The sequence below is a fragment of the Armigeres subalbatus genome, chromosome 3 (genome assembly GCF_024139115.2).
Source record: "Armigeres subalbatus isolate Guangzhou_Male chromosome 3, GZ_Asu_2, whole genome shotgun sequence".
Taxonomy (NCBI): Eukaryota; Metazoa; Arthropoda; class Insecta; order Diptera; family Culicidae; genus Armigeres; species Armigeres subalbatus.
In genome coordinates, this window is record NC_085141.1 from 46,295,607 (window position 1) to 46,367,695 (window position 72,089).

The 72,089-nt window shown below is 41.4% G+C and overlaps 2 protein-coding genes across 2 annotated transcripts; both read right to left on the reverse strand.

Annotated features, from left to right (window-relative positions):
- Positions 1-20,970: 20,970 nt before the first annotated feature.
- LOC134226975 (uncharacterized) lies at positions 20,971-24,309 on the reverse strand. Its single transcript, XM_062708141.1, has 4 exons — positions 24,152-24,309; positions 23,713-23,915; positions 23,355-23,532; positions 20,971-21,152 (listed from the first exon to the last, which is right to left on the reverse strand). Exons 1-4 carry the CDS (start codon positions 24,264-24,266, stop codon positions 21,106-21,108), a joined length of 543 nt encoding a protein of 180 aa, XP_062564125.1. The 5' UTR covers positions 24,267-24,309; the 3' UTR covers positions 20,971-21,105.
- A 10,360-nt stretch (positions 24,310-34,669) lies between these two features.
- Positions 34,670-47,881, reverse strand: LOC134219211 (protein takeout-like). The gene is made up of 3 exons (XM_062697903.1): positions 47,629-47,881; positions 35,259-35,630; positions 34,670-35,193 (listed from the first exon to the last, which is right to left on the reverse strand). Exons 1-3 carry the CDS (start codon positions 47,699-47,701, stop codon positions 34,895-34,897), a joined length of 744 nt encoding a protein of 247 aa, XP_062553887.1. The 5' UTR covers positions 47,702-47,881; the 3' UTR covers positions 34,670-34,894.
- Positions 47,882-72,089: the final 24,208 nt, after the last annotated feature.

Sequence of the window (72,089 nt, forward strand, 5' to 3'; positions counted from 1 at the left end):
TCCTTCGGAGTTGCAGGAGGTTTTCTCTTGATATTTGAGAGGAATTCTCTTGGTATTTTGTTTGGAATTTCATAGGAATTTTTCATTAAAAATCAGTGGAATTCCCTTGCAGATTCAGAAAAAATATCCAAAATTATCTCAAGTTAATTTTCATGGTAAATTTAGAGAAAATTTTACATGGAATTTTTTTTCGGAAATACAAGGGATCTGGGACCTCAAACTCACAATTCCAGGGATTTAATTTGGATGAATAGTGGATGTTCACTTGAAATTGGATTTACTTGTTGGATAAAGACAAGTAGAACGACGATAATATAATCATTATTGTTTCTTCGAGGTTTTCTCGATCTCTATAAATATTTTTTTTCATTTTCAGCAATCCAGTTTAATCAAGTGGTCCTGATTATGCTTTCTTTTTGCTTTCTCATGCAGTTCTCTGCTACTGAAAACAATACAAATTTGAATAAAATCACTTCATGCTAAAAGTAAACAAATCTTTCCGCAATACCGCTGCCGCATTTTTTGAAAATTTTCAAAAAATATGCGGTTTTAGTACATTCCGCATTTGCCGTTCCGCATCATTGCGTGCCGTTCCATATACTGCCGTGTATTTAAAAGTGACAGCTGCCGCATCCTGCCGTTGCCGTTCCGTTGCCGCACTCCATTGCGTTTCCCCCTTTACACATAATTTTCACACAGATTGCTATTCTCTCGTGTCATCGTCGTCATGTGTGAAAATTATTCATGCGATGTGTAATTTACTTTAAGCGTGTGTTGCTGAACCTCTCTGCTAACGTACATCGAGCAGCCATCGTATCCGTTGTATGCCGGCCGGCCAGGTATTGTTTGTTAACTGCACGACTCTGACACACATCCACACAGTAGGGGACCAGGGGACATTATGAACACCCGGGGCAGATTGGACACCCCCAATATTCTTGTTAATTCAATCATTTTTCTACTTTCAATGCAGCGAACTCTTTAATCCTTTCATAAACAACGTAAATTAGCGTAGAAGCCATTGTTTTTTTTTTCTTAGCGCATAAATTTGACAAAAAAGTTAGAATGTCTTCCAAATGGTTAAAAATTATAAGTTTCACCTCCCATAAAATAAGCTTTACTTTACCACAGAAAATGATTTCTCAATAATTGGTCTTCCCATAGCAACATTCTGTTATTTACAGTGCTCTGGCATGCATTTGTGACAAGTTTCTTTGATTTTTACAAAATTTCTAACAGTTTTTAAACTTGTTCACCTGTTGGGGCAAACTGAACACTCTATATGGGGGTAGAACTGACACCTTAAAAATTAAAAACATAACATAACATAAACTCATCGAACTTGGCTTTCATATCGTGTTATTTTCGTGTTATTATGGTGCGGAATTATAAATCGCTATAAAAGTTCCAGTACATGACATATATACCCTAGAAGAATATATATACCATAAAAGTCGCTGAAAGTGCGACAAAAATGGAAGTGTTTTGTATAGATTTGGCAATCTCGTTGGCAAGTTGATCGGTACAACCCATTGGAAGGATTGGCGATGCCAGAAGAGTGAATAAGAGTATGCATAGATTATGCAATGCTTAGAGTAGAGACGATTGATAAGGGGTCTTGCAATAAGTGTGAGGATCCATATAAAAACAATCATATGCTTCATACAAAAAGTTCGACATACATGTATGAGGCCGGCTGAAAGTGGCATATTTTTGCGTAACGTAATCAATCTTCTTCTATTCGTCATGAAATTAATATAGAAAACGACCATATATGACCTCGCTTAAGAAGAGGGAAATAGATTTTCGGATGTTGATGATTCAAACACAATTTTAGGTGTTTCATACAAAATTTTGACAAGAAGATGAACAATTGGGTAATATGTATGTTGCATGATCCATAAAATAGGTTACAATGGCATATAATCACAAGTAAGATAATTTTCTTCATATTTTATAAGAGTGTCCATACTGCCCCATGGGGGTGTCCAATCTACCCCGCTACCTTCCCGAGAGTAGTGAAAAATTAACTATTACAAAATCGTCCTATTTGATTGAAATTGCCTTATTTTCAATACGATTCAAAACAGAACTGGTAGTTAACGAGTAATAGTATCATGTAATTGCTAGAAATCCGAATTATATTCAATTTAAATCACCTAAAATTGAATAAACCCTTAGGGTGTCCATATTGCCCCTTGTCCCCCTATATAAATTTTAAGTCCCTCACGGCAAATAATTTTGAAAATTCAACGACGAGTGAAATTGCAGCTTATCCCTTCAAACGAATTAACATTCGATAATAAATTAATTTTGATTGAATTTTACAAGCAAGCACCGTTTAAATTTATTTCGATTTAAAAGAATAGTGAGATTAATTGAATGTTACGTTTATTTGCATGCTCCAGATATGTGCATGAAAATACATTTGAAATCACAACATATTTTTATCTGTGCTCCTCACGGAATCCAAGTTTCAAAGTGCTCGCGTGTTCGGGGGCACACCACTCGATACGGAAGCAACGCACAACCGTCATTTTTATGTTTTCACGCATGCTGCGACGCAGCAAAGCTAAAATCAATAAAATTGACAGTTGTGCGCCGCCTCCGTATCGAGTGGTGTGCCCCGAAAAAGCGAGCACTTTGAAACTTGTATTCCGTGAGGAGTGACCTTAAGGTAATAAACCAAAACCTGTTGTACACTAGATTTTATTAATCACTCCCACATATCCGAGGTCTGATTAGTGAAGTAGAGTTATACATCAGCCGATTTAGAGACCAAAGACCGAGCTAGCCCTAAAAAGAGATCTTTAAAGCACCCAGCCTCACACGGCGGGCCGTTTTGTCCTGACAGTCCATGTGCTGTCCATCCTAGCAATTACAAAGTAAATCGTGAAAAATTAAAGAATTAAGATTGGTATGGAAATTTAGCATGAGCAGTCCACTGCACGCATTTTCGCCTACTATGCAAAACGTCTGCTGGGTCAACTAGTTTCTTATAAACTTCCTTCGAAAATGCTTCAACTTCTTGAATTTCACTTCGAATTTCTGAACAATTCCAAAACTATTCTCCAGGGGCTTCTTGGAGAAATGTTTTGAGATAAACGTGGAGGGATTTTCGGAATAATTTCCGGATGAATTTAATTTCCATAAGTAGGGTGAATGTACCAGTTTTGGACACCTTAGTGCCCAATTTTATAAACCCTGAAAAATGCATATTTTTCAAAAAATATCGAACAGTTTTAACAGTGAAGAAGCATGAGGGATATATCTGTTAAGCTAATAAAACATCAGAGAAATTTCAAAATGGGATTTTGGAGGAATTACTACAGGAACTTCCGGTAGTTTTCCTGCAAGAATCTAGGAAGGAATTATCCTGAGGGGCTTCCAGTCGAATTCCCTGAAGAACTTAGGAAAGAATTCCTGTAGAAACTTTCGAGAAAATCCTTGAAGAAGCTTCCTGGGGAAATTTTTATGGTTGCTTTGTAGGAATTCGGAAAAATCCTGGAAGAACTTCTAAACGAAATCCTGGAGAAACTTCCGGACAAAATCCTGGAGGAACTTCCTGGGGAATTCCTAGAAGATCAACCGGATGAAATCCTGGACGAACGTCTGGGCGACATCCTGGAGTAATTTTTGGACGAAACCCTGGAGGAACTTCAGAGAAATTCCTGGAAGAACTTCCGGATGAAATTCTGGACGAACTTCGGGACGAAATCCTGGAGAAACTTCCAGAAGAATTTCTGGAGATACTTGCGAAGAAATATGTGGAGGAAAGTCCAGAAGAATTTCTTGGTGAAATTCCCATCGAACTCGTGGAAAAAAAAACTTCCTAAGGAAATCGCTGAGATACTTCTGAAGAAATTTCGGATAACTTTCGAAGCTTGAAATTAGTCCACGCCGACCCAAGCCGCCGCGCCGCAGCTGGCTGAAATTGATTTATCACGCCGACGCCGGTAAAATTTCAATCGGCGCACAAGTTTAGTCAAAAGGTCAAAAGGTAAAAAGTAGACAGAAAAAAAAAGTCGAATAGACAGAGATTGGAGGTTTCATTATATTAATCATAGACTGTTCGGTTGTAGGACAAAAGGTCGAAGGTCAAAGGTCGAAGGTCAAAAGGTAGAAGGCCAAAAGGTCGAAGGCTAAAAGGTCGAAGGATTAATGGGTCGAAACAAAAAATCTGAGTCAAAAGGTCGAAGGTCAAAAGTGTTTCACCTGATAGTATTTCATTGTTGAATTTTTCCTTGATTTAATCATAAGGCTTTCTATCAAGTTTCACAGATTTATACTTATTAGTATTTTACCTGATAACATTTTATTCTAGAATTTTCATTCTGTTAAAACACATGGAATTCTTCAGAGGTATATTGTCAACTCAATATTCACATCAAAGTGTTGCTACGCCATATTTACTAAAATTGTAATTCAAACTAGTTCTTCAATCCTTTTCATCAAAATGATCATTCAAAATATATCATTTTTGGCTTTAAATAATACCATCTTTCAATGATAGCAATTGTATTTTTATATACTTAAAAGACGATTCATTTTAACGGCATTGCCCAAATTGGCGTTACCTAATTCGTGGAGAGACCCTTATTATTGTTTTATTTAATGAACTCAACTAGTAACCCTCTAAATCCCAAGACCGCCTTTAGACGGGGTACTTTGGATTTTTTTTTTTTCAATTTTATTTGTTCAGATTTCAAAAAGTTTTTGTTGACGATCATATACGCCATGGTGTAAAAAGAATGAGTTATTAATCGAAGTTTCATCTACCTCTGTTTTTTTCGCAAAAAGGTGTACAAGGTCACCAGAAATGAGGTACGGGGTGTTTAAAAATATTTAATCGGCGATTCAAAAGAAAAAAGTGATCTTGAAACGGGTCTAAAATTTAGAAGAATATTGTTTTTCTGTATTTCTTGTGTTTTTTTAACTTTTGCGTTATCAACAATTGTCTATCTCCGGCATCTATACTGTTGTCTGATGAATATTTGCAATAGTGTCTTCTGACATTTATCTGGTGAATATTTGCGATAGTATCCTCTGACATTTGCACTAGATGAACTGCCCACTAAAGTGCGCCGTATTTTATAAGATTCATGATATTTTCTTCTTTGAATATATGATTTTCCTTGTTATCGCACGTCCTTTAGTGATCCCCAACTATGTATTGTACGCAGCACCTTCCGCTCGGAAAATCCTGAAGCTTCCGGCTCTGCCTCTTTACGTTTCATGTCCGTAATAGCCCACCTGCAGCATTAAGGTATTATAAAGAGCGAATTTTGTTTCCGCCTGTATTATACAAGACCTAACTTAGGCTTAATACTGGTTAGGTACGCCGGAGGTAACTTAATTCACAACAGAAATAATGCACAGTAAACTTCATTGTCAGTCTTTACCAACATTTCAAAGGTATTTTAATTCTATACATTCAAACACATCCCCTTCAAGCACTATCTAAGCATAAGCAACACTAAGCTAATTTCTGTCTCTACACGAAACCATGTACCAGATAAAATGGTGGAAACCTGGGAAACCAGGTGGAAACTTTTGTCATACTGAAGATTGAGACGGTAATTTACTCTACAAATACAAAGAACATTGTTATAGATAGAAAAAATAGTAATAGTTGGAAATAGAAATGTTGGTTAGAGATGTTGGGGAATTTTTTTCTTAGAATGCTTGTGGATTGCTGCCCATAAAAGTATGAATGACCCACAGAGAAATGGAATCACTCAAATATGGGACAGTTGTGCTTGTAGCAAGAGCTTAGCTTCGGTAACATGCAGTCGGAAATGAAATACGCTCTGTATAAAGCCTGAGTTTATCATATAGCCTATTTCGGACATGAAGTGTGAAAACTGTGAGAGGCAAGCCAGGAAGCTTTCGAGTTTTCAAGCAAAATATGCTGCGAACAATATTCAGTGAGTTTCTTGTACATGGATTATGCAACAGAAATGATGAGACTCTGTATCTAAAGAAATATATTTTGAATACTAAAAATATGCAGACTAATAAAGGGCTGGCCATCTAGTGCGAATGTCAGAAGAAATACTTGTGAATACAACAAGTTAACAAGGCTGGAAGGGGCTGTCCATATGCAACGTGGACAGTTTAGGAGGAGGGGGTATATGGCAAATGTCCATGGTTCACACAATTTTTTGAAAATTTATATTAGCAGATGTCCTCGCGGGGGAAGCGGGGTATCTTAGACTGACCAAAACCTGTCCACGTGGTACATGGACACGAAATAGATGATACTTGCTGAAAGAAATTCAAAAAAAAAAAGAACTAATAACGAACCATTAGGCAAAGTTGTAGAAAAACCTTCGCACTAGAAGTCCACCATACAACATATTTTTAAATTCAGCTTCTGGAATGTGTTATTGACAAACTACTAAATGATCGAACGCAAATTACTGAATGATCGTTAACATCCTTGGACTCAATACGTTAGCATCTAGTGTGCAACATGCCGAAAGACTTTGCCGAAGAAGGTACATAGCTGGAAGGTCTACAAAAAAAGTTATTACGTTTCGAAAATTGATTGTGTAAACCATATGCAAGAAATCAATGTTTCTGCCAGCACTACCGGACAACCTATGGTTCTCGAAGGGTAAAACCCATCTTCCTTCTCGTCGGATTTTTTTCTTTGTGAAATGATTCCGGATAGCTCCCATTAGCTCTAAAGCCCAATAAGATCAATTATTTTGAAATAACACTCAGTTAAATTATTGGTCTACGTAGTATGGCAGTGCTGGCAGAATAAACGATTATTTGCATATGGTTTGAACAGTCAATGTTCGAAGCGTTATAACTTTTTTCGTGGACGTTCTAGCAACGTGCCTTCTTCAGCAAAGTTTTTCGGCATCCTTTGAGCTATACTTTAACGCAATGTGCCACTTGGTTTACGATGAACTGAAGCCTCTAGTAGTAGAAATGCAAAAATATACGTTCTCCCATACTAATTTCCATACAAACTTCAAACGCGATGCGGAAAGCGAGGAAGCAACCAATCGGTCCCAAATTCTGCACAGTTGGTCAGGACCTAGAATGGCTTCGAAAAACCATTGATTTGAAAAAATGACCATGACGCCCCACTCTAATATACATGTTAGGGTAGAAAACAATAAAAATGACATTTTTCAAAAAATCGCCGGTGAAATATTTTGAAACACTGCATACCCTATTTCTAATGACCTTGCCTAACTTTCTGGGAAAAAAATTAGAGGTACATGAAACTTCAATAATAATCCATTTTTTACACCGTGACGGTTCTACAACCTGGTACCTGTTATAAGAGTGAAATCAGGAGTGATTCAGTTTCCTTCTAAATTTTCGACCACTATTCTAGTTTGAATCTGGAGCAAAATAGAACAAACTCGCTGGTTTCCCCAGCAGTGTTCAATTCATGTTTTTCAAACTTTTAATAAAAAAATTCATTATGTTGCTGCCAAAAAAGGCACCGTAACTGCAAAGTGGATTGATTCGTAGATGAAATGACGCGTTCATACACCAAAACAATTGAAAAATATTTGAATCTCGTGATTCAATCGTGGTTCAAATCTGGAGAAAATAGAACTGAGCGTTTTACCAGTTTTATTTTTTTGACAGTTGACTGGTATAATAAATGAATCTAGAACAGCTGCTGGGAAAATGAATGTTTCAGATTCATATTCAAACTTACAACCCCGAACGATTTGAATCACTGCTGATTTTACTCTAAGAAAGGCAGTTGAAACTATGATCCAAAAAAAAGTTTCTTGCATAGCTATAAAATTTGATACCCATATTCGCACGATTCCGGTCTCTTGGCATTTGATCATTTTCACGGAAATGGTCATATGTCTGAACATTCCTGCAGTCAACGTTGGTCGGAAAATCAGTTTTAGTTTCTGGGAAATGCATACAACAAGATGGAATTTCACGCCTTAACTTAGGACAAGCAAAAATACATTTTAATATACTATTGGAAAACCTGCAACGTCTCCGGTGTCTGTGAACAAATTTAACATTTGGGATAAAGATAGAAAACTAGACGAAATTCTGCGTCCGATGGTTCCGGTTATTCAAAATATGATGATTTCAAGCAACCTTTTTTTTCTAACCCTTATGCCTAAATACACCAAGATGTTTTGCAAAAACGAAAAAAACTATCAACATTTCTTCACAAAGGCTAACTGACATTATTTTGTCTCTTATAGTTAGGGATTTCTTTGACACGAACAAGTTTTTAAAAACTAAACTTTAAAATACTTTATTACCGCGCACTTCACTTATCAACTACTTACTATGAAATCTATACCAAGAAAGAGAGCGAGCCACGCTGCTGGTTCGCTTTTATCAACTAATTATGCATACCTTGCGCTTTTAGCGCGCCCTAACACCTGATTGCAGTGCAGCGTGGCGTGATGTGCCACGTTGCGTGAAACTGCGCCTACTGACTAGCTCTCCTAGCAGGATTTCCTAACGGCACCCCGTCTGCTGGAAAGTCGTCCTCGGCTTTCAAATTACGGTTGTGGAATCAACCTGGGATACCTCGTTGGAGAAACTTCTACGTTGACCTCTGATGTTTTACCCTTTTCTGGCTGCTGTTTGGCCTGTGCCGATTGTGGGAATGCGGAAGCATCAAATCTTTTCCAGGTGATAAACTTCAGAACCCCGACGATGATAACAATGATAATGATGATCGTTAGCGTTGAGAATGTTCCAAAGGACAGCCACCCGAACAAATTTATTTTCCAATGAATGCTTTCGGTTGTCAAATTGAGGTGTGCTATGTTGTCTCGGTGTTCTAAATGCTGCTCCTGTAAAAGCTCCAATGGAAGACGATTTATGAATTTAACTGGAGTTACCTTCAACCCTGTTGTTGGGATAAACGAATGGGGCTGCGCATCGTATTTGTGGTTTGCACATTCCTCATCATCGAGCTTCAATGTACATTGTTGAAATTGTATAAGGAACGATCCTTGTAGTTTACGTTCCTGGGCTGAGCAGTTTGATGACATGAGCAGTTTGATGACATGATCTGCGGCGTTAACCACAATGTTTGCGTCGTCCACTCTTTTGATGAAATTTTTTCCATACGTTCGTTCTACGTTGCAATATGCTGGTTTTCCGGTAGTCAGCTGTTGAATACACTCCGTCATTGGTTCTGTTTGCGTGCTGGAGCATATAAACATATCCTTGGCTTTGGAACATGGAGTTTTAGAAAGATAGGGTGTTGGTCCGTCGCAAACTACTATGCGTGCAGTTAAATTTTGAGATAACGTTTTTAATCCTTGGGATTTTGAGGGTATAGATAATCATGTCCTTGCTGTAGATTACGTACACACTGGCGATGTCCAAAATGCTGTCCATGCTGTGTTGTTCAAGGCCATCGTGGGAAAGAAATTTCTTGGCGGTGATTAGCTCGCTAGAGCTGATGATGCGGCTGCTGGGGATATTTCTCCTGGCTAGGGTGACTGCTTCCTCTATGATTTCTAGCTGATAGATTAGTTCATCTAAGTTGAAAAGGAGGTTTATAGGGTCAAATCCATCTAAAGTCCCTGCAGTAAGGTTTCCCTGATATTTAATCAAAGAATCGAGTTTTTCAGTAATGTTTTTGAGTCTATGTTCGATTGCTATGTTGATTCTAATTTGCCTGTCGTTTTGATCAATCAAGGAATTCGTTGTCACATTTATAATTTTTAAATCTTCCGCGTCAGGACTTCCTGAAATATACTTCCATGCTTTCCCTAGAGCTTCCCAACGTCTATTCCTGTTCATGGGCCTAACCTTTGATATAATAGAGTGCAGTCTATGAAGCTTAATTTTCAGAATATTACTAAGCGGTTTGTCTTTGTTGATAGCATTCTGCGTCACGTCATCGATTTCCGCTATGTAATCTCCTAATTGTCCTAAGTTTATGGGGTGAACTATTCGTAGGTAACTATTGCTTATTCTGGCTTCTCCAAGGGGTATGATGGCGACTGGGTTACGGTTTAGGTCATGTACTCTTATGTCGGTCCAGGTTGTTTGAATCAAGATACATAGTCTGAAATCAGATAGAGGGAGTAAACTCTCGTCACTTCGATGGTTTTTTGATATGTTTTTTATGTATTTTGATATTTGTTGTGTCCGTAATCGCCTTTTTGTGTTGTTCTTGAATGTCTATCGCCCTGTATCTGTCGTGATATGGAGACGGCTTGGCTTTTGTTTTAACTAAGATTTCTTGAGCCCTGATTGCATTGTGTTTCCTAACTTCCTGTGAAATATCATCTCTTTGTTTCGTTAAATTTATGTCGTCAAGATTTAGAGAGGTCGCGTTGCCAAAAATTATCTGTCGGGGAGTGAGCTGTGTAGTGGAGTGTTTACTGTCGTTGTATATAGCTGTGATCAGAGATAATCCCTGATAGAGTGTTAGTTCGTCCACCTTTCTCCTGTTTGCCATATACATTTCCAAAAGCGTGTTGTGGAACCTCTCGATTATGCCATTACTGTTGCTACTACTAGCATAGTGAATGGCAACACCGTGTGTTTCCAGAAAAGCTCTAAAATTTTGACTTCTAAATGAAGTTGCTTGATCACATGTGAATTTTGGTATGCCGAACGTTTTGAAGTATTCCGTGAGGGTTTCAATTAGTTCTTCCGATGTTTCATTGCAAATTTTATAAATCTGGGCGAACTTTGAGAAAGAGTCGACAAGTGTTAGAAACTTTTCACCTTCTTTTACATAAACATCAATGAAGATATTTTCAAGTGGTTTTTCATACATCCGTCTTGTGATCTCGATCTTAAATGGTTTTCGCTCATATTTCGAAAATTTGCAGTCTTTACAGTTTTTTACAAAGTTCTTGATCTTGGGGATCATTCCGGGGAAGAACACCGACTTCTTGACTTCCTCGTATGTAATTTTCCAACATCTATGGTTGAAATTATGGCATTTGTTAATGAAGTCAATTTGTTCTTTCTCGGAGATGATGTCCGGAAGTTTAAGATTCGAGAAATGGATTTTCATGCCGGGGTTAAAATTGTCAGAAATGATACGTTTACAGGATAAGACGATGTCAACAGGAGCGAATATTCCATTGTTGGTGCCTGGGATTAGGCATTCTTTCAGAATCCTGAAAAGGTCCGCCTCGGTGTATTCTTTTTGATGGAATATATGCCGTGTGTATCCTGGAAATATTGAAATGTTGATATGGGGACTTTTCCTACTGTCATCACTGACCCTTAGGATTATCTGTAATTTAAATTGGTTTATTATTTCAGGGTCATAAGCAGGGTGGTTCTCGAAGAATTCATTTTCGAGAACAGTTTGATTATTAAGTTCAATGGGAGGAATTCTAGACAATCCGTCGGCTACTACATTTTGTTTGCCTCGTTTATAGATGAGTTTAAAATCGAATTGTTCTAAGTATAGCCGTTGTCGGGTAACCCGTCCTGTCGCGTCTGTGAGTTTTAATTCTTTAGTGAGGGGCTCATGATCTGTGTATATGGTAAATGTTCTGCCGTATAAATAAGGACGAAATGTTTTGGCAGCAAAGTAGATCGCGAGTAACTCTTTGGCAGTGGCGGAGTATTTCTCTTCCGCCTTTGACAAAGTCTGAGAAAGATATGCGATCGGTTTTTCCCTATTTTCAATGTTTTGTGATAGGACCCCTCCAATGGCAACGTTGGAGGCATCCGTCGTCAAAATAAACGGTTGCTCAAAATCAGGATATGCCAATATAAGATCTGACGTCATGATTTCCTTTAGTTTATCAAATGCTTTTTTGAAAGCGTCGTCGATTTCGATTGACTTACTTTTACCTCTAAGCTTGGAGGTCATTGGTTTTGCAACATGGGCAAAACGCGGAATGAATCGCCTGTAATAGCTTATCGTTCCTAAAAATGATTTCAATTCCTTCGTATTCTTAGGCAAGGGCCAGGTTTTAATGGCCTCGATTTTCTTAGGGTTAGGTTTAACTCCTTCCGTGGTCACCATGTGACCGAGGAATTCAACCTCTTTCCGAAGAAACTCAGATTTATCGCTTTGTACCTTCAGGTTAGATTCTCTTAAAGTTTGCAGGACTTTCCTTATGTCTTGAAGGTGCTCTTCTAACGAGCGCGAGAATATTATAATATCGTCCATGTAGACGAAACATCTAATATTCAAGTGCTTCCGTAGGACGGAGTTCATGAGCCTTTGAAATGTAGCGGGGGCGTTTTTCAGCCCAAAAGGCATTCGAACGAATTCGAATTTACCTCCATCTACATTGAAGGCCGTTTTCGGAACGTCAACAGGACCGATCTCGATTTGGTGGAAACCGCTAGCGAGATCCAACACTGTGAAGTATAGTGCTTGGCCAAGTCGGTCCAGAATTTCACTAATTTCTGGAATCGAATATCTATCAGCAGGAGTTTTTTCGTTCAACTTCCTGTAATCGATGACAATTCTATACTTCTGCTGCCCAGAATTGTCCATTTTCTTGGGCACTACCCAAATGGGTGATGTCCAAGGCGAGCAAGATTCTCTAACTATCCCTGTCTCCAATAGTTTTTGAATCTGTTCTGCTACCACCTTTCGTAGGTGATAGGGATACTTATAAGTCTTCTGATGGATAGGGGTGTCATCTGAAGTTGTGATCTTGTGTTTCACTTGATGGGTAAAACTTAGATGTTTACCCTCTTGAAAAAATACGTCTCTAAAGGGACGTAGAGTCTGAATCAACCGAGTTTTCTCCTCGCCGTTCATATGATCGCTCGGGAAGTTGAGTTTGGGTAATTTCTCGTTCGTTATTGCGAAGCTATCATTACAAAATGGGTCTATCTTTTGTGAAACTAATTTTGACTTATTCGAAAGGTGAACCATGGCTCTGTTACCTTCAGCTGAATACAATCCAGGTTTCAAAGTAACCTGAGGCGATAAATTTATCTCTTCCTCAATCAAAAATGTACCGTTACTTGTAGTACAAATGGGGACTATAGAGTTCTCTTGAATATGGAAGTTTACTGAAGAAGGATAATATTTCGAGAACTCGTACGACTTATTTCCAATTGTCAAATGATGGCGTTTGGTGTCAATTACAGCTTTCATTCTAGATAAATTTTCATATCCAATAAGTCTATCAAAGAACTTATGGAACTTGAAAACGTAATACGGCAGTTTTTCGGGGAAACTATCAGAGAAAAGGTTCGCGTGAACCATTTTGTCAATCAAAAATTTGCCGTTTTTATTAGTAACGATGGATGGATTGTTAACGGTTTTCGCCTGCTTCACGTGCTCGGGATTAATGTAGGATTTATTGGCTCCCGTATCAACTAAGAAATTTAAGATTCCTTTTGTTGTCGGGAAACGTACATACGGAATAAAGTTCATGATTTGTTCTTCGGTCCTCTGGCAGCTTGAAAATTCAGTTCCTCATCAGAGTACTCCAGGTCATCATTTTCTGTAGGAATCTCAATCGGAGGCTCTGGTTCATTTAACTCTTCCACTTCATTATTATGAGCTTCAGCGCGTGGCTTCGGCTGAAAGACTGGCTTCCTGAACGAATATTGTTTATGCGGATTAGGTTGCGAGGCGTTAGGTTGCATTGGCTGCTGACTACTCGAGTTTGTACTTTGTGGTTTAAATGTTTTGTGTTTCCCCGTGTAAGTTTGATTTGAATAATAGGGTTTATTACGCGATTCCCGCCTGGTTTATTATTATTATTTAATCAGACTAAGGCCGAAGTGGCCTGTGCGGTATATAAGAGTCTTCTCCATTCGGCTCGGTCCATGGCTACACGTCGCCAACCACGCAGTCTACGGAGGATCCGCCAGTCATCTTCCACCTGATCGATCCACCTTGCCCGCTGCGCACCTCGCCTTCTTGTGCCCGTCGGATCGTTGTCGAGAACCATTTTCACCGGGTTACTGTCCGACATTCTGGCTACGTGCCCGGCCCATCGCAGTCGTCCGATTTTCGCGGTGTGAACGATGGATGGTTCTCCCAACAGCTGATGCAATTCGTGGTTCATTCGCCTCCTCCACGTACCGTCCGCCATCTGCACCCCACCATAGATGGTACGCAGCACTTTCCTTTCGAAAACTCCAAGTGCGCGTTGGTCCTCCACGAGCATCGTCCAGGTCTCGTGTCCGTAGAGGACTACCGGTCTAATTAGCGTTTTGTAGATTGTCAGTTTGGTACGGCGGCGAACTCTATTCGATCGGAGCGTCTTGCGGAGTCCAAAGTACGTACGATTTCCAGCCACTATGCGTCTCCGAATTTCTCTGCTGGTGTCATTTTCGGCAGTCACCAGTGAGCCCAAGTACACAAATTCTTCTACCACCTCGATTTCGTCACCACCGATGCAAATTCGCGGTGGGTGGCTCACATTGTCTTCTCTTGAACCTCTTCCTATCATGTACTTCGTCTTCGACGTGTTGATGACTAGTCCGATCCGCTTAGCTTCCCTCTTCAGTCTGATGTAGGCTTCCTCCATCTTCTCAAAGTTACGTGCCATAATATCTATGTCGTCGGCGAAACCAAATAGCTGGACGGACTTATTCAAAATTGTACCACTCGTGTTAATCCCTGCTCTTCGTATTACCCCTTCTAAAGCGATGTTGAATAGCAAACACGAAAGACCATCACCTTGCCGTAACCCTCTGCGGGTTTCGAAGGGACTCGAGAATGCCCCTGAAACTCGAACTACGCACATCACCCGATCCATCGTCGCTTTGATCAACCGTGTCAGTTTATCTGGAAAACCGTGTTCGTGCATTAGCTGCCATAGCTGGTCCCGATCGATTGTATCATATGCGGCTTTGAAGTCGATGAATAGATGATGTGTGGGCACGTTGTATTCGCGGCATTTCTGCAGTACTTGGCGAATGGCGAACACCTGGTCCGTGGTGGAGCGTTCGCCCATAAACCCGCCTGGTACTGCCCCACGAACTCCCTTGCAGTTGGTGCTAGTCGACGGCATAAAATTTGGGAGAGTACCTTGTAGGCGGCGTTCAGCAATGTGATTGCGCGGTAGTTGCTACAATCCAGCTTATCGCCCTTTTTGTAGATGGGACACACGACACCTTCCATCCACTCCTGCGGCAAAACTTCCTCCTCCCAAATCTTGGTAATGACCCAGTGCAGCGCTCTAGCCAGTGCCTCACCACCGTGTTTAAATAGCTCTCCTGGTAGTTGGTCAACCCCAGGGGCTTTGTTGTTCTTCAGCCGGCCAATCTCCTCCTGGATTTCCTGGAGATCCGGAGCCGGTAGAATTATGTCCTGCGCGCGTTCTCCCAGGTCCATCACCATACCGCCATCTTCGTCTGCCACATCGCCATTCAGGTGTTCTTCGTAGTGCTGCCGCCACCTTTGGAGCACCTCACGCTCGTTCGTAAGAAGGTTCCCGTTTATGTCCTTACACATATCAGGCTGTGGCACGTGGCCCTTACGTGAACGGTTTAACTTCTCATAGAACTTTCGTGTGTTATTAGCGCGGTACAGTTGCTCCGTTTCTTCACGGTCTCGATCTTCCTGCTGGCGCTTTTTCCTCCGGAAAATCGAGTTTTGTCTGTTCCGCGCCTGTTTATATCGTGCCTCGTTCGCCCTCGTGCGGTGTTGCAACAATCTCGCCCATGCTGCATTCTTCTCTTCCACTAACTGCTCACATTCGCCGTCATACCAGTCGTTTCTCTGATCCGGGGGCACCGTGCCAAGTGCAGCGGTTGCGGTGCTACCAATGGCGGATCGAATATCTCTCCAGCCATCTTCGAGACGCTGCGCCTAGCTGCTCTTCCGTTGGAAGTGCCACTTCCAGCTGCTGCGCGTATTCTTGGGCTAGTCTACCATCTTGTAGCCGCCCAATGTTAAGCCGCGGCGTCCGACTTCGACGCGTGTTGTACACCGTCGAGAGTTTTGAGCGCAGGCATACTGCAACGAGGTAGTGGGTAGTGATTCCCGCCTGGTATGCTTCCTCTAAAATTCTCGGTTTTGAGTTCCGAATAATGGAACTCAGTGGTTCCTGGATGTTATCCAGATATTTTGCCACAGTGATAATTTCAATTACCTCATGAACTGTAAGTGGTTTCGATTGAAGGTTTGCCTTCAACCTGGTATTTGTTTCTTTCATTTCATTATAGAAGCGAACATGTTTTCTAACCCCTTTCCGCATGCGGAATAAGGTGGATAGGTTTGTGGTGAAATCTTGTTCGTATCTTCTAGTATCTATCTGTCTAGTATCTTTTTGATACCGTCTATTGTATTGGGGTTGCCATTAGCACAAAGAAGCGTGCGAGCTTCCCCTTTGATTTTGTTTTTAATAGCCCTTACGTATAGGCTGGAGAGGGAGTACCCCCCATTTTGAGTTTTGACCTTAAAGTCGTTATAGAGGTCATCGACCTCTTCGAGCCATGCTGCGAGCTCCTTCTTGTTGCCCGAAAATTCGGACAAGAATTTAAACGGATCGGGAAGCTTGAACGCATCTCCGACCTGTGTATTTCTGACCGTCATTTGTGTACGTAGCTCGATCAGTTCGGACTGAAGCTCGTTCATTTCAAAGTCGTGGTCGTTTTTGTTATGTGTTGCAAGTTGCAACTTAAGCTCTTCGACCATAGTCTTGAGCTGCTCAATCTCTTCGTTTCTAGTAGTGGGGGCCATCTCGTGAAACTATTAAGGGATGATTCAAATATGACGTCCACTACTTTTTGAGATTTCTAGACCCCTCCTCCCCCCTCTGTCACGCTTTTTTGTATACCTAGTATATGCAGTGTCACCAAATCTTAGACCCCCTCCCCCCCCCTAAAACTTGTGACATCATTGTTGAACGACCCCTAACGCACTCTATCACTTAAATCACTGACTAAAGGGTAGAAGAAGCGGTAAAACTTACGTGAGTTTGAAGAACATCCGTTGGTTGCGATATGGCGGATATCGTTCGTCGTCCGGTTGCCTTTTCAGCTTCTGGGTTCCTTGAGGCGGGAGCTGTTGTCGATATCTCTTTTTTAAACACCACAAACACTCGCGATCCCACTTCTGACACCAGTTAGGGATTTCTTTGACACGAACAAGTTTTTAAAAACTAAACTTTAAAATACTTTATTACCGCGCACTTCACTTATCAACTACTTACTATGAAATCTATACCAAGAAAGAGAGCGAGCCACGCTGCTGGTTCGCTTTTATCAACTAATTATGCATACCTTGCGCTTTTAGCGCGCCCTAACACCTGATTGCAGTGCAGCGTGGCGTGATGTGCCACGTTGCGTGAAACTGCGCCTACTGACTAACTCCCCTAGCAGGATTTCCTAACGTATCATGGATAATTTTGTCATTTAAAATGGGGGGCACAAACATTGATCAAAGGAGCACATTAAATTTTACAAATAAAAATCTAATTACAGTGAAAGTTTAACACATGTTAATAGAATGTATAAAAAGATATTGAGCTTGTTCATAAAAAAAGAAAAAAGATCTGAAAAAACTACATTCACAGAGCTCTGGAAAAAACCATGACCACAAAGCAATTGATTGCGCAGCGGATAGGACCCTAAAAATACGTTGTGTGTTAGTCAGGTAAAATAAAAGACCACCGTTTTTGGACCATCCAGCCATGGTGGAGGAGATATGACTACTATTTATTTATTCCAAAGTATTTTACATTCAATCATCTTTTATCTGTAGTGGTCGTTATAAACCAGGGTGAATACAGCTATTTATGCCCAAACAGCAATAAATATGAAATTTTACATAAATTCTATCATCTGTCTAACAATCTGTTTCAGCAATCTAAATTGTTGAATAAATTAATTGGAACTAGCTCACCAAATTTCCGATTGATATGGGAATCCAGACAAAAGAAGTTCTACCTATGATGCATCTATCATGATGGTTGTACATTCCGTGTTGTCCGTAGCATGTAATGTCTTGTTCCAGGTCGCTCGTGCCGCCAGTCTCCCTGCACGCCGGCACACACACGCATCTTCCTCGATTGCATACAGCCATCGAGCGCGTACTAAGTTTGATCAATATATAAAATGAATGAATTGAATATTATCTCCCCTTGAATACACTTGAATGCGGGTGCACCAAGCAAACACAGAACTATCGAAAGCATTCTCGATTTCTCATGTGAAACTAGGACCTTGCTCTCTGATGTCGATCAACTGCTTCAGAGCTTCATCATCCTCCACTCATCATCATCGTGATTCTCCGGGAGTCCTTCAGAGAAACGCACTTACGCGCATTACCTTCGACGATTGGGTGATGCTTCTCGTACATTTCCTCGTAGAAGAACTCCGATTTCTTCTCCAGCATGTTCTGCTCAAATTTCTTCAGTGCTTCAATCTTGAAATGAATATTAGATAGTATCGCGCAGCTTACTTGTTTTGTCTGATTCGTCGCTCTTATTCATACATTTAAGAGACAGCATTTCAAAACTATGAACAAATTTCCAAAGCACCTTTCACACCCACGCAGGTTGTGGGAGATGATGTTGTATGACGATTTAGTGATTCCAATTCAGAATGACAGGTAGTACATGTTTTTTAGCAGATTATCGTTTTGTCAAGCGGAAGTTTTCCACATCCATTCTTGGGCACGACTTACTGACAATGCCGGACTGAAAACTGCACTAAATATCTATCAGATCATTACAATTTTGCGTTCCGAACAAGCAGCAAATTTATCAAACGCTGCACGTGTCAGTGCGCTTCTTAGAGGTCTCTTTTCAAGGATTGAGTACCCATCTTGCTGTAAGGATTAAATATAGAAAATTTCAAGCTGCCAGCATGAAATCGAATTGATTTATACTGAGAGATTAGTTTTGCATTATAGCATTTCAGATATATCATGAAACTAATCTAATTCACGAAGTTTTCAATACAACACTCTCGGCTGAAAGTTCAGCTATATTACAACTGAAACATGAACTTGACTGTTTTCAGCTCCGTTCAAACAAAAACCAGTCAAATCTGGAACTAAAAAAAAACGAAAAAGCAGTAGTCAATCTATTAAAAATAACATTTGAACAAAAAAGGTAGCCGAATTTTCCACACAGGTTCGAATTGACACGCTAATGTCATTCGTTTTACTTTCATCTCTCTTCTATCGAGCGATTAGTAGTATTTTGTCTCAATTAAGAGTTTTGTTTGAGGGGGCGTTTCATTTTGTCTCAATTAAGAGTTTGGGGGGTTTTTGTCTCGGTAAGAGCAAATTTTGTTTTGTCTCATTTAAGAGCTTTGTTTTGTCCCGTGTACGGAGGAACAGGCCGTTTTACCTAGTATGGAAGCAGACTACCTCGAGTAAGTAAGCATGACTAGACTGTTTATATATGATAAACCTTTTGCTCGAACTCTATCGACATATCAGATGGAGATAAATTCCAATAAGATTATATCTATTCTTAGAAACTCGGCCTGATAAACTCGATTTTACCTGTCTCTCATGCATAAGTTGGTTTCTAATTGGATTTTCATATGAAGAGATTCATGTATGAAAAAGCTGTATACCCCTTGTAGGTAATATTTAACAGCATCATTTTGACGTACATATTTATAAAATCTGGCTTAGTCTACAAAGATTGTAAGAATTAAATTAAATATGCAGAAGCTGATGGGGTTAGCTACTTAGCTAATCACTAGAACTCGAATCAAATCTGACTCATATAAGAGTCGTCATAACAGCAGATGTTGTTCGGGTAGTCTGTAATCACACACGGTCAATTGGTATGACCCTCCAGTTCGGGTTTGAAATACATACCAAGTCCACCTCCAACAACAAGTGGTCCTTGGGTATTCCTGTCAACATTTCCCATTACTGGTACAGCATCGATCAATGCCTTCGCAGTACCAGCAGCCCAGTCCCAACCTCGTTCGGAGTACACGAACCGAGCAGAGGTAGGGTGAGTGAGAAGAATCCCAGCAAAAGGATGCGCAGCAATACTAATCAACGGATCGAGTTGATACTTTCGAAATCGGAACGTAACAAACTCTGGTTTCGGGACGAATACTTGACCGTCAAGAACTTTAACAATCAATCTGATGCTTTGGGGGAAACAAATGGATTTCCCAGGCCGGACAAAAAAGTACCAGTGTGAATAAAATTTCGTCTACCTTTTTGATGATCGACACTATCGGATCTAATTGGAATCTCTTTGTTTTGTTTCTCGCCGTAAGTGAGTAACGTTAGCTCACTAAGTACAAGACGAAGTTGTAAGGTAAAAATATTTGCTCTACTTTATCATTGTTGATAAAAGATGCACGAAAATAAATTATATACTGCAAAAAACGGGTAAAGTGGATATCAAAGGGTTCTTCTATATCCCACAGCAAGTGTCTAATGAAGTTCGTTTTTCAGAATTTCTTTTAGTAGCATTCTATACAAAATGTTACCACAGAGATACAAAAATGTCCCATAAACATTTTTGAAATAATTTAACAACATGTGCTCTACAAAATGTTTCTCAAATTATTTATTAAACCAAAATAAACAATTGAATATACGCCTTTTCAACAAAACCTCCTGTTAATGTTAAAGAGCGTTGGGTAAAACATTGGAACTTTAGTTGTCGGAATGTTCCTAATAAGATTCTTTCCAAATAAAATAAAACATGTTTTATTTACAGTATTTATTTACAATCTTTCGAAATTGCTCTAAAAGAATGTAACTACAAATTGATCTCACGCACATTTGGTTAAAACGTAAATCTCTTGGTGAAGGGTGCACAAAAACCTTACAGCTGTCTTAATACGAGTAGTTCCTACCTACCGAGTTGTAGCGATTGTTGTCCCGCCCACCCCGGTTATTATTGTTGTACCGCCCTCCACGCGGCTGATACGGTCGATCTCGATGATCGCGGTTGCGATTGTGATGGTGGTTGAACCGTCCACCACCGCCGCGGCCACCCCGATCGTTGAATCGGCCCCGTCCGCCTCCGCCGTCTCCATAAAAGTTACGATTCTGCCACGGTTCCAAGACCGGCGGTGCCCTAGCCGGTTGGGCACAGTATGCCACGAAGGCCGAATCGTCCTCCGAAAAGCGATCCTTAAACTCCTCTTCGCACTCGTTCAAGAACAGCTGATCCTCCTCTGAGAGGATGTTGATGTGTCTCTTTGGGTCGACCATTGTTGGCTAGTTTGCGTTTAATCTAGATTGATTTAGTTCTCTCGGAGGATTTTTTCTCGCATAAGCAATGAGTTTACGTCTGAAATAAAACAAAAAAGATTACTTTTTTAATTACGTACACATACTACCGGAATTTTAGGTATCTACAAACAATCCACCTTTGATGTTCAACTCTGTTTAACTAAACGCATAACGAAAAAACAAAACATGTTTAATGTAATTGTTGACTGACATTCGAGTCCATGCATGAAAATGTTCTTGTTATCCAAGCGTTCATCAAAGCCCAGCAAACGAATCCAAGTAAAAATGAGAAAAAGACAACCGACGGTGCTGACTTTGACAGATCTTAAGGCTCAGCATACGAAACTCACTTTAAAATACTTACATATAATGAATTCTAGATGTATGATACGGAAAAAGTTCTGAAGTACATTTTTGTTTGTTTATTACATTTTTTGTATATTTTCCAAAAATGCATTTATTCTCCAGTTTTGAACCTTTTCTGTATCGTACATCAATCAGATTTTAATTAAATTTAGTCTAGAATTTATTATGCGCATTTTAAAATGAACTCTCTATGCTGAACCGTGGGACCTCGCGTGGGACCTGTTAAATGCCTCGTCGGTTGTCTTCTTCTCATTTTTACTTGGATTCGTCTATTGAGTGTTAGCTCTACTGCAGTCCCTGTGACGCGCATCAGTGCCTGCCAGGTCCAACCAGTGTTGAAAAAAACTCAACATCTCAAAAATCATTGACGAACCAAATCAACTGCACGATTGCGTTATTAATCTTTCCCGTAAAAAAAAGGCGCTCAATCGATTCTTTAGCTTATCTCAAATCAACTTTCACAAAACATCCATACTTTTTGACGCCTCTAATTTTTTTTTAAATTCAGTTTGCCTAACATTTATCCGATTATAAATCAAGATCAGGCCGGATCACATATAGTATTCATGAGGCCGAAAAAATAAGTCAAAGAATCACGGGAAAAGTGAACCCTCAAGCCCCAAACGCAATATAACGGAACGGCGACGGAAACGGCAAATTTGACAGAAAATATATGGGCTAACTGTCAAATTTTCCGTTTCCGTCGCCGTTCCGTTGTATTGCGTTTGGGGCTTCAGTGTTTTTACTGAGAGTCGAGTATGTCAAAACAATGATTCGGCATAGCTCATGAACGCAATGACCGATCTAGTCAATTTTTTTCGGCAAAAAGTTTCTCGTTTTTTTATTGCCGAATTCACGAGTTTGAAGAGTTATGTCTAGATTGTGATTTGCCCGCTTCTTTTTCTCACACTCACTCTCATTTCGGGTTGATCGATTTTTGTTACTGAAATTTACCCAATTATAACCCATTACTCGTGAGTCACATGTAAGCGTGTACACTAAATCGATTCCCGCCATGATTTGACGTCTGTTTGTTTTCAGATTGAGCACTCACACACAAATATTATACACGGAAAATCAAACTTTTTTGAGTGTATTGAGTGTGAGAAAAAGATAACTGTGAGAAAAAAAATCTCGCAGAACTCTTATAAAGTGCAAAAAGCGCAATATTTCAGTCAATTCTTTTACTGAGGTCAACTTTCCCGACAGCCTGAAAAATTATCCTGATGTTGGTTCAAAATCGGTCGAATGTTAAGTCAAGCTTGAAAACAGTTAAAATTAATTAAGAATCGATTGAACGGATAATTTTTCTGACGAGAATTGATTGCCTTTTTAAAAAGTAACATTTTTCACTTAGCCTATATTTCTTATACCTTTCACTATTGACATACTATTTACAAAACAAAAATGTTTGACCTACGCTCGGTTTTAGACCAACATCAGGCCAATTCTTTAAGCTGGTTCACATTGAAGCACTTTTTTCTCCGATTTAAAAAAAAGTTAGATGCCTCAAAAACCATAGATGTTTAGGAAAGCTTTCCTTGAATTAGTCAAAGTATTCACCCGTATTCTTGTTTACGTACGAACGCGCTTTCGAACGAAAGTTGAAGCGCATTCTCATTTACGCCAGCAAAATCAAATGGAGAAACGGTTCGAACGAATCGCATTCGTTCGAAAGTATCGTTCGTCCGTAAACAATAATAAGGGTGATTGACTAAGACAATGAAAAGAAGATAAAAATTTGGACGAAAAATTGGAAAAACTTTAGCGAATTCCACATCGAATTCAGTAACACACACTTTTTTGTACACATATGCTCATAAGCACAAATCAATTACTTTTGTTGTAATCCATAAAGCATCCACGTACACTAAGAGAAAAAGCAAAAACTTACATTTTTCCGATATGATGTTGTTGTAAATCAGCGCATAGAATCCCTTCTCGGTTGGGAAATAACGATCGTACGTGGCAGTTTCAATAGGCTCAAACATCCATCCAAGATGCGTTCGACACTTGGGACACACGCAAAGTTTCCACGCGTAACCGGGGAACCACGAATGCAACGATATCCACTATAAATGTAACATGATTGTATGTAATTCTTATTGAGTTATTTTTTTAGTTGTAAAACTTAATAATTGTTTCTTCTTTGAGCCAAAGAAAGTTATAACTATGAGGTTTTCGTTAACATTAATAAACTACATAGTACAACAATACAAATAATTCTGTAATAAAAAGGCGTTCTTACTCACCGATTCGATTTTAGCACAGTACGCTTGTTGAACGATTACTATCTTGAACCGGATTCCCAGCGTATTCTGAACCTCCTGTACGGTAATTTTCTTCCCCGTGGACAACGTCTGATTACTGAAGCCAAGTGCCAGCGGGCTGTGTTTGTTCAGTAAGAAGTTCGACAAACTGACGTCATGTCCACAGGAGCGACAGATAAAGAAATCTAAAAAGATCGCAAAAGGTAAACATAAGCATAAAAAGGTACCCATGCTGGGTAGATGCCGAACAACCTTGCTGACTAATTAGATTATCTACCCAACACGTTAAACTCGAGCGAGGCCAGAAAAGGAAAATATTTACTGTAGCGAAGCACGTCAGCTCTGTCGAATTCAGATTTTTTTTGCGTTTGCCATAATCATAAGAGTTTTATGTTTTGAAGAGCACCTCAATCAAACTTACCTTCCACCACCGTTTCCTCCGGAGAGGACACTAGAATCGACGAGCTGAATAGTTGAAAAACGAGGAAAATCACCAACAAAATATGCATCAAGAGCCGACTTTCATCCCACTTCATAGCTTTCGAACTGTCTGCATCAGGCTCGACTGCTTGCCAAGCAAAATTGGCTGTCAAAAAAATGACCGGGCGACACTGTTACATTCGTTATATTCGCCGCAGTTTGGTGTACATCAGGGCTAACATCAGCCACACACGATTGTGGAGGGCCCTGCACGCGCGAGTTTGCTAACATTTTGAAAAAAAAAAATACATTATAATATATTATATTTGTCTGGTTTGGAAAAAGATATTTTAGTTACTAGATAAAGATTGTCGCTACTGTTCCCTTTGTTCTGCTGTCCGAAACATGTGTGGTACATACCTGTCAAATCGTATGGATTTTCCTTCTTTGACATTTAGCTCCCCTATCCTCGCCAGCAAAAGATGTTCCGGACAGCGACGACAGCGACAATCTTTATCTAGTAACTAAAATATCTTTTGGTTTAGAGTACTAGAGAAGTACAATAAGAAGAGTGCCGCATTTGACAGGTCTCCCACTCGTTTGGAATGGACATTTGTATGGAACCGACAGATATAATTTCTATTCCAATGTTCGGTATGCCCGATTGAGCTCAGAATTGCAACAAAGGCAATTGATATGTTAAACATCATCACACAGAATATTATACCACATACATTGTATCACAGACTGTTATTATAGGAATGTCATCATGGATAGCCTAATTGGCACAACACAGCAATAGACATGAAACATCTTCAGCAAAGCGTCTCTCAAATTTTGAACCTTTGTGCTTCATATAGTATAGATAACTTTCACAACCCATAAAATAAGCATTATTTGACACAGAATATGATTTTTTAGTTAGTAATCATCCCATAGCATAGCCCAAGTAACAATTTCCATGCATGTTGGATTTATTTAAATATTATAGCGGATTTATGACAGCAGTCACCATGGCTAGTTGCTCAGATTTATTGGCGACCTTATTACTATCAATAAATCTCTAATAAATCTGCTGGAAAAAATTAAACGTCAAGTGCCGATAGGTCTTGTAAGCAGCTCCACGGCTGTAACGAAGAGCGTAATAAGTCCTATTTTCAAAGCTCGATTAAAGCTTACAATACAATATTTCAACAGTTTTCAAAAATATTCACCTGATGGGTAATGTGACCAGCAAGCGTCCTGCGAAACGTGGAACGCTTATCAGTACTACGTCACTGGCTTGGAAATTTACAGGAAGAAAGTACATTTCGCGTAGATTTCGGTCCAAAAAATATTTGTGAGACTGTATAATTTGGTATAACTTTGGAAAATGAGATTGAAAAAAATGCAGCGTCCTGTGGATGTCTGGTCATATTACTGATGGGGCAAATTGAACGCCCTATGTGGAGGTAGACCTTACTCCGTAAATTTTTGAAATAAAACCTCAAACTAATTGAACCAGGAAACGGACGCCATTATATTGTGTCCTTTGCGTGTTATCATGGTTCGGGATTCTAAATGGCTATAAAGCGCCAACATAAAACAAAAATGGCATAGAAGCAATACTGCCGTTCTACGCATTACTGCCCCATGTACATAGCAAGCATGGGACAAATATGCATAAAGCCTAGTACATAAGGCTATCTGACGTTTATCATCTTTCTCTTGCACGCGCACAGACGGGATAGCGTTTGTTTTCATACGGAAACGCTTCCGAAGCGTTTCCGTATGAAAACAAATCCTATCCTTTCCGTGCGCGTGCAAGAGAAAGATGATTAAACGTCAGATTGCCTTATACGCTGCTCTTACGGAATGGGACTCCGGAAAATTTGATCAAATTACCACGGTTAACTCGACAGCTGATTCAGTTTGGGAGAAATGTCGGAATTGAGGGATAGCGGAGTTGGATTTTTCTCATAATCCGTACGTTAAACCTAACTTCGGAAGCACCACTTCCGAAGTTAGGTTTAATGTACGGATTGTGAGAAAAATCCAACTTCGCTAGCACCCGATTTCGGGTTTCAACTGGATTGAGTATATAATGGTAAATGGTACGAAATATTTTTCCGTAAGGAAAAGTGGCAGATCCATTTATTTTACCCAGCAGGCGTTATTGGCGTTACGAAAATTTCTCTACTTGTCACCTCCGTAGTGCTCACGGAATTTCAGAGCGGAATCATTCCGTGAGCATTCCGTATCCTCTCTATTTGCACAATAGAGGTAATAATCTATAGAGGAAGATTAATCTCGTCGTCACTGGCGAGACATCTTTTGCTGGCGAGGATAGGGCACTAAATGTCAACGAAGGAAAAATCAGTACGATTTAACAGATAGGTACCCAACATGTTTGGGGAAGATAACAAAGGGAACAGCAGCGACAATCGTCCTCTACAGTTTATTACCTCTATTATTTGCACAGTACTTTTCAGCAGCGTACAAGCCTTTAAGTCAGTAAAAATGAGATCAAGGTCGGCGGGTCCAAGGAAGTCTCGCTTAACTTTTCAAAATGACCTAAGTACCATTTTTCATTATTTAATTTGAGTACTGCAATCAATAGCTTTCATGTTGTTATGTTGATTGCACTATTTAAATTAATTCATTAAAAAAATGTTACTTAGGTCCTTTTGAAAAGTTAAGCGAGAAGTCTTCGGGAAGATTGTGAAAGAGAGAGTTATAGCTACTACCGAATTTGCATGAGGAGCCAGCGATTAAATTAATATCTCGCAATTGTCCAATCGGTCGAAAAGATTCGCGGGAAATCCGAATTGAATTCGGCGACGTCAAGTTCCTTAATCTGAGGATTACTATTTCGCTTACTTTCCTCCGAACCGCAGATAACAGTGGAAGTGTCTTGCTTGCTTGGTCATACTATGATTATTATATTTAATTAAATTCTCCTCGTTTAGTTCAAGTTCATTTCATTTATTTAGTTTACATCTAAACAGATAACACTGAATTAACAATTGCGCTCCACGTCGTCTCGTACCTGCCGGATCTTAAGAGAACACCATCTTTGCAGGGTTGCTGTCCGGCATTCTTGCAACATGCCCTGCCCATCGTACACTTCCGGCTTTTGCTACCTTCTGGATACTGAGTTCGCCGTAGAGTTGGGCGAGCTGGTGGTTCATTCTTCGCCGCGACACACCGTCTTCTTGCATACCGCCAAAGATGGTCCTAAGCACCCATCTCTCGAATACTCCGAGTGCTTGCAAGTCCTCCTCGAGCATTGTCCATGTTTCATGTCCGTAGAGGACAACCGGTCTTATTAGCATCTTGTACATGACACATTTGGTGCGGTGGTAGTAAGCCCGATTTGCACAGATGATGCGCCTTCGTATTTCACGACTAACATTGTTATCAGCCGTTAGAAAGGATCCAAGGTAGACGAATTCCTCGACCACGCGCTCGGTTCCGCCCACAAGCATGTACTTTGTCTTTGACGCATTCACCACCAGTCCAACTTTTGTTGCTTCACGTTTCAGGCGGGTGTACAGTTCTGCCACCTTTGCAAATGTTCGGCCGACAATGTCCATGTCATCCACGAAACAAATAAATTGACTGGATCTGTTGAAAATCGAACCCCGGCTGTGGTAAGCTTCCCAGGGAAGCTGTTCTCGTCCATAATTTTCCATAGCTCTACGCGGTCTATACTATGTATGTCGCCTTGAAATCAACGAACAGATGGTGCGTTGGGACCTGGTATTCGCGGCATTTTTGAAGGATTGGCTTACAGTAAAGATCTGGTCCGTTGTCGAGCGGCCGTCAACGAAGCCGGCTTGATAACTTCCCACGAACACATTCACTAATGGTGACAGACGTCGAAAGATGATCTGGGATATCACTTTGTAGGCGGCATTAATGATGGGGATCGCTCGAAAGTTCAGTGACTATCAGTTTGTGCAGGCAAGTGGCTAGCTTTTCCGGGCCCATCTTGATGAGCTCAGCTCCGATACCATCCTTACCAGCTGCTTTATTGGTCTTTAGCTGTTGGATGGCATCTCCGCTGCCTTGACTTTCACTGCCTGTACTCTCAGCGCCGTTCAAATGTTCCTCGTAGTGCTGCTTCCACCTTTCGATCACCACACGTTCGTCCGTCAAGATGCTCCCATCCTTATCCCGGCACATTTCGGCTCGCGGCACGAAGCCTTTGCGGGATGCGTTGAGCTTCTGATAGAACTTGCGTGTTTCTTGAGAACGTTCCATCTCCTCGCACGCCGCTTCTTCCAGGTGGCGTTTCTTCTCCTGAAAAAGGTGGGTCTGCTGTCCCCGCTTCCGTCTAAAACGTTCCACGTTCTGCCGGGTACCTTGCTGCAGCGCGACCGCCCGCGCTGCGTCCTTCTCCTCCAGAATCTGTCTGCACTCTTCGTCGAACCAATCGTTCCGTCGACTTCGTCCCATATACCCGACGTTGTTCTCCACTGCGTCGTTAATGGCTGCTTTGACTGTATTCCAGCAGTCCTCAAAAGGGGCCCCATCGAGCTCACCGTCTTCTGGCAACGCTGCCTCGAGATGCTGCGCGTATCCAGTGGCGACATCAGGTTGCTTCAGTCGCTCTAGGTCGTACCGCGGCGGTCATCGGCACCGAACATTGTCGATGACGGATAGTTTTGGGAGCAGTTTAACCATCACCAGATAGTGGTCAGAGTCGATGTTAGCGCCACGATATGCCCTGACGTCGATAATGTCGGAGAAGTACCGTCCATCATACAGAACGATTTTGTGATTCTGTCTGCAGTGGTGATCCCCAGGTGTACCGATACGGGAGGTAGTGTTGGAAGTAGGTGCTGCGAATGGCCACCCTAGCAGCACAATTCGGACCGATTAGGTTACTGCAACTCAAATGTGACCAAATTCAGTTGCATTTAGGTTACATAAATCCCTATACCACATGTGTGCTGCTCGGGCATATTCTTGGAGGCGCCGAAATCAATTAGTCGTAGGCCGTTTTCGTTCGTCAGCCAGTGAGCGCTGAACTTCCCAATAGTCGGTCTAAACTCCTCCTCTTGGCCAACCTGAGCGTTAAAATCTCCTATGATGATTTTGACTTCGTGGCTTGGGCAGCTGTCGTACTCACGTTCCAGCTGCGCGTAGAATGCGTCCTTATCATCATCAGTGCTTCCGGAGTGTGAGCAATGGACGTTGATTATGCTGAAGTTGAAGAACCGGCCTTTGATCCTCAACCTTCACATTCTTTCATTGACCGGCCACCACCCGATCACGCGCCTTTGTATATCGCCCATCACTATGAAAGCTGTTCCCAGCTGTGGTAGATGGTATGATTACCTCTACACTTTCGCTTCATTGTTCCGTTCCAACAAACCTCCTACAATGATACGATGCCGAATCCACGGTCCTTGAGCACATCGGCGAGTATGCGTGTGCTCCCTAAATTTCCGGAGAACCATTCCTCCTTATTCCCGGTGGACCATGGTGCACAGTTTTACTTAGAGTCACTCGCTGGCACTCGGACGATGATCAGCCGCCCCTAACATGGAGAACAGACGCTGTTGGGAGCCGATCCTGACATGGAGAACAGACGCTCAGTAAGATTTGCACCTCCGGAGGGGAGCAAACCCCCCTTCCCTGTCAGCATACGACCATAGTTCCATAAAGATTTCCCCAAACACAAGCGATGCGACTGTCGTTGTCACCGGGCGTTTGTTGACGGAATTAATCATAAGAACTTGTGGAGTTTATTCTAGCTGTAGGCAAGCGGGAGCCTCTGAAACACCTTGTGCCACTGATGGTTCACCACGCGTGACTGACGATACATTTCCCGATTGCTTTGATTGCTAATGATGTGGCTGTCAGTTCTGGTTCGCATTAAGCCTACTTAGATGGTTTAGGAGTTATTGGATATTTGCTACATATAGTAAACAACAAGTGCTATTTCGCTGCCACACATTTCCCCCCTTCTCAGGTATTTTTAATAAAAAAAACACAAATACTTCGAAAGTAAAAAGTTTGTGTTTCTAAGAGCACCTGCACGAGAGTCCCCATCTGGGTCCCTATCGCTATTTCCGGGCCCTTTATAGGGACTCACTTGTACACCGGAGGTATCTAAACGGGAATGTAAAATAAGAACGCAACTCAATATTAGCCGTGAGTTTCCAAATTTAGCGCCCCATACTGGGTTGCTAAATTTCCATACAGGGTAGCTATTTTGTGAAACGTCACTTTGGTATTGATAAAAAATTGCAGAAAATTTGTTTTTCTTTTCCAGAACAATTTCGACGTAAATTAAATCGAATTAAATAGCAAGGGGAATATTATTTTTTTGGATCTAGTGCCCCAGTTCAACTTTGCGACGTAATTACAGTAATTAATCAACTATAATGAGAAGCGTTTTGCACCAGGGCCCGCTAGAGCCCGAAATATTCATAGATTTTTCGCGAATGAAAATTCACCTTTTTTTATATTATTGCAAGTTAATTCGAGGAGGTCTTCCAGGATTCCCTCAGAAAATTCTTTTAGTAATTGTTAGCGTGGCTGGTAACCCTATCGTCGGCTACGCTTTATGTGAAATCTATAGAATAGAGATGGAAGGGCAGAAGTAAATATTGAGAGCAAAGTGCCGAAACTATCCTTAGGAAAGTAGCAGATTTATTTTGTATAAATTGTAAGTTAATTAAGGTTTGAAACCTAGCGGGAAGAAGCACTGAGATTTGTAAGTAATTTCTACTATATATTTGATTACATAATCTGAAATAAAATCTTTTAGTTTAAGCTGGTCGAAACAAATTTGAAACTTGTGATTTGCTATGGAAAATCGGTGTTGTGATTGAATCATTCTTCGCGCCCCAACAGTAATTGTTCTGTATGTCCTTCAAGTAGAAGTAGCTCCTCCAGAAATCTCCAGAAAGTTTTTTTATGTAGTTCGTTTGAAAATTATTGTATTGGAAATTCATCTAGGATCCCTAGAAGATTTTTCCGGGAGTTCCCCAGCAATCTTTGTGGTCTTTCAAGAATCTTTAGCAGTTCTCCCAGAATAGTTTTAGGCTTTCTTCCAGATTCTTTCGGGATTTTTTTGGTTTTGGTTTTTGGCCCTATATTTTTTTGTGGTTCGTTTGAAAACATAATTTTTTCAAGAGAATTCTCCGGATTCTTCCGGATGCTGTTACAAATGTTTTCCTTCAAAAACTCTGGAAGAATTCCTGCATTTTGTCAAGAGATTCCTGTAGGAAAACTGGTGGAAATTTCAGAAGGACTTTCTTCGACTGGAAGTATAAATTCACGAAGGAAAATTCCAAGATGAAGGAAATCCAGAAGGAATAATGGTGAAAAAATTTACTATGACAGGTCCCCAGTTAGCCTTACGAGCAAAAGCGTAGAATTGCCCTCCGGAGATGGCGAGCTCTATTCTCGATTTGGCCAAGGATGTTTTCGAGTGGGCTCCTTGGGCATAGTTGTTACACAAAATACATACTCAAGCAATGGCGGGCACAGGAAAGCTTTCAATTAATAACTGAGGAAATGCTAATAGAATACTAAGTTGAGCAGCTAGCCAAGTTCCAGTTGGAATAAAGAACCATTGAAGAAGATGATGACTACTTTTAGCAACGCCCGGTGAGAACTTGATATGTTTACGAAGTCGCTATACCTAAAACAGAAACCACCGGTGGGAAGATGGGGCGCTATCCTAAAATAGCACTCGGGAAGGAGCGCTATTATAAGAATAGCGATGAGGCCTCCCGCTCTAACTACACTTGACACCATATCATACCTTAACTGCAATGAGACGAAGTAGAATTAAACTTGTCAAAATATCATGACACGCACATATCAATCAAAATGTGACTTGGAAATCCGGTGACTTTTCGACTGTATTTTTTTTTAAATTTATTTTATTTATTTGTATTGTGTACTTCCAACTGACCAGTTTGGTCTTATTAAAATAAATTATTATATTCTAATGTCTTATCTGTTAGTTTCCGAATCTGAATTCTGAGATATCCAAGTACGATGCTTCAACTGACTGATACCGCAAATATGTGAAATATAGGCCAAACAGCAATTTTGTTTACATCTCCATTCTCAACTCGACCTGTTTATTTCAATTTTCTTTAAGACTGTTCACTTCCTAAAGTTTGTAATAGGTACATGGATTAGTTGTTCAAACACACCATTATATATGCAAAATTATGTTGATTGAAACGATTAGCTACATCAGCAGTAATCTGCCACTGTACATAATGCAATTAAAGTATATAACTACTGTGTTGTAAGTATATCAAGCGCCATTTTTGCTACAATACAACTGAGGGTGTCTTAGTGCACTAAATGTAATTCTATACTTACTTCATAATTGCACTGAACATTTTATGCGAACACCTCTCGCCCTTATATAAATACTCACAACACTCACTCGCACTATGCACATTATGTGAGCACCACTCGCGCTCATACAAAAATTATTAACAATACTAAGTTGCACTGGCCTTTTTTTTGCGAGCACCACTTGCGCTCATTAAAAAAACCATACTAAGTCGGACTGAGCTTTTTTAATGCGAGCACCACTCGCGGTCTTTACGAACATCAGCAACACTAAGACGCACTTAGCACTTTATGCGAGCACCACTCGCGCTCATTAAAAAAAAATTATCAATACTAAATCATACTGAGCTTTTTTATGCGAGCACCACTTGGGCTCTTTACGAACATCAGCAACACTAAGTCACACTGAGCACTTTATGTGAGCACCACTCGCACTTATTCAAAAAAAAAATAAACCATACTAAGTCGTACTGAGGTTTTTTTATGCGAGCACCACTCGGGCTCTTTACGAACATCAGCAACAGTAAATCGCACTGAGCACTTTATGCGAGCACAACTCGTGCTCATTCAAAAAAATAAACCATACTAAGTCGTACTGAGCTTTTTTATGCGAGCACCACTCGCACTCTTTACGAACATCAGCAACATTAAGTCGCACTGAGCACTTTATGCGAGCACCACTCGCGCTCATTCAAAAAATAAACCATACTAAGTCGTACTGAGCTTTTTTATGCGAGCACCACTTGGGCTCTTTACGAACATCAGCAACACTAAGTCGCACTGAGCACTTTATGTGAGCACCACTCGCGCTCATTTACAAAAGTATCAATACTAAGTCATACTGAGTTTTTTTATGCGAGCACCACTCGCGCTCTTTACGAACATCAGCAACACTAAGTCGCACTGGGCACTTTAATTGAACCTGCATATTAAAGACGTTAATTAATCGACGCATTTTGTTAATACTGGTATTAAAATTGATACCATTACCAGAAAAAGTTAAGAGGGGTTGTGCTGATCCGCGACGAAGGATTGCAGAAATCGCTGTCAATTGATAACGAACACCGATAAAAGAGACAAAAACCTCTTCGAATCATAACAAGCCATGAAAACAAAACTATCGCACTTGTATACAAAGTTGAAAAAAAAACTGATTCGGATAGGCGGCCCCCACCGATGGGGTTTAATAAAACGCATTGTTTTCGCTCATTTGATGTTGGGGACATTAAAATGTTGAAATGCATTATCAGAACAGGTGCCCCCGCAATTGGGGCTTATTAAAAGAAATTTACATGGGTTGTAGCCCCCCAAATCAGTTCATTTTCGTAACAGGTACCGAAAAACGTTCAGGCCTGCCTGGAAAAGCAATTTTAAGGGTTAGTTGAAGAATTAATTCTGTCGATTTCGTTGCATGATATGGATTCAAAACACCGTTCAAATCTAAGCCCATCTTGTGAATAAATATTGAAACAGTAACAAACATCCAGTGACGCCTTTCAATGCATCTTAACACCTAAAGCATAACCACGTGATTGGGATGTAGAAATAAATCAAACCAAGAGGTGGGGTACATCGCAAGGATTTGTTCGCACTCCAATACAAACAGGTTAAATTGAAAAAATTGTAAACATTTCACTCTTTCATCGACTCACAGTTTTAACGGCTATGAAATTTACCGGCGATTCCAGATATGCCAATGCGGTCCGGTTTTAAATTCAACGCACAATCTTAAATATGTACTCACCATTGATACCCTTTTTTTTGTGCGAACACATCACACAATTGCTCCCGCTTGCTTAAAACCAGATTCTAAGGGTAGTTGTTTTTATTTTTTTGAAAATCCAGCAGAATCGCCAAATGTGGAGTTTATTCTAGCTGTAGGCAAGCGGGAGCCTCTGAAACACCTTGTGCCACTGATGGTTCACCACGCGTGACTGACGATACATTTCCCGATTGCTTTGATTGCTAATGATGTGGCTGTCAGTTCTGGTTCGCATTAAGCCTACTTAGATGGTTTAGGAGTTATTGGATATTTGCTACATATAGTAAACAACAAGTGCTATTTCGCTGCCACACAGAACTCTCAGATAAGAACCAGCCGTAAGCTGAAATAGCTCAACTTTGTAACAATTTTGCATTCAGATAAAAATCTTTCTAGTATATGATTTTCGGACATGACGATTATTTAAATAATAATCCCGGGTTTCAATAATTGCGTATAATTAACAGCTCACAAAACATTCATTGCTCATGATCACTCAGAAACACATCATACTTTTTCACATAACCCTACCTAAGAAACATTACTAGAATTATGAATCTCTTGTAGTACTCATATATAAATCTGATACAGAATAAATATATTACAAAACCTTCATAAAACCGGAAATGTTACTTAGGTATCACTATATTCCATACAATCCGTAAATCACTGGAACAGCTCGTCATACGGAACCTTGTTGAATACGCCGGATATCACCGACTGGAAGATTTTAACGAATGCATCGATGATGGCTGGTTTCAGTTCCTTCAGAATATCCTGCCAGTTTTCGTTCAGAAAAACGTTCATGTTATCTCCGAGGGCCTTATCTCCGTTGAACAGATTGGAGAAGTGCATATGGAATCGGGTCGTGTCAAAGGTGGCCTTCAGTTTGTCCAGCTGATAAAACTTTTTGCCTTCCCGATCGACGAGTTTACCGGTCCACTTCAACTGGATGTGGATGTTCTCTGTATCAGATTCAACTGTGATCAGCATACAAGATATCGAAAAAAAATCAACGCACTAAACTCACCCATGGTCATGTTACTCCTTCCTTCTCCTTGGATAGGCAAAATCAACACCTTGCCGTTGATTTTGTATGCACCGATCAGGGTCGTAAACGGCGCCAAAATTCCGAGCTCCATCTTGGTCGGGTTGGCGGTGAAGCCATTGGCTTTCTTAACGACACTCTGCGAAAGTCCCGTTAGGTCTACATTTTTGAAATTGAGCACAATGTTGATCGGTCCGTTACCGCCCTGAACGATGTCCATCTTTTGGATCTTCAGCGGATCCAACGAGACGAGATCAATTCCAGGGATACCGACGGAATGTTTGGTGAACGTTGTGCCTATTCGCTCAACAATGCATTTCTGGTCGTCTTTGGGACACAGCGTGTAATCCGAGGCTGTGGAAAAAAAAAATAAGAAGAGAATTGAGTTATTAGTTGGAAAATAAGGAGTTTTAAGTTATCCGACAAAGCTTTGTGAGACTTTATTAAAAATTACCCTTTTATTGAAAATAACCCAAAAAGTTATGAATTCATTTATTTGTGTTACTGTTTTAAATAAAACTAATAAAACTAATCAATTTGTATTCTCACACATTCTAAGGTTCATAAAATTCGTAATATTCACAAAAACATGAAAAAATCCTTATGAACGTTTTAGAAAATTTATTGGTTTGACTAGCAGACCCGGGGAGGGGTCTAAAACCATCTTAAAAACCTTCCCCAGCCCCAGAAACCTCTGCATACAAATTTTCACGCCGATTGGTTCAGTAGTTTCCGAGTCTATAAAGTTCAGACAGACAGAAATTCATTTTTAAGTATACAGATTATGAATATTACCACTTCTTGGTTTATTTGGTTGTTGTCGTCATTATAAAAAATTAATTTAATTTTAATTTAAAGTCGGAGAACTATCAAAAAAATGTTAAATTCAGAATAAAAATCATCTTTGTAATATAACGCAGTTCATAAGCTAAAATGCGCAGTTGGTATACCTCCATTACCTACTCACTTATCGTCTAACAACGCAATAACAATGTAAATTTGCTACACATTCTTTGAATCGCATAGGGATGAGAATTTTATCCCACCAGATGACAGCAATAATTACCGCCAGCAACGACTTGCAAGTAGATTTGATATCCAGCAATTCTGCTTGTGTTAGATACCGAGTTAGTATGAACGGACTTACTCGATAGGCATCATCCGGTTCATATTACATTCAAAAGGAGCAAAAAAGAACACTAAATATCGTTGCCCTGTAACTGCATAAGCAACAACATCTGCAGTTACTGATGTACTGCGTTTTTTTAATCCGTCATTAATTATTCGTTCGCATAGAGGCATGATATAATCATAAATCATCAACAGGTAACAAAAACCACCTGTACTTAATGATGTTTGATAAGTTAACGTTGGAATCTTTCTTGAAAAATAATTAATATGTTATTTGGTGAAAAACTAACTAATAATAAACTAAAATCCAGGTAAACGAAGCTTAGATAAGGCGTTTTTAATATCTCCTTGATTAATACGTGCACCAGATTTCAAACTTCAAGGTACACGAAAGGTGACAGAAATCAACACGTTTCGTGTGAACTTGAAACCATAATGTCTGTTAAAAATGAGAATTTCTATTTACATGACAATCATTCCTGTACATGTTGGAAATATTTTCGTAATTCTGTATCATATACCAGAGGCATTCTTTCGCATTTCTATACAGGATATTGCAGCAGTATACCCTTGTCAGAGAAAATTTCTTTGAATCTCCGAATTCGAATTCTTTCGGATCACCCCAAAAAAAATTCCTTCTAACTTTTGAATTTCAACTAGAAATACTCTAAAATTTCAACAGGAATTTCTATAAAAATTTCACAGCCATTTTCTTCAAATTCTTACAGGAAATCCTTTCGATCTTATATGAAAAATTGCATCTAATTTTCACAGCAAGTTCCAAGTTCCAGTTCAAACATTCAAAGGAAATTCTTCAAGCTTCACAGTAGATTTTTTCAGTTTTTCTCAAGAAAACTCTTTAAATTTCTACAGAAAGTTGTTTATAAACTCCTCCAAACTTCCACATGAATTAAATTTTAATTTCCATTTTATATTTCTATGGATTCCTGAAAATTCTTCCGAATTTCCGCACGAAACTTCTTTGCACCATCAAAAAGGTATTACCTACGGAAATCCAAATATATAACGAATTTTCTACCGAAATCTGAAAAAATCCCTGTGAGAATCCGAAGAAATTACTTGTGGAATTCATACTATTAGGTGTATTAAAGCGTGTGACTCCGCTACAAAACTAAGCTAAACTTCTTTTGATAAGAAAATAATTGGCTCAATAATTCAATCTTTTTTTTGTTTTAACAAACAAAGTGGACTTATCTGAATGGATCGAAGCATGCATATACGAACCCAATTAAAGAACGTTTGATTCACGTGATCTATTCATAGTTTTAATCCTGTTGAAAAAAACTCATCGTTATGACAGTTTTAGGCATTTGAATATTAAGTGGTATCAAAATGAATCTGCAACGGTCTGCTCCTCGCAAAACTTGAATCACTGCTGAATTTATTCCGCATAATATCGAGCCGAAATATTGGAGAATGTTCCAGATGAAACGTTTATTTTCGTTTGTCTGTGTTGTGTCTGATGAAATAGGACTGCTTGTTTCATCATGGAGCAATATTAGCACCAGAATTGGATCTTGCATACATGTATTAATCCACCTAAAAGGCAATAGGGCCTTTTAGGTGGATTGAAAGATTTCCCTAACAAATTGTGGAGACAATTATGTGGTAAATCCTAATGATTTTCCAGGAGTCGTTGGAGTCGTTTGTGCGTTAATTGTCAGTAATAGTCCAAGTAAATCAAATAAAAAATCCGCTAACAACTCTGTGGAATTTCAAGACGATGATAATGGAGGGGATGATCTCTTTTTTTAAAAGTAAGAGTTTGCTCAGAATAAGACAATCAGGATGTGGTACATCCTTTGAATGTAGCCAGCTTCCCGGAATGAGGCAATGGTGAATTTAATCCATTCTTTCAAAATAGGCTTTGACTCGGAATAAGGGATCGGTGGATATGATTCCTCCTTTGAAAGTAGGCGTTTGCCCGGATTGAGGTATGAAGGATTTAATACTTAATTCAAAAGTAACTTTTTGTCCGATATCAATCAAAGGGAAATAATTTTTTTTTTAGAAGTAGCTGTTTGCCTGAAATGATGGATCCTTTCCTCGGAAGTAGTTCTGCTGTTACATTTGTCCGTCCTTTCCTACCATCAGCCTACATTTATCAAAACATATCCTCGTTCTACTTTATCTTTGTGAAAAAATAAATCGAGTAACCCTTTCTCTCTCAAAGTTCCAAATTATGCCAAAAGACCCACTCTTTTGTCGCATTTAAAAATTATGCCAAATATCCGTTACGCCAAATGGCGTATAGTTTTCATAGAATTTTTAAAAAATATTGTGCAAATTAAAAAAAATAAAGTGCCGAGAAGTTCCGAAAGAATGTTCCATGGAAGAGTATCAAACAATATTTAAAAAACGCTGTGAGGAAAGGAAGAGGTCTGCCAATCATTATTTTTTGTATTTGTTTGAGTCATGCTTCTAAACACAATAAAGATATGATATAAATGAAATACTATTCCTATTGCGTTGGAAATTTAGAAGAAGGAATATGGAAGAAGCATACAGGGGTTAGGCAAAATGATTGAGATAGGCAAAATTTGGCCCAAATTCAAATCCTTATAACTTTTTGAAAAATTGATGAAATTGGACAAAACTGGAAGCATTCGACGGCAAATTTAGTCAAGATTTAGGAACATGCATGGTCACGAATACTGGCCACCGGACACCGGAGATGTTCCGGATTTTCGGAGGCCATGTCAAAAACACATTTTTTCTGCCGCTCGTATTTTTGTGTGGTTTGAAGTTACATCGATAAACACTATTTTCCTAGAAACTAGATCTTATTGAAAATTGAATGCGGGCGGTTGCGCTAAGATCGGTTGATAAACATCCGAGATATGGCCATTTCAGTAAACCTGGTTCCGGATACTATGGTCAATTATGTATATCCTTCCAATCACGTATATATTATCCGGTACCATATCAATATTGGTATCAAACTTCAAGATTTTTCATGAAGATGCTTCAGGAAGCATATTCAGGATGATCAGTTGCTCTGACAACTCTGTAGTAGGTTCCAGGTGCCCCGGGGGAAGTGGCCAATTTGAAAAACGTTCAGAACCCTATCAATATGGGTATCAAACTTCAAGATTTTTCATGGAGATGCTTCAGGAAGCATATTCAGGACGATCAGTTACCCTGACCACTCTGTGGTAGATTTCAGGTGCCCCGGGGGAAGTGGCCAATTTGAAAAACGTTAAGAACCCTATCAATATGGGTATCAAACTTCAAGATTTTTCATGAAGATGCTTCAGGAAGCATATTCAGGACGATCAGTTTCCCTGATCACTCTGTGGTAGATTTCAGGTGCCCCGGGGGAAGTGGCCAATTTGAAAAACGTCCAGAACCCTATCAATATGGGTATCAAACTTCAAGATTTTTCATGAAGATGCTTCAGGAAGCATATTCAGGATGATCAGTTGCTCTGACCACTCTGTAGTAGGTTCCAGGTGCCCCGGGGGAAGTGGCCAATTTGAAAAACGTTCAGAACCCTATCAATATGGGTATCAAACTTCAAATTGTAACCGTAACCGCCAAAATTGTACCGTGTGGTAGTTCTCCTAACAGTTACAACTCGTGGTTCATTGGCCTCAACCACCACCTCCATTGGCTTCCATCTGCACCCCACCATAAATAGTCCGCAACACCTTCCATTCGGAAACTCCAAGGGCGCGTTGGTCATTCGCCAGCAACATCCAACTTAATGAGTATTGAGTATTTGATATGGTTTCGAACATTTTGCAAATTGGTCACTTTCCCAAGACACCGGGAACCTACGAGTGGTCATGACAGCTGCTGGTTCTAAAATGCATTTAGAAGTATCACCTCGAAAAATCTTGAACCATATTGATAGGGTTCTGAACGTTTTTCAAATTGGCCACTTCCCCCGGGGCACCTGGAATCTACTACAGAGTGGTTAGAGCAACTTATAATCCTGAATATGCTTCCTGATGCATCTTCATGAAAAATCTTGAAGTTTGATACCCATATTGATAGGGTTCTGAACGTTTCTCAAATTGGCCACTTCCCTCGGTGCACCTGGAACCTACTACAGAGTGGTCAGGGCAACTGATCGTCCTGAATATGCTTCCTGAAGCATCTCCATGAAAAATCTTGAAGTTTGATACCCATATTGATATGGTTGTGAACGTTTTTCAAATTGGCCACTTCCCCCGGGGCACCTGGAACCTACTACACAGTGGTCAGGGTAACTGATCGTCCTGAATATGCTTCCTGAAGCATCTCCATGAAAAATATTGAAGTTTGATACCCATGTTGATATGGTTGTGAACGTTTTTCAAATTGGCCACTTCCCCCGGGGCACCTGGAACCTACTACAGAGTTGTCAGAGCAACTGATCATCCTGAATATGCTTCCTGAAGCATCTTCATGAAAAATCTTGAAGTTTGATACCAATATTGATATGGTACCGGATAATATATACGTGATTGGAAGGATATACATAATTGACCATAGTATCCGGAACCAGGTTTACTGAAATGGCCATATCTCGGATGTTTTTCAACCGATCTTAGCGCAACCGCCCGCATTCAGTTTTCAAAAAGATCTAGTTTCTAGGAAAATAGTGTTTATCGATGTAACTTCAAACCACACAAAAATACGAGCGGCAGAAAAAAATGTGTTTTGACATGGCCTCCGAAAATCCGGAACATCTCCGGTGTCCGGTGGCCAGTATTCGTGACCGTGCGTGTTCCTAAATCTTGACTAAATTTGCCGTCGAATGCTTCCGGTTTTGTCAAATTTCATCAATTTTTCAAAAAGATATAAGGGTTTGAATTTGGGCCAAATTTTGCCTATCTCAATCATTTTGCCTAACCCCTGTATCTTCAACTTTTTCATCCCTATTTTCCTTGTTGACATTACAGCTCCCACTGTGATATTGCCACCTCACAGCGAATCCACAAGCACTTCAACAGTTTTGAGCTTCTAAGGCAAGTCACCATTTTTTCATATGCTACAACATAAGGCGAAGACTACCCAACCCAGGGACCGGGGATTGAACATTTTCCACCATGATGAGGAAGGCCCTAAATATATCTTCCTATATATGACAGACATGGATTTTCTTCATTTCTTAAGCAAATATGATCGTTATCATTTCCGACGGATTTTTATAATATTTCTTCATGCAAAAATCACGAGTTAAGTTGAGTAAATCATGAAAAACTAAATCCTGACATAAATAATCAAGAAATCTCGTGGGATTCCAAACAACCTTGATAAGTTAAAAAAAATCATTCCATTAACCATTCGCCGTAAATGGAATGAAGGATAAACACCAGTACTGCAAAAAGTCGTGATCATAAAAAGACAGAGAGCAAATCGCCTTATTTTATCTCAGGCGACCAAATGAAAGAATCGTGGGATCTTTGATCAATTTCACAGGAAGGATGCTTTTACCTTTCTCGTACAACTAAGTTGTACCGAAAGGCTATCATTTCTCTCCAAATTCGAACTTTTGATAGAAGTCCCGGAGACCCATAGTGTTATATACCATTCGAGTCAGCTCGATGAGCTGAACAAATGTCTGTCTGTCCGTGTTTTTTTCCTAAGCAATGGAGAGGGAATCTGTTCAACAGACATCCTGGGTTGTCCAGGAAGTGCAGGGTTACCTCCAACATCAAACGAGGGAGGCAGGACTACATTCCCGACCCGCTAACCCGTTTCCATTGCCGCCAAGCCCATCGTCCCTTCGGTACAACCAGAAAGTAATGCTTCAAAGGGGGGCCAATGCACAACGCACCCTCGAGGTTAGCTGCGTGTCCTTGCAGCATCGAACATCGTGAATCGCTTTTTTAGAAGAACACCATGGTATCGTGCCAGCGCATTGCCGGCTTTCCAGGTGGCCTTACCACGCCCTATGTCCTCGGAAGGTGGGAAGGGTCGACTTCGCGCCTGCTTCCCTCTACACGACTGGTATCAAGAATGATGATGCCGCGTGCACCTCAAATTGACCTCTCTCCGATAGGGCCTATTCGCCAACACAAAGAGGGACTTGCCGACGCGGTGCCTACGCCTGCCCCAGTCTTGACGAGGACCCCTTTCCGTCCTCGGGCTCGGAACCCGCCCGGTTCACCGACGCCGCAAAAGCGACGATACCATGTTGGTTTTCGCGCGGCCACTTGTTCGATAAAAGGATCGAGTTCGACCACAGCATGACCTTGGACCACCTCTTGTTTGCGCCTGAACTAGCCATCCTTGAGTCCACGCGCCACCTTCTGTGTACCTCCGAGACGATTTGGGGGATAGCCGATAAAACGGCGTTCCAGCCAACTTCATAATACACATCCTCCGAACTAGGTTGTCCGGGGTAGTTTCCAGACCACATGTGGCAAGCATGTGGTCACGCATTGCGCGAAAACGTGAGCACACGAACAACACGTGTTCCGCCGTTTCCTCTAAACCTGCGCACACCAAACACTCGGGCGAGGCCGAGCAAGCCAGCTGCGTTACCTGCACTGTGATTTTGCAGCACGCTTAAACGCCGGGCACATCGAACCCCCCATGGGGTGCTTGCTGTTCACAGCTTTGCTGGAACAAATCAAACAATTGGGAGGGTTCGTGCAGCATTGTGCTTTATGTCCCTCCAATCCACAGCGTCGGCAGAGATTGCTTCTGTCAGGGCCTTTGCAGTCCCATTGCTTGTTCCCCGGTTCCAGGCACTTGAAGCAAACTTCGGGTTACTCGTATATGCCCACAGGGCACACCGACCATCCCACCTTGACGCTCCCTAACTTGACTAACTTGGAGGCGTCCGCTGCAGATAGCCGAACCAATGCTACCTGTGTCCCTGCCGGACCTCTCCGTAGCCGAACGGCTGCGGTGGGCGTCTTCACTTCACACTGTCGCCGCAGTGCCGTGACGAACTCTTCGACTTCGGTGATCTCGTCCAGGTCTTTAACCCTTAGATTCACCTCCGTCGTGAGTGCCCTCACCTTGACCGTCTCGTCTAAGACTTCCTCCGCCCACTTCTTGTAAGCGGCACCCTTTTGCGAGACGCCCCGCTTCAGCTCGAGGGTCATCTCTCCCATCCGGGTACGTCTTATTCGACGTACGTGGCGCCGAGTTTACCGAGCTTGACGTTCCTCCTCATCGCCTTCAAGACGTCCGAGTACTTGGTCTCGTCCGCCGTGATGACTAGGGCATCTCCCCTGGAGCGATTGGCGCCTACCCTAGACTTCTTGCTACCCTCATTCGCCTGGGCTTTTTTTTCGGCCATTGACGTCTTCGGTTTCCTATTGTTCTTGACCAGGTTCCAGGAGGCGACATCCCCCTCTATTTCCCTGGTCTGGTGCGGCTGAGAGCTCTCAGCCTGCCGTAACCCCTTACCACCGTCTTTCCTGGATGGACGGACCTTTCCAGGTCCTTCCTCCCCCGGGTTTGGAGGTACCTGGGCGGGGTTCAGCTTCCCAGCCTCACTACCCTTGTTCGGGGTAGTAACCCTCCGCGTTTTGGAGCGGCCCCCAGGGAGCTCATCCCCTGGAGACTGTCTCCCCTGTTTTTGTGTCTGCTCCGTTGGAGCAGTGACCCCCGACGTGCCCGCGAATACTTGAGCCTCAGTCTGGGTAGACTTTGGCACCACCGTCTTCGCTGGCACGCCCTCGGTCGATTCGACCTTGCCCGAGTCCGCGAATCCTTGGGCCTCAGTCTGGGTAGACCTCGACTCCACGGATTTCACGGGTTTGCACTTGGCCGTCCCGACCGCCCTCTCCAGCTTGGCGTCCAACATCGACTTTCGAAGTTTCAGCAAGCTCCTCTTGAGGTCCTTACTGATATTATGCTTCGATGACGCAAAGTCGATGATGGCGTCCAGCTGTACCGTCGCCATCTCGAAGGCCGAAAGCCCATCGCGTTTGCGGTTCATCGCCTCCACAAGCCATGGGCCGTCCATAACCTCTACCGGCGTAGCCGAGGAGAAGGTTAAGTGACCCACGCTGGCGCTGCGCACCGAGCTGCCGACTATTGCCTCTGGCCTCCTAGGCGGAGACCTGAACAACCCACCTCTTGCGAAGGGGTTGTCGCCTACACTACTACCACTAATTGAAGAATTGACTTGGTTTTCCATTTTGGTCCCACGAGTTGCTCGGGAAAAAAGATCCACCAAAAGGAAACACCACAAGTGTTTCGAAGAAAGAGATAATGAAGAGAATTCATTCTCGGCATTTATGCCAATATATCAGAGGGCTAGATATGTGCAATACTTATGCAAAGTAGCTAATATTCCAGAGGGGGCTAAAGCCCTCACTTGTCCCCTGTAGTTACGCCAAAGGGCATTACTACAACGTGCAGTGCAACATAGTAGCGTAAATTTGTTTGCGTTATCTTTCGCGCACGTAGCAGCGAAGTAGTTACGCAATTAGCTCCAGAAAACTTAAATATAGATGAAAATCGGTTACTAATTAAAATAGCGATTAGTCAAGATGCGGTGTTCGTTGAATAAAAGCTCTTGAGAATTGGTTTCAGCTACGAAGGGATATAATCAAGCTCACTCGGCGGTAGGGGCAGTTCATCATCGCTGGAGACCTGAACGCAAAGCACCACCGTCTCAAACCGGAACGGAGTCGTCTGGTCCAACGACGAACTAGAGGGCCACTACATCATCCTGAACCCTGACAGCCCTACCCGGTTGACACGGTCCGGGGCCCACGCAACGCTCGGCATCTTCATCACGAACATGCACGATCACATCTCCCAGCCGGTCGTCTTCCAGGAGCTCAGCTCGGACCACTACCCGGTGGTGGCGGAAGTTGGAACTTCAATGAATCGGCACGAGCTAAGCCGGTGTACTATCATCGAGTCCCGTTACGCTGGGATATGGATACTATGAAGTAGTGCGTAACGGTGTAAATCCGGTCATATCGCCAGGCTCGGTACAACACTGAAGCTGACAATATGACGTCCCTAACCCCGAATTCCAAGGTGTCAGGCGACCCGTGCTGAGGGGATGAATGGCCTGGGGGGTGAAACAATTAGCCAGGCAGTTAACGGAGCCTGTAATGCTGGGTAGACACTCTTCATGTTGCATTACGGAGTAAGATCTACCACACTGTGCTCTAGTTCTTACTATTCTTGTTAATACTTATGAGTGATGGTCGGAAAAGTATGGAACGACTATAATTTGCTTTTAGATGACCCATTTTTTGCTCCTTTTGGATGGAGTCAATGGAGTAAAATGGAGTAACTCATAAGAAGAAGCAAAAATATGTTTGAACTTCAGTACCGATGCATGGTCAAAATCAGTATTATCCCACTTATTGTTGAGCCGAAACTGATCGAGGGGCGCGCCTTTGAGAGTTGGTGTAAGCCATTTTTCGAAGGGTATAAATAGCGATACCTTAATCTAAAGAGGCCTTACATTAAGCTTGAGAAATATATGAATAAAAAATGACTACTTCATTTCTTCTCAATAGAAATGGAGCAGAAAGACATGTACTAAACAAATGACACGGGTATACTACAAAAGTTCAATGAAATGGACGCAGTGGTTCATCCCGAACAAAAAAAAAATAAAAAATCATCGAGTGATCTGGCAGCGGTTCCAACAGTGCGTCGACAACACCATCGATTACGAGGTGCGTCCGGAGACGCCGGAAAGTATCGGAAATTCCGAATTATTTCCCGAGAAGATTTCAATGAACTTCCGGAGAAACCAAAAAATTGAATATTTTAGCTAATCTACCAAGGGAATTCCGAAGAGTTTGCCAAGGAACTCGATTCTGTCGCCGTTGGTAAGGACGCTTAAATGGAACATTTCCTACAGCGACCCAACGATAGAATCGCGGCGACTTGCTTAGGTATGGGGGGACCTTTATGCCAAACGGGATACAATCCAACGCATCACGCGTTGAATAATCAATATTCTGATATGGACAGTACATGGAGGCGCGTAGTACATCGTAAGTGAATGCCACTATGCCCACCCGTAGTGCCCACCCGTAGTAAATCGAGGTGTAACACGCTTGGAGAAACACGTTAAGCACTACTTTCCTCCTCCTCCATTCTGCCTATCTAACTATTATTGTGATCTAAGCTCTAGTGCTGTTACGTCCATCTCAACCACGATAAATATCAGGAAATACCCTAAAGGTGTTTTTCGATGCAGGTGGCCTCTAACCCTAATTTAAATAGATTACCAGAAAAGTGCGAGGTGGACTTATTATATGAAAATAAAACCATTTCGAGAGATCATTTTTACTCCCGGAAACTTATGAAAGATCTTCTGTTCAAAAGTAAGCCATAGGCAACAACGAAAATTAATTCTGCATCTTTGCTGCACTGCAGCAAGCACAAAGTAAATGTGTAGAATACCTGCCGTGGATATACCACCAACTGTGGCACTATAATGCACAATAAGCTAATAACACAAAAAATCGACCCAAAACATGCTGACGGATAATTCTCCTCCAAAACTAGCAAAACATAATTTAAGGAAATCAGTTTTCTTTATTTTTGACGTCCTTTGCACTAGTTGTCGAACTAGTGATCCCATTAAAATTAGTATCACAACTAGATGCACCAATTATTATGGATTGCGCGGATTTTGGATACTTAATTACAAATGTTGAGGAGTTGTTTTTCGATGTTTTCCCAGAACTTCTAGAGACACTTTGAGGAACCTATTGTGCTATATGGACTATATAAATAAAACTTTTAACACTTTTAGGAAAAGAATTGATTAAAATCCTGAGAATTATGGATTATTGCTTTGATCCTGGAAGTTTATCATGAATACTTAGCGAGACAATAATGTCCCAGTATGAGGTGGCAATATTTGGAATTATTCCAGTAATGATAAACTGTTTCCGCTACTGTCTTCCTAGTCAAGATTTTGTAGCAAATGGATTGAAAATTGTTTTAAAGTGCTGTTTCATTTGTCTTGGGTTACATAGTTACTGATACATAAAAATCAACATAAATTTACACTGGGAAATTTGTAAAGAACAAACACAATCACACGGAAATGACATTGAGTCCTGGGGGTTAATATTAATCGAATGATTAATATCAATTATGGTCGCTCCAAACTATTTATCACTATCACTATGAGTTGATCCATAAATGGAAAAATCGCCGTAAAATAACTATTTACTTCTTCACATCTACTGATTATAATCAGTGGGTAATTATCCACTTGACACGATCGTTAATTAATGTATTCACTTCAATCGATACGTACGAAATTGCGCAGCCAAGCTTGTCGACAGCACTATCAACAGCGTTACAGCTGTTCCACTGACCACGACCTTCATTGGGATGTTTGAGCTTTTTTTTTCGGTACCGAAAAAGGTCCAACTCCTGTAGCGACGGTAGGTGACTGCCCTCGCGATGCGCGATCGAATAGAACAATACGGAACCGAACCTGAGAACTCGCGACCACTATGTTTAACGGTAGAACGTTGCACACTGAATAAAGTGTTAGAACCAAACGGGGTAAGTTTTATATTTATACAAAGACCAGAACGAGACCGGTCGCAGTCCCCGCTGGATCGGCGGATGCCTGGCCCGAGGGACTGTCGATTAAGGTAAGATAAACAGTGCAAAGTTAACGTGTGACGTGTGGACGAGTCGCGTCTGCCTCAAGGAGAACCTGTTGCTGGCGATAAGCGGTCAACGCCGGCGGTTAGAATTATTGGAAGCTGAATCGGCGTCGGCGGCACGCGGTAGGGGCAGGAATCTAGCGCCAGTTATTCGTCCGTTGACGGAAGACGACGCGCCAGCAACAGGGGTTAGAACTCGCGTTCTGTTCGCAGATTTGAGTTAATGTGGGGCGATAGCTCTGAAATCTATACTGATAGCTTCCTAATGCCTACCCTAGGGGATGGCGATGATTAGATTGTATCGGTACATTAAGCTGCAATAAATTATCTTATTAATTGACTTGTTGCTTCACTGATGGCCAGTTTGAGTAAAACGATTATACAAAGGAATAAAACTTGCCGTAATATTTCTTAAACACAATCATCGAAATCCATGTTAGATGTATTTATAACAATAAGGTACATCGTAATTTTTGCCTTTCTCGTACAACAGAGTTGTACCGACCCAAAAGGCTATCATTTTGCTCAAAAAAACGTGCTTTTCATAGAAGCCTTGGAGACTCATAGTATTACACAAATCGACTCAGCCCGACGAACTGAACAAATGTCTGTCTATCCGTGTGTATGTGTGTATGTATGAAAAACAATAGACAACTTATTTTTTTATTATATTTAGTAATCCAGGAGGCAATTCCAATTAATCACACTTGAATTGGATAACGTTCCTTCGTTGCGTTTGAAAGTAATAAAGAAAATGATGCATCGAACCATATAAGGTTAGTGTCTTGGATTATTGTAATATGCATGCATATGAATGCATATTGCCTATTTTGCCTTTCTCGTACAACAAAGTCGTACAGAAAGGACTTTCATTTCACTCACATACCAATACTCAGCTCGACGAACTAAGCAAATGTCTGTGTGTCCGTTTGTGCACAAAAGCTAAAAATAAAATTAGCCAACTATTTTACGCAAGTTGCATTGCATTTGAATTCGAGAAAGGCAGTATTACTACTAAGTGAATTTATTTGAGTTTTTAAGTGAAGCCAAGATTTGTAACGTAAAGTACCAAGATCTCAAAAAAACGTGGAACGGCAACTTTGATTTCAGCCGTTTTTCAATCAAATCTCTTGATTTTCTCATGGAACAATTTTTGGGATGTCGAAAATTGGATAATGAAGGCAGATTACAATTTCATGTAACGGTCACTGAGATCCAGCAGGACAGTTCCGTTCCACGTTTTTTGCAGTCGGTTTTTGGCTATCTAGCATGTTGCATGCAAGTCGTACAACTTGTGTGCAAAATTATATGGAGCAAGAGAAACGTTTGGATGAATCATAGTTTATATGCTGAAACTGGAATTCCGTAAAATTTACTCCAAGATCAATCCAAATCAAAAACTATCGCGTTTTTGGAAGTATGACGATTTTAGTTGTTCAATGCAAAAATCGACTGAATTCCCCAAGGAATTCATTCCGAATTCCCCCAGGAATTCATGCTAAATTCCCCTAGAAATTCATGCTGAATCACCCCAGGAATTTATTCTGAATTCCTCAGGCGTGAGTTATTCAAAGAATTCCTGGAGTAACTCCAAGATAAGCTTTCAGAGAGACACAAAGATGAATTTTGGAAAAATAACTCCTGGATGATCTCTAAAAGGAATTTCTGGATAAACTCCGGGACGAATTACTTCAAGAAATCCAGGAGTACTTCCTGGAGGAACTCCAGGAGGAATTCCTGAAGAAACTGTAAGAAGAACCCCTGAAAGAACTCCAGAAGGAATTTCTGGAAGAGCTCCTGAAAAAAATCTCCAAATGAAATTTCTTGAGGAACTTTAGGAGTAATTTCTAAAGGAGTTCCAAGATTTTTTTGTAGAAACTCCAGGAAAGATTCCTAGATGAACTACAGAAAGAATTACTTGATGAACTCCATGGTGAAGAATAAAATTTCTAGAGAAAAATAATTCCTAGAGGAGTTCCAGAAGGAACTCTCAGAGAAATTTGAAGAAGATCACTTCGAGGATTTCTTGGAAAAAGTTCAGCATGAAGTTCAAAAGGAACTTTTGGAGGAATTCCAAAAATAACCTATGCGTTAGTTATTGGAGGATCTCTTGAAGTCATTCATCCTGAATTCCTAAAGAAATCATTATAAACTATGTTCGCCTTAAACCATTATCCTCTGTTTGCCTTATATTGGACAAATGTGTTCAATAAAAGAAGCCATTATTATCTCTGCTCGCCTTAAACCGGGCAAATGCGCTCATTTGCAAGAGCCATTACCTCCTCTGTTTGTCTTATACTAGACAAAAGCATTCATCTTATAAAGACATTATCTCCTATGTTTGCCTTATACTGGGCAAATGTGTTCATTTAATGATGGCATTCGGGGTGGAGTCACCATTTCCTCTCTTGACTTCTGCCGGGCGAATGCATTTTCTGAATAATGGGATCATATATGCCTTTGCCTCATACCGAGCGAACGCATGAATTGAATAAATGAACTATGTCGTCTATTACTTTGTGCCGAGCAAACCCGACCAGTAGATAGTAACAGATTTATTACAGAACTTGTTATTCTGTTACATCAGTTTTTTTTATAACAGTGGTTGTTATAAAACTTGCACCATTAGTAGTTAAAATATCAAAAATTGTAACAAAATCTCTTCTACTTTTAAAAAAAATTACTAAATATGTTATCAATATAACTCGATGTGTTACATAAAAAGCGGTGAAAATATCTTATACTATAACAAATTATGTTATTGAAAAGATTATGATTATCCTTAATGTAGGCAAATAACTTTGTCCAGCTGGTTCAACTTTGAATGTAGGCTCAAGTTATACGGAAGGTGGTACCTTCGTTTTTTTTTTCAATTCCTATCTACCAAAAATGTAGGCAATTTTTTTTTGTCATAAATAAACTTAATACATTATGTTATAATCATGTTATGACGATCATGAAATTTTCTTTTCTCAATCTTTGACAGAGAATTTATAACAAAGTTATTGCAAGTTTTGTTATTTGTAACACAAATTTATATAATTGTGATAAATTTTTGTTATGACTAACTGGTCGGGAATGCATCCTATGAATGAAGGAATCTTATCTTCCCTTGCCTCTAACCGAGTAAATGCTTAAATTAAAAGAAGGAGTCATATCTTTTGCCTTCTACTGGATCTTCTGCCATCCTCTAAAAGAAGGGATCATATCTTCCCTCGCATTAAACCGAGTATTTCGCCATCTGCCGGGCAAATGTATCTTTTGGAAAATGGAACCATATCTTCTCTGATGCAACTGTAGGGGAATCTATGACAAAAGGTCGAGGGACAAAAGGTCGACAGACAAAAGGTCGAAGGACAAAAGGTCGAATGGACAAAAGGTCGAAGGGACAAAAGGTCGACGGGACAAAAGGTCGAATGGACAAAAGGTCGACGGGACAAAATGTCGAAAGGACAAAATTGGTTAAAATTGAAAAGCCATAGTATTGAGAACAAAACAAATGAAAACTATGATGTGAGTACCGTCATCGGGGGTGACACTTGGCCAAATAAGGGTCAGATTGGCCCATGTTTTCAACAAATTCAGCACAAGGAAAATGTAATATAAGACCCTTTTCGAGCGATTCAGATAGTCGACCTACAGACTCTAATTTCTACACAAAACTCTACCACTAATATGCGATATGCATAAGCACATTCATTCATTTATTTAGCTTACATCTGAACAAAAACCACTGAATCAACAATTTGACGCCACAATACACGAAATAATAATTCGAGAACACGGAGTTCTGTTTAAAAAAAATTAAACGTCTCACTACCTTCACTGTACACAACCAACTGATTTATTATCCTTAACTTAACTACATTACAAGTATGCTAAGTCTGCACTGGCTCGGTAGGTACAGGTTTGATGATCGCCCTCGATATCGTTCGCCTGGTTCTGCTGATACGCCTCGATGTTGCCAACTCCAAAATGCTGACACCCATGGGAACGTCGATGGAAATTCACAAAGTCCGGTCGGTAACGACGTTAACTCACGGTTCGATACCGCATCTCTCCAGCCTCGAATGCGCCCCACGCTCGCTAAGTCGTTTTACACTTGGTCTGCCCACCTCGCTCGCTGTGCTCCATACCGTCTCGTATCTGCCGGATCGGTAGCGAACACCATCTTTGCAGGGTAGTTGTACGGAATTCTTGCAACATGCCCTGCCCATCGTACCCCTTCTAGCTACCTTCTGGATATTGGGTTCGCCGTAGAGCTGGGCTTGCTCGTGGTTCATTGTTCGCCGCTACACACCGTCTTTTTGTACACCGCCAAAGGTGGTCCTCAGCACCCGTTTCTCGAATACTCCGAGTGCTTGCATATGCACAATCATGATTTTATCCTGAAACACTAATGCAGGATCGTTCATGCTGTGTACCATGAGAGAGATTTTTGAATCACCGAATAATGTGCATAATGTAAACTGTTATGTACGGCTTAAGGCCAGTCTTTGTGTACATGATTCAGTGTTTATTTCTTATTTAAAACCAATAATAACGTCACGTTGAATTAAAACCAATAATATTCCCATCGAATACATGGTGATGAGTGGAAAATGAATTTGACACACATTTATACAAGAGACTTCTGATTCTCCATGATCGACATCGGAATGTAATGTATAGGAATGTATAAGAAGTCGCGTTGGTGAAATAATGAATTATACGACACTGAATCAAAGATACCAAAACCAACGTATTTCACTCAAACATGCACTCGAAGCGACAAGTGTTACAAGAGCACGATCTAACAAGTTTTAATTTTTCAGTTCCCAAACTAATCAAAATCATACAATGCTCGTCCTGGCTGTTGAATATTCACCGTAAATTGGTTAAAGAACTGCCCATGAAATAAAGAAGGAGAAATCTCTGGGAAATGTAACAAGCTAAATTTTTTTTCAGAAACATGTTTTCAAACTTGTCGTATATTTAGTATTTTTCATGTAAACAGAATTATAGATTTTTAAATTTTGTTCATTCGACTTTTTGTCCCTTCGACCTTTTGTCCCATCGACGTTTTGTCCCGTCGACCTTTTGTCCCGTCGACCTTTTGTCCTTTCGACCTTTTGTCCCTTCGACCTTTTGTCCCATCGACCTTTTGTCTCTTCGACCTTTTGGCCGTCGACCTTTTGTCCTTCGACCTTTTGTCTTTCGACATTCTGTCCCAAAGCCCTGTAGGGAAGGAGCATCCTTCGAATGAAGGGATCATATCATCCTTTGCCTTAAGCCGAGCAAATACCTTAATTGAACAAACGAATAAAATCTTCTTTTGCCTTCGCCGAGAAAATGCATCCTTTGAAAGAAGGAATTATATCTTCCCTTTCCTAGAACTGAATATTGCAAACATTAAGAAAAGGAGCCATACATATTCTCCCTTGTGTTACGCCTTCGAAAAAAAAAGCAAATACTGTTTAGACTTATAAATGACAAAGTATGCTTTAAAGAGATGAATACATCCTGCAGAAATAACCTCATTTGTTTTTGTTTTTGCCTTTATCGTATACTAAGTATACGTAAAGGCTATATGAGCACTCCAAAACCAAACTTTTGATAGAAGGCTCGGAGACCCATAGTGTTATATACCGATCGACTCAGCTCGACGAATTGAGGTGATGTCTGTTTGTGTGTATGTATGTATGTGTGTGTGTGTGTGTGTGTGTGTGTTTTTTTTTTCTTCCTAAACAATGGAGGGGGAATCTGCTCAACAGACATCCTGGGTTGACCAGGAAGTGCTGGGTTAGGGGCCACCTCCAATGAGGGAGGCAGGACTGCATCCCCGACCAGCTAAACCGTTTCCATTGCCGCCAAGCCCATCGTCCCTTCGGTACAACCAGAAAGTAATGCTTCAAAGAGGGGCCAGTGCATAACGCACCCTCGAGGTTAGCTGCGTGTCCTTGCAGCATCGAACATCGTGACTCGCTTTTTTAGAAGAACACCATGGTATCGTGCCAGCGCATTGCCGGCTTTCCAGGTGGCCTTACCACGCCCTATGTTCTCGGAAGGTGGGCAGGGTCGACTTCGCGCCTGCTTCCCTCTGCACGACTGGTATCAAGAATGATGATGCCGCGTGCACCCCAAATTGACCTTTCTGCGATAGGGCCTATTCGCCAGCACACAGAGGGACTTGCCGACGCGGTGCCTACGCCGGCCCAGCCTTGACGAGGACCCCTTTCCGTCCTCGGGCTCGGAACCCGCCCGGTTGACCGACGCCGCGAAAGCGACGATACCATGTTGTTTTTCACGCGGCCTCTTGTTCGATAAAAGGATCGAGTTCGACCACAGGGCACCGGTATGACCCATGAAGCCGACTCCGAACCCTTGGACCACCTCTTATTTGCGCCTGAACTAGCCATCCCTCGAGTCCACGCGCCACCTTCTGTGTAGCTCCGAGACGATTTGGACGATAGCCGATAAAACGGCGTTCCAGCCAACTTCATCTTTACACATCCTCCGAACTAGGTTGTCCGGGGTAGTGTCCAGACCGCATGTGGCAAGCATGTGGTCACGCATTGTGCGAAAACGCGGGCACACGAACAACACGTGTTCCGCCGTTTCCTCTAAACCAACGCACACCGGACACTCGGGCGAGGCCGAGTGTCCGAACCGGTGTAGGTACTGTCTGAAGCAACCATGGCCTGTAAGGACCTGGGTCAGGTGGAAAGTGATTTCCCCATGGCGCCTCTTGACCCACGTACCTATCTCCGGTATCAACCTATGTGTCCATCTACCCTTAGTGGAACTGTCCCACGCACGCTGCCATTTTGACCATTGAGGCCAACCTGACAGTCCTGCGGATGCCTCTCGTGCCGCGCATTTCAAAGCACTCTATGTCTTCACCGATAACGATGTCAATAGGCATCATACCGGTGATGACGCAGAGTGCATCGTGCGACACGGTACGGTACGCGCTCGCAACTCTTAGGCACATGAGCCTATACGTACTTTCTAACTTCGTTCTGTAGCAGTTAATACGCAGGGCCGTGCCCCAAGCTGGCCCCCATACCTCAGTATGGACAGAGCAACGCTAGCCAGAAGCTTGCGCTTGCTGGCATAAACCGCAGAGCTATTGGACATCATCCGGGACAATGCCACTATAGCTGTGGAGGCACGCTTGCAGGCGTAATTGACGTGGCTACCAAAGGTGAGCTTATCGTCGATTATTACTCCCAAGAGTTTGATTGAGCGTTCAGAGGTGATCGTGCAGTTGCCTGCCCTTATCACCGCTTGCTGCTCCGACTTTCGGTTGTTAACAACAACCACCTCAGTCTTGTGGTGAGCCAGTTCTAACTTCCTGGAACTCATCCACTCCTCCACAATTGCGATCGAGTGGGCTGCAGTCAACTCCACCTCTTCGATCGATTCGCCGTAGACCTCCAGCGTAATATCGTCAGCGAAGCCAACGATTACCACGCCCACCGGGAACTTCAACCTCAAGACACCGTCGTACATGACGTTCCATAACACCGGACCCAGTATGGAACCTTGCGGAACCCCTGAGGTTATGTCAACACACTTCCGACCCGCCTCCGTGTCGTATACCAGTACTCGATTCTGGAAGTAGCTTCCGAGAATCTTGTACAGGTACTCGGAATTCCAAGACGCAGGAGCGCATCTGCAATAGCTGCCCAACTGGCACTATTAAATGCATTCCTCACGTCGAGAGTCACTACTGCACAATAGCGAACTCCCCTCCTCTTACGCTGGATAGCTATTTCCGCGGATTTGGTAACCGACAATATAGCGTCTACGGTCGACTTACCCTTTCGGAAGCCAAACTGGTAACTCGATAGACCATCCGCACCCGCCGTGCGTATCAACAACCTATTTAGGACGATCTTCTCGAGCACCTTCCCCGCCGTACCAAGCAGGCATATTGGTCTATATGCCGACGGATCTCCCAATGGTTTTCCCGCCTTTGGCAATAGGACCAAGCTCTGCCTTTTCCATGGGAAGACTCCCTCGTCCAGGCTTCTCTGCATGACAGATCTGAACATCTCGGGAGCCTCAGCAATGGCCGCTTTAATGGCCAGGTTCGGAATACCATCCGGTCCTGGCGTCTTACCTACACTAAGGGACTGTGCAATCCCCGCAAGTTCCGCCACAGTTACTCTTCCCTCGTCGGCCACCCTGGCTCCTGGCAGCTCCACGAAGGGAGGCCAGGGGCTTGGGTCGTGACGTGGAAAGAGCCCCGCGATGATCCTCTCCAGCATCTCTGGAGACCGCTGTGTAGGGGCCATCGCCCCACGTGTCTTGGCCATTACGACCCTATAGGCGTCACCCCATGGATTCGCGTTGGCACTTTGACACAGGCCCTCGAAGCAGGCTTTTTTGCTTGATCTAATCTCAGTCTTCAGAGCGGCTCTAGCAGCCACGAACGCCACCCGTCGTTCAACACGCTCCTCTTCTGTGCGTGCTCGCTGCATCCGCCTCCTTGCCCGTAGGCAGGCGCGGCGCAGGTTCGCAATTGCTTGAGTCCACCAGTAAGCCGGTGGTCTCCCATTCCTAGGGTGGACTTTCCTAGGCATGGTGGCATCGCATGCACGCGAGAGTACTGTTACCAGCTGCTCGCCACTCAGACCGAGAGTATTATGCTCGCGGCGGAGCGCTTCCTTAAACACCTCGTCGTCGAAGTATGATGTCTTCCACATACGAGGACTAGGCCTCGCCCCTTCTTCCGTCCGCTGAATGCTGGTCGTATAGTCGATACTGTAGCGAACCGCCAGGTGGTCGCTGTGAGTGTAGCCATCATCTACCCTCCAGTTCGAACTACTCGTTTGGCCAGGGCTCCAGAACGTAACGTCGATAATCGACTTGGCGCCGTTCCAGCTGTAGGTACTTTTGGTACCGACATTAGCCAAGTCCACATCCAACATGGCCAGTGATTCGTTGAAGTCCCCCGCTATCACCACCGGCCTACGCCCCATCAAGTTAGCCGTCAAACAATCTAGCATTCTACCGAATTGCACGATCGACCATCGAGGAGGCGCATAGCAGCTGCAGAAGAAGACCCCGTTGATTTTGGCAATGACGAAGCCCTCGTGTGTCGAAGACACCAACTCTTGAACTGGGTATTTCCCCGTTGTCCATATCGCTGCCATTTGAGACCCATCGGTGACCCAATTACCATTCCTGGCGGGTACCCGGTAAGGATCTGCTATGATGGCGATATCCGTCCCCCATTCAGCAACTGTCTGACACAGCAGTTGCTGGGCTGCATCACAGTGGTTCAGGTTTAGCTGCGTTACCTGCACTGTGATTTTGCAGCACGCTTAAACGCCGGGCACTTCGAACCCCCCATGGGGTGCTTGCTGGGGGCAGCAGGGACAGCAGGGACAGCATGGACCATGTCCAAGGGCTTGACGACCCCTCCCCAGCTGTCTGCGAGTCAGGGAGAACTGCCTAGGGCGTGGTGGGATTTAGCAGTGGGCTCTGCTAAAATCCCTCCCAAAAAACCACAAGTGCCCGTAAGCAGACTCTATCAAAGCGACTGTGTGCCGCTTCAAAAGCACAAGCCCAGGGAGGGAGTGCCAATTGGCATGTGGAGTGTCCCTACTTCGGTAGGGTAGTGCGTGAGCTGCTTCGGCAGGGAGTGAGTGATCTGTTTGTGCTGAGACAGGAGTGTCATAGCGAGTCGCCGCCGCTATGGCCACCTCGAAGCGCAGCAGAAGTCTGAGTATGGACTGCACATGCTAAGGTAAGAGTGTCGTAGCGTAGTATCGTTGATTAGTCCCCACATACCGCTATCGACACCTCGAGGCATGGCAGTGGAGTGTTAGAATAAGTTGTGGAGTGTACCTACTTCGGTAGGGTAGCGCGTGAGCTGCTTCGGCAGGGAGTGAGTGATCTGGTTGTGCTGAGGCAGGAGTGTCAGCGTGTCTCCGCCGCTATTGTCACCTCAAAGCGCAGCAGAAGTCTGAGTATGGACTGCACATGCTGAGGCAGGAGTCGAGGTATCCCATCGACACCTCGAGGCATTGCAGTGGAGTGTTAGAGTGAGCACCCGAAAAGGGTCACATGGAGCGAATGGTCTTTGGAGAAGCTGCTTCGGCGGCAGGGTAGCAGTGGGTTGTACCCACACACCTACAGTTGTGCACATGTGGTGCATGGGGAGTGTCCCTGCTTCGGCAGGGTAGCGTATGGTCTGCTTCGGCAGTGGTGTGATTGATCTGCTCGTGCTGAGGCAGAGTGTCGTAGCGCAATATCTGTAGGCCCAGGCAGTTACCGCTATTGACACCTCGAGGCATGGCAGCGGAGCGTCCGGGAGAGCATCCAAGTAAGACTCAAATGGAGTGAATGGGGTGCGAGCACCCAAGTCAGTCTCGCGTGGGACGAGTGCCTGTGTGAGCGATAATGAGTGAGTACGCTTAGTACTGCCGTCCCCCAGAAGTAGTACTGCGAGGTAGTTCCTGGGGAAACGATGGTGGAGCCCAAGGAGTTTAGTCGGTATTACCGGTATGGTCGAGTCCGACACTCCAGTACACTTCCGTGTGGTAGTTTGGCAACTACAATGCACGTGTACTGGGTTAGTGTGTAAATGCATTCTCCCTTGTAAAAAAAAAAAAAAAAATTGGTGCTTGCTTTTCGCAGCTTTGCTGGAACAGATCAAACAGTTGGGAGGGTTCGTGCAGCATTGTGCCTTATGTCCCTCCAATCCGCAGCGTCGACAGAGCTTGCTTCTGTCAGGGCCTTTGCAGTCCCATTGCTTGTGCCCCGGTTCCAGGCACTTGAAGCAAACTTCGGGTTGCTCATATATGCCCACAGGGCATACCGACCACCCCACCTTGACGCTCCCTAACTTGACTACCTTGGAGGCGTCAGCTGCAGGTAGCCGAACCAATGCTACCTGTGTCCCTGCTGGACCTTTCCGTAGCCGAACGGCTGCGGTGGACGCCTCCACTTCACACTGTCGCCGCAGTGCCGTGACGAGCTCTTCGACTTCGGTGATCTCGTCCAGGTCTTTAACCCTTAGATTCACCTCCGTCGTGAGTGCCCTCACCTTGACCGTCTCGCCTAGGACTTCCTCCGCCAACTTCTTGTAGGCGGCGCCCTTTTGCAAGACGCCCCGCTTTAGCTCGAGGATCATCTCGCCCGTCCGGGTACGTCTTATTCGACGTACGTCGGCGCCGAGTTCACCGAGCTTGACGTCACTCCTCATCGCCTTCAAGACGTCCGAGTACTTAGCCTCGTCCGTTTTGATGACTAGGGCATCGCCCCTGGAGCGATTGGCGCCTACCCTAGACTTTCTGCTACCCTCAGTCGCCTGGGCCTTCATTTCGGCCCTTGACGTCTTCGGTTTCCTCTTATTCTTGACCAGGGTCCAGGAGGCGTCATCCCCCTCTATTTCCCTGGTCTGGGGCGGCTGCCGTAACCCCTTACCGCCGTCTTTCCTGGGTGGATGGACCTTTCCAGGTCCTTCCTCCCCCGGTTTTTTGAGGTACCTGGCCGGGGTTCGGCTTCCCAGCCCCACTACCCTTGTTCGGGGTAGTAACCCTCCGCGTTTTAGGGCGGCCCCCAGGGAGTTCATCCCCTGGAGACTGTCTCCCCCGTTTTTGTGTCTGCTCCGTTGGAGCAGCCACCCCGACGTGCCCGCGAATACTTGAGCCTCGGTCTGGGCAGACTTTGGCACCACCGTCTTCGCTGGCACGTCCTCGGTCGATTCGACCTTGCCCAAATCCGCGAATTCTTGGGCCTCAGTCTGGGTAGACCTTGACTCCATGGATTTCACGGGTTAGCACTTGGCCGTCCCGACCGCCTTTTCCAGCTTGGCGTCCAACATCGACTTTCGAAGTTTCTGCAAGCTCCTCTTGAGGTCCTTACTGATATTATGCTTCGATGACGCAAAGTCGATGATGGCTTCCAGCTGTTCCGTCGCCACGTCGAAGGCCGAAAGCCCATCGCGTTTGCGGTTCATCGCCTCCACAAGCCATGGGCCGTCAATAACCTCTACCGGCGTTTTTTGGCCGAGAGGAAGGTTAAGTGACCCACGCTGGCGCTGCGCACTGAGCTGCCGACTATTGCTTCTGGCCTCCTAGGCGGAGATCTGAACAACCCACCTCTTGCGAAGGGGTTGTCGCCTACACTACTACCACTAGTTGAAGAATTGCCTTGGTTTTCCATTTTGGTCCCACGAATTGCTCAGGAAAAGAGGTCCACCACGCCAGAGCCCAGCATGACGCGGTAAGGGACAATTACTGTGGATGGTGCACAGGTACCCCACAGGCTCCGTTAAAGGCCTAGCTCATTATTTCACCCCCCTGGCCATGCATCCTCTCGGCACGGGTCGCTTGACGCCTTGGAATTAGGGGTTAGGGACAATGGTCCCGGTCTGTGTGTGTGTGTGTGTGTGTTTGTGTGTGTGTGCGTGTGTGTGTGTGTGTGTGTGTGTGTGTGTGTGTGTGTATGTGTAAGTGTGTATGTGTACAAAATTTTGTAGACACACTTTTTAGCATTAGCCGAATTACTCGCAACAATTTTCATTCGACTGAGAATCATGTCCCATTGTTTGCTATTGAAAATTGGCCATATTGGACTATGAGATCAGAAGTTATGGCCAAAATACTATTTTCTATGCGCAAAACACGCTAAAAAACACTCAATCATTTTTTTTTGGACGAGAAAGGCACCAACACCGCTAGGTGGATTATTCAGGGTTTTTTTTGTGTAAAATCGTTTTTGCTCTTGAGCACTTACAATTTTGCTATTTGACTTTCGGTATTTTGTAGTCAACGACGACCCAGAGGTAAAAAAAAATAAGTGAAATAGGCATAGGCAGTCAACCATAGATCACTCGAGTTGCGATTTGGTAGAATGTTAATTCGAAATAATCGATTTAAAACATCTCTCTTATAATGTTCAAATGATAATCATTATAAATAATTGAACATTTTATGCATAAGTTTCGAAATTGATGATTACACAATTGTTATTCCAAATGAACATTATGCCAAACGGCCGTTATGTCAAACGGCCTTATGTCAAACGACGTTATGCCAAATGACCTACCACCATCTTCCTCCAGGAATCCATTCTGAATTCCTTCAAGAATTAATCTTGAATTTTTCCAAGAATTCATCCTGAATTCCTCCGAGAATTCATTCCCCTAGCTGCATACCACCACACATACCACACTAGGGCAGTTCACATTTCAAAAATGTTCGAAAATTCCAACTCCCATATGTCTATTAGCATCATTTTGATAATATAGGACTCCTGGCAAAATTTCAGGCAATTCGGTGGCCATTTAGGGGTGGCGCGAAGTCAATTTATGTTTATATGGAAATGTGTATGGGAAAAACTTAAAATTTATTCAAATCCCCCAACAACTCTTAAATCGTGATGAATTCAAGAAAAAAAACCCCAGCCTCCATTTTTGGAATCTATTTGAGGTCAACCAGTGGGTAACTCATTAATTTTTAATTATATTTCCACTGCTACGTTAAGGGCAAATTACACCCTTTTAGCCACTTATCCCATATTCACACTGTCAATAGAACCGTTCAATCCACTCATAACTAATGTGTTATCCGGAGGTCTCATTTATATAGATTCCAAAAAGGGAGGTTAGAGATGTTTATTGGAATTCATCACAAATTGACAGTTGTAGGGCGACTTGAATAAATTTTAAGTTTTTCCCATACAAATTTCCATATAAACATAAATTGACTTCGCGCCACCCCTAAATGGCCACCGAATTGCCTGAAATTTTACCAGTACTCCTATATTATCAAAATGATGCTAATAGACATATGGGAGTTGGAATTTTCGAACATTTTTGAAATGTGAACTGCCCTAATACCACACGGGTTTGGTTGCAGCAACTCAAATGTGACTTGATTTGGTTGAATATGAGTCACAGAAATTTTTGTGCAACATGTGTGCTGCTTGGGTAATATAATATTCCTGAATCCCTGAAGTAATATTCCTGAATTCCCCAAGAAAATAATTCTGAATTCCCTCAGGAATTCATTCTGAACTTTACCTGGAATTCATTCTTCAATTCCCCTAAGAATTCATGCGGAATCATCCCAGGAATTTACTCTGAACTCCCCTAGGAATTTATTCTGAATTCCCACAGGAAATCATTCTGAATTCAACCCGGGCGTGAGTTATTCAAAGAAATCCTGTATGAGCTCCTTGAGTAACTCCAAGATAAGCTTCTAGAGAGACACGAAGATGATTGTTTGAAGAAACTCCTGGAGGAATACCTTTAAGAAGAACTGCTGAAAAAACTCCAGAAGGAATTCCTGGAAGAGCTCTAGAAAAAAAACTTCCGAGAGAAATTCCTGGAAGAACTCTAGGAGTAATTTCTTGAGAAACTTCTGAAGGAGCTCTAGAAACTCCAAGAAGAATTAAGGATAAATTCACAAAGGAAGTCTAAGAAGAATTTCCGAAGAGACGCTAGGGGGAATCCCTGAACAAATTCCTGAATGAACTCCAGGAGGATTTCCTGAAGCAACTCCAAGAGAAATCACTGCAGGAACTCCAGTAGGAATAGCTGTAGGACCTAAGGATTCATTTCAGGAGGAGCTCTAGGAGGAAATCCTAAGAAACTCCAGAAGTAATTTCTAGAGGAACTCCAAGAATATTTTTTGGAGAAACTCCAGGAAGGATTCCCTTCACACTTAATTTATTTCGCCGAGGCCGGCAAAATAAATTGCCGAGAATTCAACGCTTGAAGAACGGAAAGTTATTCGAATTCATTTCAACAAACAAAATATGCGCGAATTAGTCGATATTTTTGGTAGCTATTGTTGCACACACCAAATTCTTTGCATTTGGATATGATTCTCCTCACACATCACAGTCCATGCTGAAAAATCACAATAATTTGGCACGTATTGGAACGGTACCCTCGCCATTTTGACTAGTGTGCGTTTAAAAATGTCAGCATCCATCTATTATTAGCAATGGCAACTGAAATTAAATCCAATGAAATGAAAAACAATAAAAACATATTTTTTGAAATGTATTCTAAATGATGCAAACTTGTTTCCCGAAATTCGGTTATTGACTTAAAAGTCGTATTTACTAACGAAATTTCTGTAAAAATATGCTTTACCGATCGCCTTCGTCATTTTATTTTACCGAGAATAATTCTTGCAATTAAGTTTGTGTAGGAACTCCAAAAAGATATCCTCGATAAACCACGGGTAGAATTACTGGAGACTCTCCAGAAAGAATTCCTAGATGTAATCCAGGATGAAGTCCCGAAGGAACTCCAAGTAGAATTACCGAAGAGACGCCAGAAGGAACCTCTATTCGAAAAATTTAAGAGGTGGATCCTATGGATCTCTAAGAGGAATTCCTTGTGGAACTGTAGTAGGAATTCACGGAGGAACTCTAGGAGAAATTTCAAGAAGAAGTTTTGGAGAAATTACTGGGTTATATCTCCTGGAATAAGTGCAACAAGGAATTTCTGAAGTAATTCCAGGAGGAATTCCTGGCGCAACGTATTTTCCCGAAGACTGATTCGATATCTTAACTACATCGCGACTACAACTTTATTACCGGCCGCGCAATGCCCACAAATTCATAAATGCATAAATTCATAAATTCCCAAATTCCTTTGTTCCTTAATTCCCAAATCCCTCACTTCCAAATTTCTAAAATCTTTTATTCCCAAGTTCCTATATTCTCAAATTCCTTCGGAATTCAGGGTCGCTCGCTATTCGTATGTTTCTGAATTCATGAATTCCTAAATTCCTTGATTCCTAAATAAATTCCCATATTCCAAAATCGCTGAATTTTTAAATTTCTACATTCCTATATTTCTAAATTCCTAATTTGAAACAGATTTGGCTATGCGTGATTATGATTATGACAGGCCTGTCTTGGAAGGATGGTTTTCATACCGCTAACCAAGCCGCCCACATCCAGAACGTTAGGCAAGAAGACTCGCGATTCAATTCATTAGATGGTCTCTATGCGTCCCTTTCGCATTCTGTCGCTTCATACTTGTCCGCACCCTAGCGAAAGGCTTTCAATCTGTTGATTTTTGAATAATTACATTCTATTATCTACACCCTTATACTTTCCCGAGTGACACACGCGTTGCCCAGAAGTGTCTGTGATTCAAAAGCAATCAAATTTAGTCACATTTGAGCTAATGACCACATTTGTCTAGATTGTGCTGCTAGGGTTGAATAATACTGACCGATAAATAAATCAATCTAAATCCCCAAATAAATGTCTCTAAATTCGTAAATTTGATATACCGTCATTACTTGTCATTATTTATCAGTTCAGATTGCGGTTTTCAGCCTGGGCAGCGCACTTGCGCCGCGATCCAACTTCGTTTCCCCCAGGGACCATAATCTCATCAACTGCATCTAATTCCCAATCCCGTTTTCTCGGTATAAGAAAATTATTTTTTTCTCAATTTTTAAAAACTGCATTTTTAGAAACACAAAACGATAAAACACAATGTTAATTTTCATTTGGCATAAATGGTTCGATGGTTTCAATTCGAACGGCTTTCATACAAGCAGTGCGGTACGACTTGTAAGCAATATAATGCGACTTGTAAGTGTTGCAAAAAGCGTGGAACGGAACATTCCGGCTGGTTCTCAGTGGCCAACGCATGTATAGATTTAAAATCTGTTGTCACTAACGAAGTCCTGATATCCTACAGATTGTAACTGGAGAAAATCATCACAATTGGACTAAAGACACCTGAGATGTATTGGGGCAAAGTTGCCGTTCCACGCTTTCTGCAGGGGTTGGTATTTGCAGTGTTAATATTATCCAACGGATGTGAGTATTTTGGTAGATGAGCAATCAGTATTTCATCTATAGATATGGATTATTAATATAATCACAACATATTTGTTGCACATAAAAGTTAACGCCGCTACAGTTAGAAAGAAGTCAACTGTCGTAGGTCGACATTTTTGCTGTTTAAATTTTTTTATGAACCATTACATCCCTTGTAAACGAGTCTGAAACTTAAATGTATCCTTCGTTCGAGTCATAAATTTTATATGTACATTTAAAAGTAAATTGTATCAACTCACCTTTCAAACCTGAAAACCTGAAAGCTGGTTTTCTGCGCCAATTTCCATTCATAATTTGGAAACAGTATGCATTCCATCAATCGTCTTCACATTTAAAACTTCAATGAACTTTGTTCCCTGTTTATATATTCAAATTTGCGAGGAATGGCAGCTTTTTGTTCTTGTTCTTGGCGCATGACAATGCCTAAATTTGAATGATATTCTCAGCAGATGACATTATCAAGCCTTCAATTTCACAATGAATATCAGTACTGTGCATATTTATTCAAGATCATTCAGGCGAAGAACATGTAAACGAAAACAAGTCTAGAAGGATTTGTCCACAGGCAGTCAATCGTATAAGGCTTTCTGAGCTAATCAGACGCCCATTATAACCATTATAACTAAACAAACACCGCGTTTCGTTAAAAATCGATTCTTGGTTGTCACCTTCTGACGCCATTCTTTGCAATACGGGTATGTGCATATATGTAGCTTACTTACAGCTGGTATCGATATGATTTTCGCTCCTTTGTAGCTCACACATCTTATAGAAACACAAAATATTTCCCATGTTCAAAAATCGAAATCATTTATGTTGAAACAATCGATGTAAAGTTTTGACGCACACGACGATCGAAAGCTTCCGATGGTAATACGCACATACCCCTATCCGGCAATCCACATCTGTGGCACATATCAGGCCTATTCGCAGAAGAAATCTGGCAAAGAAGGGATATGTGATCGTATGCAGCAAATATTCTCTCTGTTCTTTACCGATGACTTCTGCGGCAAAAGCTGCCGTCCAAGAACCTGTTGGATCATTAGACAATAAAGAGAATTACGTCGTCTTCGCAAGCTAGACTTATTTACGATTGCATATTTATGTCTGTTTTGCATGGGAGAATATTGCTATGACGTCAGTGTTGTTTTTATAATGATTCATATTTGTATTCATCCCGTGTAAAATCGTTTTCTTCCAATGCAGTACACGAACAAAGCCTCGATTGAAGTCACCGTGAACCATGAAACCCTTTTGTGCCATTGAATCTCCCATGCAAAGTGAGCTAAAAAGGCCCCAAACGGGTTCGTTTGAATTGGGACAACTCAAAAACTGGGCAATGCTTATGAACCTGTTCTCTTGGGGGAATTCGCATTTTTGTAAAACAAACAAGATCCAGCTGAGTCGGTTCAACTTCTTGGGCACATTTAAGTATTTCTTGATCTAACACAATGACGAATCATTAACCTTGAAATTTACATCGAAGCTTTGCTCATTCGTGGCATGACCGACTTAATATTTGAGTTGAAGGTAAATTTGCAAATATTCGAATGTCGAATATGGGAGTAAAATAGGACGGTGTCCCTATGCGAGATTCATTCATCAAATTGAACATCGCTTTGATGCTGCTAGCGCACAATGGGATCATCCTGAAAATAGACGATCGAAAATGTTTTGACCCCCTTAACGACATTTTTTCGCCACGGTGTCTTCCTAGGGTAGTCTCATACTTTTCCCCTGCATCAGCAGGAATATAAATTTCAAGGGTCAATTTACTTGAATACCCGAGCAAAAAATAAATTTTATGAGAAAATTTTTTAGAGGGTTGATGTCTTCAGCAAAGTTTTAGAGTATGTTATTTTGAAATTCTTTGCTGAATAAACTTTATACTTTAGACTAACATTTGTAAGAGAAATCGCTTCAATTCGGTAAACTAACCTTAAAATCGGGTTTTCAGGTTTTCCATGTTTTAGTTTCAATTAATCAACTCAGTATGTTCTGTGAACTTGTATATATAAGTAAAATATATCAATTTAAGGAGACTCCAGCAATATACAATAAGGATATGTGAAGATATAATGATTATTAGGTCAAATAGGTACTATTTTATTCAATGTTTATTTTTTGAATTGGCACTTCTTGGCACCTAAATTTTAAAAAGTTTGTTAGCCCATTATGTCTAGAATGAGGTAGGGGATAAATAATCATCGGGTCTCATAAGGCACATTTCATCCAATAGGTATTTTTAAATGTCTCCAAAATTATGGAGAACAAACTGTTTCGTGAACTATTTAAGCAAGATCAAGGAAATTGTAAGTTGTCATATTTTTTCTTGAAAGAAGCACTCTTAAGCTTTCATTTCATAATAATAGATTGAAAATCGGTCCAGTAGTTCAAAAGTTATGTATTTTTGACAAAAGTATTTTTTTTTGATAATGATAATACTTTTTCAAAATTATTCACCCTAATGGCCAAACAATAAAACAACGGATCTATTAATTTTCGTGAGGAATAATTCAACAATTCAACCAAATTTTGCAAAACTCTGGAAGGTCGTAAACCGGTTTCACCTGATATTGCTGTACGTATACCTGCATTACGATATACCATCTCTATAAAAAAAATATTTTCGAATATTTACTATTATCAAGAATTCATAACGTTTGACCTACTGAACCGAATTTCAATCTATTATTATGAAACGAAAGCCTAAGAATTCTACTTTGAAGAAGAAATACGAGATCTTACAATTTATTCGATTTTGCTTGACTACTTCACGAAACAGTTTGATTTCCTTGATTTTGAGACATTTAAAATACCAATTAGATGAAATGTGCCTTATGAGACCCGATAATTATTTATCCCCTACCTCATTTTAGACATAATGGGCTGACAAATTATTAAAAATTTAGGTGCCAAGAAGTGCCAATTTAAAAAATAAACATTGAATAAAATGGCACCTATTTGACCTAAAAATCATTGTATCATCACATATTCTCATTGTATATTGCTGGAGTCTCCTTTAATTGCTATATTTTACTTAGATATCCAAGTTCACAGAACATACTGAGTTGATTAATTGAAACTAAAACATGGAAAACCTGAAATCCCGATTTTGAGGTTAGTTTACCAAATTGAACCGATTTCTCCTACAAATGTTAGTCCAAAGTATAAGGTTTATTCAGCAAAGAAGTTCAAAATAACATACTCTACAACTTTGCTGAAGACATCAACCCTCTAAAAAAATTTCTCATAAAATTTATTTTTTGCTCGGGTATTCAAGTAAATTTACCCTTGAAATTTCTATTCCTGCTGATGCAGGGAAAAAATATGAGACTACCTTAGGAAGACACCGTGGCGAAAAAATGCCGTTTAGGGGGTCAAAACATTTTCGATCGTCTATTTTCAGGATGATCCCATTGTGTAGCGCTTCGTTGAATGTTCCTTGCTGCAGTTTAGAGTTGATCTGAGTTGAGTTGATAAGGCTAATGGCACTTATGAGTAATTGAAAATTTATTAGCATATTTTATACTTTATTAATTACACATTAGCATCAACAGTTTATTATCCATAATAATCCAAATTATCTTCTTTTTCTTCAATGGCTCTACTTTCCATCTGAAACTTGTCCTACTTTTCAACCTAGTGTTCTATTAGTATTTCCACAGTGTAAAGTAAAAAAATTGTGTAAAAGGGCATCAAGCGACTGTCTTCGACCAAAGTTGGTAACCGTAGTACTGAGCAAAAGGCGCTAACGTGTGATTGTCAACTAATGGGGTACCAGTCGGAACATTGCATTGTATGCAAGAGATGACGTTGATTAAGTGGTAATAAAATCGAAATTGTGTTACTATAAAAGCACTAATCGACGTGCAGAAGATAATCTGGTCGAAGTTCTGCAAAACCGTCTTTCTGACTGACTGATATTTTGTTCTTAGAAGGAAAATTAAAAATAATTCACATTAACTCATGCGAGAGCTGTCCTACACTTTTGGCAAACAAAAAATCTGCTTTTTGATTTATACAGTGAGTACAACTTATGATGCTTGAATTTTTTAAATTTCATTTCTATCTGCCAAAATACTGCACGCCGGAGCCAACGCGGGCGCGCATACTAAAAATGTTGTAGTAAAAATTCACCGGCATGTTTTCAAGCCAGTGTATTATAATATTTATAAAACTCAAGCATCCTTCTATTATGATATGGAAATGTTAATATCATCTTACAAACTTAGACGTAAATGTTCATGATAGAATTTGAGGCGAATATATAGATTTGATAGTTCCGTTAGGATACGGCAGGCATGATGAATGTTTTATAAAAGTCGATTTTTAAGCGAGCGGAGGGCAATATTTGTGATGACCTTCTGCCACACTCCCGTATGACGGGGGAGTTTCTATTAGTTGCACTCACTCAATTAATTTGATATAAATGTTTAGTTTAAATGAGTTTATGGCAAATTATGCTTGAACGTGGTTTTCCGGCGAATCTGATACGGCTGATTTACTGTTCAATATAGTGCCTATGATCGTATATCAGCCCCATCTTTGCTGGGTTTCCTATTCATATGGGACAAATATGCGATTGTGGGCAGTATAGCGCTCGAGGGAGCGATAAGGAGAGCTGGTGTGCAAAGAAGCGGTACCATTATTACAAGATCGCATATGCTCCTGGGATTTGTGGACGATATCGATATTATCGGGATTGATCGCCGTGCCGTGGAAGAGAATTTTGTTCCGTTTTAGAGGGAGACGGCGAGGATCGGTCTCACGATCAATACCAGCAAAACGAAGTACATGGTCGCTGGCAATCAACGTGGATTCATTAGTGGTGGTGGTATCGAAATGGTGCTGGATGGTGAAAATTTTGAAGTGGTGGAAGAATTTGTGTATCTTGGTACATTAGCGACGTGCGATAATGATGTTACCTGCGAGGTGAAATGGCGTATTGCAGCTGCAAATATGGCTTATTACGGACTTCGTAACCAGCTTAAGTCCCGTAGTCTGCAAACGAAGACAACATTCGCGCTGTATACTACTCTGATTCTTCCGGTGGCTTTATACCATGAAACATGGACGTTAAAAGAGGCTGATCGGAGAGCTTTCGGAGTGTTTGAGCCTATCTGGCGCCGTCGCATGAATCATGAGTTGTACCAGGTGTATAAAGGGCTGGATATTGTTAAGCTTATACAACACGGCAGACTACGGTGGGCTGGACACGTTGTTCGTATGCCAGAAGAACGTCAAGTGAAGATAATATTTAGTAGAGAACCCGGAAGAGGCCGCATGCTTCGTGGAAGGCCGCGTACACGATGGCTTTTTGCAGTTGACGAGGACCTGAGGGCGCTCAATGAACCAGGATCGAGTCCAGTGGAGAAGGTTACTCCATTCGGCGTAGGCTCATCGAAGCTGTAATCCATCATATATCAAGTTAGTAATTGTTTAAATGGGGATTTTTTTGTTGCCAAAAGTATAGGACAACTTTACTCATGCGTACACTTGAATCATTTGTTTGAGAAACTGCATAAGTCCATTTTACACAATTTCGAGAAAACAACAAAAAAACTGTTTTTGAACAAAATTGCACCGAATCTTTCGATTTCTTCGATACAGATCAATAGTTTTTGGCAAAACTCAGCATCCTGGGGCACTATCAGTGCAAAAAATGTAAGCAGTACTCCGCAATTGCTCTTCAAAGTACGTGGATATATGTAGTTTCTCAAACAAACGAAAAATATTTCATACATTTCTGAATAAAAATTTTTTTTCTTTTTTTTTTTTGCCAGAATACGTATTTTTGGACGAGGATTCAGAATATATAAAAATCTCATTTTGACCAAAAATGTTACATATGCAGTTTCTCAAACAAACGGTTCACTTGTTGTGTGATATCCTCAGTGATGGAGTTGCGGGATATCCGGTACGATTTATGATAAATTGGATCTGCTGTACGAAAACTAAGGCGAAAAATGTGTTTTTTTTTATTGGCTGCCTGTTTTTGTTGCTGAATTCCTCAATTCCTACATACCTAAAAAATTACCGAACTCGGTTCAATTTTAACCGAGTTTTGATCTGAACGCTGGGTAGTCTGCTCCGGTTGAATGAATAACAACCGAGCAGTCGTCACATTTTCCAATAAGCCGTTTCTGTCAAAACTACCAGAATTACTCGGTTCATTAAAAATCATCAGTTTTTCGGATATTTTAAAATTTAACCGAAAGACAGTTCGGTTACAATAACGGAATCTGGCTCCTATGACTACGCATACATAGATAATGCAGAGTTATTATGAAGCTCTTTATAATAATAAGAACAATAACAATATTAGTTTTATTTAGCGTAGTGTTAAACAATATACAGTTTTAGTCCTGGAGATAGAAGCTGATAGCTCTACTGTGTTTCCAGAGACCCTTTATAATGAAGCTCAGACCACACCTGCAGGTAATTTTCAGCACAGTGAGCCCCACATAAACACATTCAGATAACAAATGGATACATGCAATGAATTTACGCTTCCGGGATTTTCGATTTACATTTATATCCTTGCTATATGCTCCTAGTGTGAATCTATGCTCCTAGTGTGAATTTAGTGAAACCAATTTTATACATTGTAACAAGGGGCAAGTAACTCTAAACTTTGCGATAATATTACTGATTGTCTCGCAATAGTATTTCGTGATATTTCTAGTATCCATGATTTTTGTCAAACAAAGAAACGGTTGCTAGTTCGGTTGTTATGGCGTTTGTCAGTTAATAGTGCTCCCTCAGATTTAAAACACTTGATTTCTACCTTCTACAGATTCTAGAAAACTTTCAAACAGCATTTTATAATTCTAATGCCATCAAACCAAAACGTGGGTCCTAAAGATTGCTCAAAATGTAATAGTAATAGAAATAGTTGTTCAGTGATTTTTTTAAAGAATTTAAAGGAGACTGAAATCATGTGTTACCTAAAACTGGGTGGACTGTATCGACTTGATGGCGTTGTATTTCATGCTTTCCCAACCAGGGCTCTTCGATCAATTGACCGTAGATACGACGTAGTTTTTCGCCAATATTTGTTAGTATTTCTGGATACTGTCGAAAGTTTAGAGTTAGTTGCCCCTTGCATTGTTATCATGGAACAGCCCGAGCAAAGGCAAATAACTGAAATGATATTAAACTGATAACACGCTTAATTATCCTTATTACCATTTTAATATTTAGTTAACAATCATGTGATTAACTGATAACTGAATACAGTCGACTCATGGAAATATCGACTCAAGGAACAAAATAGAAG

What these genes read in the sequence shown, in the direction of transcription:
- LOC134226975 (XM_062708141.1), bottom strand. Translation starts at nt 24,266, where the DNA reads ATGAAGTGGGATGAAAGTCGGCTCTTGATGCATATTTTGTTGGTGATT. An exon ending in ACTGTGCTAAAATCGAATCG is followed by an intron (nt 23,533 to 23,712) that starts GTGAGTAAGAAC and finishes TTACATTTATAG; the next exon opens with TGGATATCGTTGCATTCGTG. An exon ending in CAACATCATATCGGAAAAAT is followed by an intron (nt 21,153 to 23,354) that starts GTAAGTTTTTGC and finishes GTTTTATTTCAG; the next exon opens with ACGTAAACTCATTGCTTATG.
- LOC134219211 (XM_062697903.1), bottom strand. Translation starts at nt 47,701, where the DNA reads ATGAAGGTCGTGGTCAGTGGAACAGCTGTAACGCTGTTGATAGTGCTG. An exon ending in AAGCTTGGCTGCGCAATTTC is followed by an intron (nt 35,631 to 47,628) that starts GTACGTATCGAT and finishes TTTTTTCCACAG; the next exon opens with CCTCGGATTACACGCTGTGT. An exon ending in AAGGAGTAACATGACCATGG is followed by an intron (nt 35,194 to 35,258) that starts GTGAGTTTAGTG and finishes AATCTGATACAG; the next exon opens with AGAACATCCACATCCAGTTG.